General features: G+C 45.9%; 2 protein-coding genes and 1 long non-coding RNA gene across 3 annotated transcripts; all 3 read right to left on the bottom strand.

Annotated features, from left to right (window-relative positions):
* Window positions 1-21,383: 21,383 nt before the first annotated feature.
* Window positions 21,384-33,858, bottom strand: LOC115651687. Its single transcript, XR_004000409.1, has 4 exons — window positions 33,189-33,858; window positions 32,205-32,464; window positions 28,666-28,763; window positions 21,384-21,413 (listed from the first exon to the last, which is right to left on the bottom strand). It is a non-coding gene; the product is annotated as an uncharacterized LOC115651687 (long non-coding RNA).
* A 12,777-nt stretch (window positions 33,859-46,635) lies between these two features.
* Window positions 46,636-50,312, bottom strand: ARF6 (ADP ribosylation factor 6). Its single transcript, XM_030562817.1, has one exon. The coding sequence runs from the start codon at window positions 50,167-50,169 to the stop codon at window positions 49,642-49,644; it is 528 nt and encodes a 175-aa protein (XP_030418677.1). The 5' UTR covers window positions 50,170-50,312; the 3' UTR covers window positions 46,636-49,641.
* LOC115651686 (dirigent protein 10-like) lies at window positions 50,297-51,169 on the bottom strand. The gene is made up of 2 exons (XM_030562818.1): window positions 51,088-51,169; window positions 50,297-50,586 (listed from the first exon to the last, which is right to left on the bottom strand). Exons 1-2 carry the CDS (start codon window positions 51,146-51,148, stop codon window positions 50,303-50,305), a joined length of 345 nt encoding a protein of 114 aa, XP_030418678.1. The 5' UTR covers window positions 51,149-51,169; the 3' UTR covers window positions 50,297-50,302.
* Between the last annotated feature and the right edge of the window lie 20,920 nt (window positions 51,170-72,089).

Below are 72,089 nucleotides of genomic sequence, written 5' to 3'. Positions count from 1 at the left end.
CCGCCTCACCCAGAGGGGCAGTTTAACCTATTACATTGAAAGTGAACTGCTGCCTTTGCGACACCAGTGCAGTGATTGGCTACATGCCCTCCGCAGAGTCATTACGGAAATGTGTGCCTTTACAACGGAGAAATAGGGGCATTTCCAGCATGACCTGCTTCAGTTCAAGTACGGTTCTAGCTTCTCCCATTTTACCACTGTCCTGGCTGTGCACGGTGTATTATCAGCCCATGGTGCAGAAAGAAAGCTGAGATGCAGCCTGATGACTTGCCCAAGGAGCATGTGGCAGGACCAGGAAATGAACCCAAACCGCCCACATCCCCGTTCAATGCTCTAACCACCAGGCCATCCTTCCTTCAAACAGGCATGCCCTTAACAAGCTTTAGTTTCAGATTATAAGGCAGCTTATAAGGCTAATTTTCATAATTTATTTTTAGTGACAGCTGCTTGAGAACAGCTCCTGCCCCCCGTAATGGGCAGCTCTCCGTCTTAAGGCGCAGCATTAAAAACAGCTCTCAGATTTTTTTCAACCTTCATCTAAGGCTCTAGCTCTGCTAGGCAACAAATGTTGTATTTAAATTAAAAGAGCCCTAATATGCAGCAGCTGTCTTGGTCTTTGCTCGTCACCTTGGCTCAGAGTCAAAGGTAGGCTTCAGTGGTGTGGTTGATAAGTCACCAAACAAGCCTATTCCTGTAGCAGTGATTCTAGTAATGAAGGACTGGCCATTTATTAAATATGACCCTCTGAAGTGCAATTTTAATTTTTCCCTGAGAAAGAAATGGATCAACTGGCAGCCTGTTGGCCCAAAACTCAGAAACGCATTTATATACCCCACAAAAAAGCCATTGTTTCATATCCTCTCAAGCAAATGCTAAGTAAACTTTTGTATACAGCAGCTTTTGTTCTGTATTAGATACAGGAGGAGATAAAGCAGCCCGTGAAAAAATGTATCAGTTAGTTACACAGCATATTGTAACACGTGACAGGAGTATTTCCTGTGAGGCAGCAGAACAAGGCTGACAAAGAACTTCTGAACAGTGACAGCAGGTCTGACAGCCCCAAGTCATTATGGTAAGGCCAATGGAGATTTCGTCTGTTAGTCTATAAGGTGCACAGGATTCTTTGCTGCTTCGGTAACATTATCTCCCTCTTTCCCTGCCTCAGTGTGCGCCACACACACTGAACTAGTCTTTCAGCAGGGAAACTTCAATCGTGCTACCCGAGGTGGCTGACAGATAGTGCCAGTCCCGTGAAAATGCTTCATCACGGAAGATCCTAGGCAAATCTGGGAAAAGCTCATTTTGAAACCTATTACTTTATATAGTGCTTTTTACACACACACACACACACACACACACACACACACACACACACACACACACACACACACACACACACACACACACACACACAATGGGTTTGAGACAGGCCTACAGCCCCATTTTCCAAAGTGACGGGACAAAGGCTCCCAAGTCACTTAGGTGCTTTTCAAAACATTTACCTCGGTGCTTACGGTAGCTGAGATGCACACAACAGCATCATCAAGTTCACGGCCAGAAGAGAAGCACCAGCTCACCTGGGCTGACCTCCTGTATAGCACAGACCACCCAGCGCCTGCACACTAAACCCAGCAACCCGAACTCTAACTCGCAGTGCAGCTGTTGCTGGTGAGGAGCAGGGCCTGGGCAGCTCTGCAGATGGACACGTGTATTTTAAGGAGGGTCTCTACAGAGAAGCAATCAATTGAAAAATTCATGCTTACCCAGCACTTTCCATTAGAGAAGCGCCATGCACTTTATGGAAGGTGCTGAAGTATTATATCCATTTTACAGAGAAACTGAGGGCAAGAGAGGTTGTGGGATGTGCCCGAAGTCACACAGCTGGTAAATAGTCAAGGGGATACTACTGGATCTATTCACGTCCAGGCCTCTCTAACTACTTGATTAATCTTGGGTGGGAGGCAGCTCCAGCAGCAGGGGCTGGTATGTAGAGTTACATAGATGGAGGTTGGAAGACGCCTATGAGGAAATAAGGGCATAGTTCAAAAAGCCAGAGCAGGGCTATACAGGGATTTCAACGTAAGTGGAGGCTTGGAACTGCAGCACCGCGGGAGAGAGCCAGGGAGCGGATTCAAGTGTCTGCGTGCAATGTAATAGGTGAACATCGACAGAAGGGTGGGTTTTTTTGCAGGGAATGGGGTGGTGAAGAGGTTTTCTCCAGGCTGATTGAGAGGGTAAAGCAGGAGGCTGGAAATCTGGATTCCTGACTCTGCCATCACCCTGCTGTGTGACCCCAGGGAAGTCACTTGACTTTTCAGTGTCTCGCTCCCTCCAAGGTGACTGTACCACTATTAACAGTTCCCAAGCAGAGGCATATATGATACTCCTGAGATCCGAGTACTGGCTATACTCCATCATAGGCTCAAATTAGGTCTGGGATGACTTTTTCTAATGAGGTGGTGGGACTTGGCCTGGCAGCAGGAAGGTTTGAGATCTGAGTGCCACAGGAACTGCTCACCACTAGCTTACCTGGCACTTTGCCTCTCTGTGTGTCACTGCTAACTCCTGGCTCCATCTGACTGACTTGGATCACTTGATGATTCCCTGTTCTGTTCACTCCCTCTGGGCATCTGGTACTGGCCACTGTCAGCAGACAGGATACTGGGCTAGATGGACCTTTGGTCTGACCCAGTAGGGCCATTCTTATGTGTTTGTATTTTGATTACTTGAACGCTGCGGCAGTAACAGGTCCACCCACATGACTAGGAACCCAGAGAAATGCCTAATCAGCACTTAGGAATTACACTCAGTAATTTCACTCCAGGCCACGAACTGCTTTTGACACCAGCTTTAAGACCTGTAAGCAGGCACTGAAATAAGAGTCTTATATTTAGCTCTCCAGGGACACGAGACTCTTGCAGTGCAAAAAGGGAGGGGAGGCGCTTGCTGCAATGAAGCAGCGCATTATTTCAACCTGTTCTTGTGGCAGGGTCACACCCCTAACAAGTCACAACAAGAGGAGAGAGCAGCAGTAACTGGAACGGGCAGCCGCTGATGCAAGAGACGATCTCGTTTGTCAGAGCGGCTCCCTGAGTGCATCTTTGCTGCACAGGTGGCTCAGCGAGTGAGGCGTGGAGGCTGGGACAGAGACCGTTGGTAGAAAGCCTTTGCTGCACAGACCTTAGAGGCAATGGAATGCAGCACGGCACTAGCCCCATATGACGTTGGGGCGCTATAATGCTGGACTATCCGGGAGAAGATGGGGCAGATTGTACAGTCCAATGCTAGCGTGAGCATCATCTCCTAGATCTTCTTCCTGATGAGTCATGTTCTGTTTGTTCAGGGAGCCACACCTGGACTACGAGCCTAGCAGAGCCCCATGGCACCCAGTGCGACAGCCCGTGTCCTGGGGCCTGTCCTTTAGCTAAAGATAGATGCTACAGCTATTGATCTGCTTCACAGCCCCTGAGTCACACCCCACAGTGGATTCAGAGCCAGCCCAGAGAGTAAGATTTTTCCTTTTAAGTGATGTGGCACAGGCAGCCCAGCCTGGAGCTGCTCACAGCCCAGCAGGGCTGGCAAACCTGCCTCCTTTCCCCCCTTCACAGTCCCCAGAAATAATCCAAGCAGGTTTCTGAGCACAGAGGCCCCTGTGGGGTTATTATTAAATGAGAGAGCCCTGTGCATGTGCATGAAGTCCCAACGCCAAGTCCCACAACAACCATAGTCCAGACAGCACATCAGGTAGAGCCCCGATATCCCTCACCATGCCCCAGTTCTCCGGTATGGCCCCGGCATCTCTCACCATGCCCCAGAGCTCCAGTACAGTCCCCATGTTCCTCGCCACACCCTAGCTCTCCAGTAAGGCCCCCCCTCCCCCGTATCGCTCTCCACACCCCAGCTCCATGGTACGGCCCCAGTGTCCCTCGCACTGCCCCAGCTCCATGGTACGGCCCCAGTGTCCCTCGCCTGCCCCAGCTCTCTGGTATGGCCCCGGTGTCCCTCATCACACCCCAGCTCTCCGGTATGGCCCCGGTGTCTCTCCCCTGTCCCAGTTGTCTGGTATGGACCTTGGTGTCCCTTGCCACACTCCAGCTCTCCAGTACAGCCCCCATATTCCTCACCATGCCCCAGCTCTCCAGTAAGGCCCCCATGTCCCTTGCCCACCCCAGCTCTATGGTACAGCCCCGGTGTCCCTCGCCCTCCCCAGCTCTCCGGTACAGCCCTGGTGTCCCTTGCCCACTCCAGCTCTCTGGTACTGTCCCAGTGTCCCTCGCCTGCCCCAGCTCTATGGTATGGCCCCGCTGTCCCTCACCATGCCCCAGCTCTCCGGTGCAGCCCCCCCATGTCCCTTGCCACACCCCAGCTCTCTGGTATGGCCCTTGTGTCCCTCCCCAAGCCCCAGCTCTCAGGCCCCCACCAGACCCGGGGCGGTGCGGGCAGGAGGGAGGGTGCTGGGCACCCGGCTTTCCAGTCACACATGCTCACCCCGGCCCACCAGAGTTTGAATACGGAGGCTAAGAGCTGAGTGGCAGAGAGCACAGGGAGCCCAACCCAGGCTGGGCAGGTGTAGGGTTGCCAACTTTCCAATTTCTGGAAGATGGATGTTCCTGCTCTACCTCATCTCTGTAGGCCCTGGTCCCCTGCACCAACCCATCCCCTGAGGCCCTGGCCCTCTGCTCACTGTTCTTCTCCCTGCCCTGAGCCCAGCCCAGGACCACCACACTGTCCCCAGCTGACCAGTTACCTGCTGGGGATGGGGTGGGGAGGCTCTTTTCTCCTGCTGCAGCTGCCCCCCCCTTTAATAATAATTTGAAATATACCTGTCTCATAGAACTGGAAGGGACCCTAAGAGGTCATTGAAACCAGCCCCCAGCCTTCACTAGCAGGACCAAGCACTGATTTTGCCCTAGATCCTTAAGTGGCCCCCTCAAGGATTGAACTCACAATCCTGGATTTAGCAGGCTAATGCTCAAACCACTGAGCTATCCCTCCCCCATGTTTAGCCCCTCTCCCCAGCAGCTGGTCTCAGGCAGGGGACAGCCTGTCACAGCCACTACCCACAGCCAGGCTCTCCGTGGGGCAGCCCAGCCACTGCACTGGGCTCTCACGCCAACCCGGAGCAGAGCAGCCAGCACGGTGGCTGCCTACAAGAGAGGGCACCTGGCTGCAGGAGGCAGCAATGGCAGTGGGAGAAGGACACAGCCCGTCCCCAACACCTGCATGCCTTTTTGTACAAGAAATAGCTAAGTCACTGCATGACTGGCTGGTATCATTACAGGTTATTTTAACATAGGCGTTAAAATAGGCAGCCAATCCCCCACCCCACCCCCTGCAGGCAGCTGGCCGGTCAGTGTTTGTGACTGGACACCATCAGGTGCCGTTTTTTACCAGATTTTCTGACCGAAAATCAGAGATCTGGCAACCTTAGGCAGGAGGCAGCATCTGCCGGACACGCACCTCACCAGTGGGTGCTCATTGCACCAGGGAACCCCCCTCAGCCTGGGCGCCATGGGGCAGCTGGACCCCAGCAACCCATCCCCCCACCAGCATCCCTGGTACGGCCCCGGTGTCCAGGGAGGAGACTTGAGGAGACTTGAGCGCCCCTGCTCTCCTGTGCTCCTGACCCAGCGGGGAGCTTCACCCGGCCAAGATGCAGCCAGGTGCGGCCCGGCTTGGTTCAGTTCAGAGGAGACCAGGGGTGGATTGACAGCAGGGGGTGGCTTTCAAGTCAGGGGGCCTGAGAGCAGTCTGGCTAGGGATTCATGGGCAGGGGTGGTTCAGGTTGAGTGGGGTCAGTTCATAGAGGTTTCTGTTCTTGTTCAGGCTGGAAGGGGATCTGGTCCAGTTCAGGGGGTTCAGTCTGGGAAGGGATGTGGGTCTGGTCCAGTTCAGGGAGTTCAGTCTGGGGAGAGAAGTGGGTCTGGTTCAGTCGGGGGGGGGGTTGGTCTGGGGAGGGATGTGGGTCTGGTTCAGTTGGGGTGGGTAGATCTGGGGAGGGATGTGGGTCTGGTTCAGTTGGGGGGTTTGGTCTGGGGACAGATGAGGGTCTGGTTCAGTCACGGGGGTGGATCTGGGGAGGGATGTGAGTCTGGTTCAGTTGCGGGGTTCGGTCTGGGGACAGATGAGGATCTGGTTCAGCTGGGGGGTTGATCTGGGAAGGGATGTGGGTCTGGTTCAGTTGGGGGGTTTGGTCTGGGGACAGATGAGGGTCTGGTTCAGTCACGGGGGGTGGATCTAGGGAGGGATGTGAGTCTGGTTCAGTTGGGGGGTTCGGTCTGGGGAGAGATATGGGTCTGGTTTGGTCTGGGGAGGGATGTGGGTCTGGTTCAGTCATGGGTTTGGTCTGGGGAGGGATGTGGGTCTGGTTCAGTCATGGGTTTGGTCTGGGGAAGGTTGCAGGTCTGGTTTAGTCAGGGGGGTCGATCTGGGGAGGGATGCAGGTTTGATCTGATTTGGAGGGGTAGCCCCATCTTTTGGGCAAAGTTGGTTCTGATCCTAGTCTCTGTGCCTCTCTGCATTGAGAGAAGGACTAACAAGACTAGTGGGAATAATGGAGCTGTAAATAAAATGTATTAAGTTTTTCATATTTTTTACTTTGAAATAGTTTTTTAAATCTGCCCCATTTTTATAAAAGAATTAATTCAGTCCCTGGAAGTTGCTCTGCGAAATGGGACAGCGAGCTAGTGTGACAGTTCCTTTCCAGTGGGAGCAGCACATGGCCAGTGTTTTGGCTGCTTTGGCTTTCATTAGCTGTTTTTACCCACTGTGTTTTATTTTGTATTTTTTCTTTTATAATGTCTGATGTACACGTGTGTGGGGTTTTTTTGCCCTGGGGCTCCCATTACTGGTTCCCTGGTAGCAGCCATCTCCATCTGCAACTTAAACTTGTAAATATTGTAAATAAAACGTACGCAGCTGTGTGCTGTGTCAAAGACAACTTCTGTGTCTATCTCCCGTCACTTACAGTTGTTTCCCATGGGGGCCTCAAATATGTTTGGGGCCGGACCCATAAAGTTTAATCTGGCCCTGGGTACAGCCCTGGTGTCCCTTGCCATAACCCAGCTCTCCAGTACAGCTCTCGTGTCCCTCACCGTGCCCCAGCTCTCTGTTACGGCTCTGGCATCCCTCCCCATGCCTCAATCCCAGCCTTCAGCCCTTCCTAGACCCCTTGCTTCAGCTCTCGGGTGCTGAGCACCACCATGCATCTCCCTCTACTGCTTTCAGCCTTCAGCCCAATTCAGCCACGGCTTTCTGCCTCTGGAAGGGCAGCTGGCTATGGCTAGCCCTTCTACTGACTCTCTCTCCCCCTTGGCTCTTCTCACCCTCTGGCTGGGAGTCAGCCATCTAGCCTCTCCACTGGCTTCTAGCCCTTTTCAGACTCCTGGCCACGGGGATTGGCTCTTGAGAATCAACTGGCCAGATCTTCTATTGGCTTCCCAATAAATCCTCCCTCTTCCTGCTCTCTGAAGCTTTCCTCAGAGATGGCCTACTGTGTCCTGACTTCCAGGACTCTCTCTTGCCGGGTCTACGCCACCCTCAGACACTCCTTGATCCTTTATAGGCCCTGGTGCCACCCTGGCCTCTTCATTGGCCAACCTGAGTTTCTGGCAAAGAGACACCAGGCCTGCTTCATTTACAGGGGCCAGACCCCCATTGACACTGTGGTTCCTGGCATATATTTAGCCATTTATCAACTGAAAACATCTCACCCCCTTTTCATTGGTATTCCGGGGTCTCATGAGCTGAAAAGCTTTGTGTGGAAAAAAGAAAAACAAAACCTTGTGCATGCAACAAATCTGAACTCAGTCCAGTATCTCACACACAATGCAACATGCAATTGGTTTGCTCAGCCACACGCGTTTTCCTGGGATACTGAGGAAAGATTTTTAATTAGTGAAGAGGCACCTCATTGCAGCCCGCTGGCACACATGCTTTGTCTTGCTTTGTAAACCGTACACTGTTTGGGGAAGTGACTATCGTTTATTGTGTATTTATACAGCATAATAGAGCTTGGTCCTGGCTGCGGTCTCTAGGTTCTACCACAATATAACTGATGGATAATACCACAGCGATGAGCATCATAAAATGCCTATGTTAAAATAACCTATAATGATACCAGCCAATCATACAGTGACTTAGCTATTTCTTGTACAAAAAGGCAGGCGTCTCACCTGGGTGTAACGCAAATATTTTTAATAGCAAGCACCCATATAGGAGTGCTTTTGAAGTGCTATTAGTTTCCACATCCTTTCTGTCCCAGAATACAGCAATACATTAAAAGCTAGAAATTCAAAGAGCCGAGAACTTCCAAATGATTCTCAGCATTAATAGCCCTTTGGGCGTTCGCAGCACTGGCCAAACATTCACGTCAACGTGTCTTTTTGTCAGATTGGGTAAGTGCGCAAGCTCTTCCTGCTGAAACATTTTCATGTGAGAAGCTAAACTTTAGTGTCTGCACATGCTCCGACAGACACCTTTGCAATTCTCTTTCTGTGAGTCTCTGCCAGTGAAATGTGCTTCAGACAAACCCGTGCAGGAAGGAGCACAAGAGACATGAGCACTGCCAGAGCAAATTCATTTCAAGTAACGAGTGAATATTGGGGGGAAAAAAATTGCCCAGCCCATAAAATGAATTTTTAATTATCTATGAACTAAATTTAACTTTATGTTTGGTTTGAAAACTTTAGGGCCTTGGTTTGAAAACTTTAGGGCCTTAAAAAAAGTTTGCAATGAAAATAAAGTCTCCAGTTGGATTTAATGACTCACGGTCTAAACAAACAGCAAGATTCAAATTTTCCCAAAGTACTACAGAATGTCTGTGGCCAAAGCTAGAGAAAGTGAAGACTGAGGTTCAGCCATTCGGTTATATCTATAATACATTTCTCAAGCTGATCATATCACTTGTTGTGGCTTAGATATACCCCTTATCTCAGCCAGGAAAATGGACTCTTCCCCAAAAATGGATTTCAGTGTTTGTTTATTTTTAGTGAAAAAAGAGACAGCTCTGTTCCCCTCTGCCTTCAGGAGAGAGCTCACCTAAGATGTCCCACTATTCAAGGTCATAAAGCTTGTGGTAATAAGATGATACTATTAAAAGAAGCCGCTGGCTCATTGGTTCAGCAAGAAGTTGGATTGTGGAATCTTAATTCATTCGTGAGAGACGCATTCCATGCCAGCTGGACTAAGAACTACAATCACATTAATTAGCAATGGAATTCCAGCTTTTAATTCCCAGGCACGAAGATGCTCTTTCTATTGGTGGCCTTTGGAAAAGAGGAGGGGGAGTTTAGATCAGTTATGTAGACCTGAACCACTGCAGCTAAGGAGGGCAAGGGGGTGGGCAGTACAGAAGGTAGGTAATATTTGATATGTCTAATTAACAGCATTATGGGTGAAACTACACCAGATACGCACCCTGGGATGATCATAAAAGTGTAAATTTGGGGGCCAATAAAGCGTTTGTTATAGCTACGAAAATAGGAGAGAAAGCTAGAAATGTCATTTAAAGGGAAGCAGAATTGCTATTTGCATTGATCTACGCTATCTCAGCACACAGTTATGCAAATATTGCCCTTAAGGATATTGTGCTTGGCAACTACTATATTTTTTCACATAAAAACCTCATCAAACCCCTTGGTTAAAATGTACCCAAATCTGGTCTAGTCATTACAGTCTTCTAGTGCTGCAATTTTTGTTAGGCAAAATTCATCTTTAAAACTCACATCTGGGCTCTGATTCAACTGCCCTTCATCCACCAACAGCACTAGACCACCAGAGAATTCAGCCACTGGTAATCTAGATTCCAGTAATCGACGCCACTTTACAGCGCTACAGTATACAGCAAATCTACATGTACTTCAATCATCAGGTTAGTTTCTGCAGTGGATGACCACTACCTCAAACTTCAATACATAGGCTGTAGCCAAAATAAGTGTTTCTCTGTATTTTCCCTTGCCTGGGCTGCATTTGAATTCACCCACTCGCTCACTGCTAGCTTCTATGGTGGGCATGAATGAGTGAAACAGAGAGTATCTTCTCCTAGTAGGAGCCTAGATATAATAATAACGTTGATTCCCCTCCAGGCAAATGTCCCAGAACTACTCTTTTCCCAACGACCCACTCAGCAAAATCTGAAGAACCACAAAATATCAATCCAGATCAGAAGTACACATTACCACATTACACTTTTTTAAACCAATGCAATGTTAGTGATATAAAGGGCCAAACCCCAGGTCTACGTGAGACTTTATTTAGATTCCAAAAGTGCCCAGAATTTCCCAGTTGGGATTCCATTGCACTGTCTGCTGTACGTATGAATGGACACACACACACACACACAGCACAATCTATAGGCTAGACTAGGCAGACAAAGGGTGTGAGGGGGACATAGCCACAGACATGCCCTGGTCCCCAGAACACTTAGGCACGTTGAGTTTTCCACGAGTGAGTAGGCCTAGTGAAATCAAGAGCAGGGACAAGAACCTGTGTATGGCTAAGCACAAGCATAAATATTTGCAGGATGTGGGCAGTAGGCAGTACAAGAGATAATCTAGTATTACAATATTACTTATTATTAAAAGGTAACAGTTACCTTTTTTTAAAGTTTACAGTTATATTTATCAAGCCATTTATATTTCTGCACTAACGATAATTTTATTACAACAACCGGCATTTCTACGTACAATAAGTATGAGGTCCTCAAAATATAAACTACCCACATTAATTAGTTGGCTTCATGCTAATTGCAAGGGGAAATTAAAATGTTTTTGATTGGATGGTAAATCAGCCATGCAGAACTGTCATGATAATTTAGTGGGCCCCGCACAAAATCTTCTCTCCCACCCTTCCCATGGCAAGAGAAAACAAATGATATTTTGCTCACTCATCCAAACAAAGGTCCTCAGATGGCGCAAATGGCGGGTGTAGAATTTACCAGGCTGTTTTCAGTCGTGCATTTGTATATCACTGAACTTTAAATTCGACTCATTGAGACAAAACTCCCTTCAAGCTGAATGGTCCGTACTAGAGCACTAGGAGTCCCACTGGACTGCTCCAGGCGCTGCTGTTGAGAACTGGAAATCCAAGCAATCCTTGTGTTTGAGAGACACAAGGGCAATCATTTGGAGAGATTATTATTGGCTTGTTATTATTTATTCGCAGCGTTCGGGGCCCAGCTGGGCTAGACGAGATTGGGCTAGATAGCAAAAAGAGAGGCCCTGCCCCAACAAGCTTACAAAAACAGGTGGCTGCAGACAGCTAAAGGGGGGAGAGTGGAAACACAGGGTAAGAATGAGACCAGAATTAGTGTAATAAACAGCAGTCGGAGCACACAGGCTGCCCTAGTTGTTAATATACTGTAAAATGTTTCCTGAAAATGCTGTTCCAAAAAGAGAGAGAATCTGGAAAATATCAAATGGTGGCGGGATCTTGACTCTACTTTCATGGCTGTGCAGGGCCGCAGCTGCACTGGAATATGTATGCTCTTGCTGCACAGAGTCAGCATGCGTGGGGAGCCCATGCAAAGGGGGCCTTAGAGCAGTGGGAGGAGGAGGGATGGGGAGAACAGTCCTGTCGCTGCGTGGTTTCACCAGCCATTGCCCACTTTGCCCAGGCACAGGAACAGGAGAGGCTACTGCATGCTTAGAGATGGAGAACAATAGGTCGCTACTCTACAGCCTGGCTCTTGCGTTCATGCCCCTGAAGAACCCCCAGAGCCAGGCCACGCAGCCTGCCCACCAAAACTTAGGCTAAATGCACAATTTAGGGAAAGCTTCTGGCCTCTAACACTCTTGGCTCCTCTGTTCATACAGTTTTTCTTAGTCTGGGGATGAATAAGACCTCTTGGAGATCCAGAGAGCCAAGATCTGTCCCCTCACACAACCAGCTATTGCACACGAAACCACAGAGCATTTGGAAAGCCACACCATTGGGCTTCACACCACAGAAAGAAGGTACAAGTCACTGCATCAGTCCAGCTTTCCTGCTCTCGTGATAAATTGCCCAGGGAGTGTGAGCAGCGTGGGATGCCATTGCAAACATCTGAAAAAGGCAGTGCTAGCAGTCCAGCCAAAATAGAGGTCAAATTCCTTTTGACTTCCTTTCTTTTTAAATGCCTCAAATGCTGTATGCCCCTAACGTTACTGAATGCACTCAGCTGTAAAATATTCACTTCAGTCTGAAATTTGGCACATGCACTCAGAACTGAAAGCAATTTTTTCCAGATATGAAAGAAAGTCTCTTTCTTTGCATTTCTGAAACTGGCAAGCCTCAGCCAAACCAGACCTGCCAGGCTACTGGCCTCAAATGCATTTGTCATCAAACAGTAGTTTGAGTTTTCTTTTGTAGGTTTTGTACACTTTTGTAGGTTGTGTTAGCCCTCTGCCACACAGGCAGATTGAGGTCAGCACATACAAGCCCTGAGCCAGCCCCCGTTGCTCACAGCTGTCGTTCACAGAAGACAGTGATGAGGCACTACTCTGGCCTGATTCCAAAACTTTATGAATAGTTGGTCACAAGGCATTCAGGCCCTGGTCCAAACTCCACTGAAGTCAATGGAAAGACTCCCATTGACCTCAACGGGCTTTGAATCAGGCTCATATAAATTACATATAAGCAGATACTTAAGTTTAGAGCCAGTATTAATACCAACCTGACTTGCTTGGGAAGGGAGAAAGTGTGTCATTTCATACGTGGGACTTCAGAGTAACACAACACTTCTCTATCGGTGTATCTGTGACTTAAAGCAGGAATCAACATATTTGATTTTCCAGCTCATAATGAATAGCTCTCTCAGAGTTCTTCAAAGCACCAGGGCTTGCAAACCAAACTGCAAATAGAGACTGTTATGTCTTGACCAGTACCTGTATTTTTAGTATCACAATATAAACAACTTGTGAGGTTTCATTCTCTGGGAACAGAGAAATACTTCGAACCATGAGATTAAAGCAGCTTCACTATTCAAGCATGAAGTAGCAATAAACGAAGCTTTCAGATATTCTGATGGAACTCTGTTTAGAAAATACCCTGGAGTAATGTCAGCTGATTTTCTGTCCGGATATCCTAAAAACAGAATTTCTGTCCAACTCCAAATCAGAATGAAAAGTTTACATTTTTTTGCAGAACAGAAATTCTGAAAACTTTTATTCAGAAACATCAAATCATTTTGATAAGTCAAAGCAACATATATAAAATAAAACAATACAATTGTTATAATAAAAAAATAAAAATAAAATGTTTTCCATTATCAAAATAAGAGTCAAAACAATTCAACATTTTCCCATAAAAAATGTCCATCAGCTCTATTTAGAAGGATATGGGGATTGCACCAGCTCCCATCAACATCCGTTGGAGTCTTTCAATTGACTTCAATCAGGTCCACATAGTGAGACCCTGCCACTGAAGAAGCAATGAAAAGACTCCCGTTGACTTCAATGGGCTTATATCAGGCCCTGAGAGGAGATGGGTAGGTGCAACTGTGTCCTTAAATAGTGGGACATCAGATACAGTAAACTATTATATAAAGTCTTCCAAAGCAATCTAGAAGGTGCTGTACTTTACACAGCATAGCAGCTTCTGAAGGCTTCACAAGGCAACCCAGAAGTAGGATTGTTTCAGAAGTTCCTTCAGAAGCACAACCACCTGTTGTTTCAAATCTGACCCATCTCATTAATTTCAAACTAGGGTATTATTTTAGCCACCACTTTACAAAGATATTCGGGGTTATTCTCGCCAACACTACATGCCCAAATCAAAAAGGTTCCATTAAAATACATTCCACCCAAGATACTTTTTTGTAAGCCAAAAGGTTGTTGACCAAAATGGTGGCTACCACATTAGAAAGAATTGGGGAGAGGGAAGTACTTAGCTGAGTTTGCTGAGATTCTCTGTTTGGTTTTAGAGACATTCAGCTTCAAGAAAGCATTCTGTAACTAGCTCAGACTGCTATTGAGGCCACATTAATTCCTAATGGGGTCTAATCTATAGATAGTTTCACACCTTTAAAGGAACTAGGTGATGCGGCAGCATCAGATCTACCCTCAATGCAGCTGAGTTATTTGCAAATAGCAGTGTCCTTGTTCATAACAGAGGGCCGCAATCCAAGGAATCTGCTCAAGAGAAAGAACTATCACAATAGGAACTCATGTTGCTGCAGGTCAGGGCTGAAATGCATTTGCGGAGCTCTGTGGGGAAGCCCACACCTGCCCAGACTATGCACAGCTGAAGTCTGTCCCATTACTCACTTACTTCTTTGCTTCCCCTGTGCTCCCTTAAAAAATACCCGGACAGAAAAAGTTATTTTAAAATTGAAGGAAAGTGAACATCCTGGGGAAATACCCACACAAACCCCTCAACACTAGGAAGTTTGTGGCTATTTTAGACACTACGTTTTACAAATGAAGGCAGTGCAGAAGCCCAGTTGCTAGTGACTGTCTACATTCTCCCGGTAAGGAGTTAAGTGCTTTCATCGCTAGCAAAGTGGAAGTCCAGGGTGCACGGCACCTCAGAGGAAGCACCCAACAAGTTTCAGGGCTGGAGCCTGAGCTTGTCCTTTGACCTGTGTATTTGTCTATTTGTTATGGGCGCAGCCTAACCCACTTCAGGCTGATAGATCTCAAAATACAGTTGTCTCTGGAGAATCATCAGTGAATGGGGGTGCTTCCATTCAGCACTTATCAGTAATCTGGAAGTAAATATACAATCACCGCTGATGAAACTGGCAGATGACACAAAAATTGGCAGAGTGGGAAATAATGAATGACAGGGCAGTTGTTCAGCGCGAGCCAGATAGCTTGGGCCCACGCAAACAGAATGTGTATTAAAGCAGCCAAATGCAAGACATACATCTAGGAAGAAAGAATGCAAGCCACACTTACAGAATGGGAGACCGTGTCCTGGAAAGCAGGACTCTAAAAAGGATTTAAGAAACATAGAAGACAAGCAACTCGACATGAGCTCCCAGTGTGATGCTGTGGCAAAAAGGGCTAATGGGATCCTTGAATGTACAAACACAGGGAAGTAGTGAGGGGATTTGACCACTGTATGTTACATCGGTGAGACTGGTACTAGAATATTGTGTTCCCTTCCGGTATCCACATTTTGAGCAGGTTGTTGAGAAATTGGAGGAAAGAGCCACAGAAATGGTTTAAGCACTAGAGTAAACGCCTTACAGTAAAAGACTTAAAATCCCCAGTCAAAAAGAAAAGTGAGAGATGACTTGATTACAAGTATCAGAAGGGTAGCCGTGTTAGTCTGGATCTGTAAAAGTAGCATAGAGTCCTGTGGCACCTTATAGACTAACAGACGTATTGGAGCATGAGCTTTCGTGGGTGAATACCCACTTCGTCGGATACATGTGTACTTGATTACAGTGTGTAAGGACCCTCCCGGGGAGAAAACACCAGGCACTAAATGGCTCTTCAATCTAGCAGAGAAAGGAAGAACAAGAACCCATGGCTGGAACCTGGAGCCAGACCAGTTCAAATTAGATACTTTTTTTTTTAAATCAGCGAGTGATTAACCATTGGAACCAACTACAGAGGCAAGTGATGGATTCTCAATCCCCTGATGTCTTTAAAATCAAGACTGGATGCCTTTCTGGAAGATATGCTTTAGTCAAACAAGATATTGGGCTCAATCCAGGAAATGTAATGCCCTGTGATATACAGGAAGTCAAGACTTGATGATCTAGTGGTCCCTTCTGGCCTTAAAATCCACGAATCTATGAATTAAAAAACAGCAAGTTTGACTTAAACATCACAAGATTTAGCAGTAATATATTTGTGCTCCCTTTTCTTTGTCTTCTGGGTTTTGAGCCTATAGGGGTCACCTTATCAAGCTTTTCTCCACAGCAATTTATATTTTGTTTCTAAATGATTCTCACATGACAACATCACGCTGGGGGCTGGGACTTCAAGGAAGAACTCCAAATACCACAAGACTCACAAGAAAATTGCAAGAGTTTGACAACATGGAAGGACTAAAACACCAGTTTACACCAAACCGGGCGCTCACGCAGGCTAACATAATGTAGCCCCTGGCGGTATGACACAACATATACAAGGAATGCTGTGTTTATTTTCAAGGCAATGGGCCATTAATGCAGAAACAACCAAAAGCCTGTTGGTTTCATTTAACAAGGGCAGCTGAGCGCACAAGACTCAGGAGGGAAGTGGCATCGCCCACCTGCCAAGACAAAATCATTGCTGTGCCAAAGAGGAGCTTGCTGTTATATGTTACCACTTCCTTTTGTTGTTTAGGAAAATTAGTGGTGATAATAAATGGTGAGTATTATAGCACTTGACCCTCCAACATGTCTGTGGGACTGATAAGCAAGGTGCGTGCATGGGGCCCTCCCTAGGCTTAGCTGCATGGCTCCTCCACCTTGTTCCCCTTGACTGGAGTATCTAGGCACTTTGCAGTCCAGAACCCTGTGTGACTGCACAACACAGACCCAACACAACCCTTGCGCCAGTTGCTGCACCAAGGATTTGTCTCTTAGTCCACTAAATTGAAAAAAAATCATTTCTACAAGAGATATATAGCCACAAAGGCAAAACAGAAAAGGTCCTAGAGGACCAGCTAATGTGCAGTGCTGGCCTACTCCAGCCATAGGAAACGGCATTGCTGAGTGGATACAACACTCTTCTCAAACACTGGCATGACTAACATAATTGGATCATATGGTAACTCTTGATTTTAAGCTTGTGATGTCTCTTCATCCTGTCATGTGACAATGACAAAGAATCACAGCTTTGCTTTCTTCTAACACTGAACAAGGAACCTTATTAGACTAAGGAAAGCTGCATTATCTCTCAAGCTACTGTTTCACCATAGCGCTTCGGCACCGTCCCGTCCCAGCCCCATCTCCCTGCTGCAGATTTAAAGGAACTTGCTCCTATATCCAACTAGTTGCTTTGTGACACTGAGTTAAATTTTGATTTAAAGGTAGGCTTTGAAGAATGGCCAAGTTAGTTACACACTTCACAGTTGTATGCTGCACCCTGTATAACTGAACTGCTTTAGAAAACCCGGTATATTAGTGAGCCTCTTAATAGTGCCCAGGATCACTCTTGGAGTTGGTTCATGGTTAAGATACTCCCCTGCACAGCAGTTTGCATAGACTGGCAGCTGTTGACAAAACTGCACCACGCTAGTACTGGTAAAGTAATCCATGTCCCCATGTCCACAGCCTAACGCTCTAATCCAATTTCTGAGACTTGTTTTAAAATTATATTTTCCCTCTTTACTTGTATGCTTGAAACCTGTCACTAGCCCATATTAATATAGCATGTTGCCACAGCAGGAAAAAAGTGTGACAATGAAAGTCATATTAAGACGAGTACCCTAATCTAAGTAGGTTACCAACTCCAAGGGAATTTGCAACAAGATTATGCAAGCCTCCAACTTCCCTTCTCACCCACCCACTCCACACTATTTTCACTTATGCACTGCTTCCTACTTTCACATATTTAGATACAGCTAAACTATGCAAAAATAGTTTTCAAAGTTTAATAGTTAAACTAACATTTGGATTAGCTCCTTGGCTGAATATATTTTTTGATCAAAGATCATCAGCTAGAGAACTGCATACGCTATTTGAGTAGGTTTTCATCTTCAGTGTGACCTAGTTAACAACAGAATTTTCACACCTCCATGCCCCCTAAGAGTTACTGAAATTTGAGTCACTTTTTTTAACTTTATACTTTGTATTATGAAACTAAAAGATAAAACAGCAGAAAAAAATGTACTGATGCTAATGGGAAACCCTTACTAGACCTCTGGAAGCAAGGGCAAACAGTAGCATACTATTAATGAGCTAGATGCTGATTAGAGAAAAGATCTGTATGCAGGATCTAGCTTGATGTAGCAGGAAATCTCTGGAATTTATCTAGAGAGACTGAATGGGAACACCACATTCTAAAAGCTTGTGTTCTTTTCAGTGTGATGCACTCATCATCAAATGTGTCTTTGAGTCTGAGCCCAGTTCTGATCTCAGTTAACATCAAAGTAACTCCATTAGCTTTTATTAAATCACTCCTAATTTATACCCGAGTGAAACCCACATCAGCCTCTCACAGTATTTCTTGCTCTTACTCCTGCTTGGAAAGAAGGATTTTTGCAGTTTGACAGAGAGTCCATTTTGGAAATTTCTATTTTTCCAAATTTTCTTCATTAAAAAGAGTGTGGAATCAATCCCAAATGCAACCAGCAGGTGGTGACAATGAGGTAGCTGGTGACTCCCAATCATGTGAGATCTCTATAGATTCATAGATTATGAAGCCAGAAGGGACCACCGTGATCATCTCATCTGGCTTCATCTGCAACACAGACCACTGGTTTATACCTGTTTGAACTAGAGCAGATATTTTAGGGGGGGAAATATTTAGCTTTAAAATTCCCAGGAGAAACCACCACAACCCCTGTTAAATTGTTCCAATAGTTATTCATCCTCATTGTTAAAAAATCTGTCCCTTATTTCCAGTGTGAATTTGGCTGGAAGCTGAAGCTAGACATTGGATCTTGTTATATCTTTGTTTACTAGACTGAAGAGCCCCATTATCAAATTTTTGTTCCTCATGCAGGTACTTATAGACTGTGATCAAGCCACCCCTTAACGTCCTCTCTTGTTACACTAAGTGGATTGAGCTCCTTGAGTCTATCATTATAAAGCAGGGGTCAGCAACCTTCGGCACGCAGCCCATCAGCTTAACCCACTGGCAGGCCACAAGGCATTTTGTTTACATTGACCGTCCACAGGCACAACCCCCCCACAGCTTCCAGGGGCCGCAGTTCACCGTTCCCAGCCAGTGGGAGCTGCGGGAAGCCGCAACCAGAACATCCCTGCAGCCTGGAGCTTTCCACAGCTCAATATTGGCCAGCTATGGCGAACCGCGGCCACTGGGAGCTGCGGGGGGTCATGCCTGTGGACGGTCAATGTAAACAAAATGCCTCATGGCCTGCCAGCAGATTACCCTGATGGGTCGCATGCTGAAGATTGCCAACCCCTGTTAAAAAGCATGTTTCCTAATCTTTTAATCATTCTATATGGCAGGTCAACGTCCACGTTTGAGAACTGATTTAAATTTAATTGACTTTACAGAAGTCACCACAGCTGCATGAACTATACCAGATTAAGTACAATATATTTCTCAAATAAATATTACTTGCAACAGTAATTCTTCAAGATAACTTCTACACACCCAAGAGCTGCCATATTGGCTCAGAGCATGGTCCATCTTGCCCAGTATCAGGTCTCCCACAGTGGCCCATACCAGAACTTCACGAGGAGTGTACAGAACCATGCAATTATTGAGTGAGCCTCTCCAGTCTTACACTCACAGTTTCTGGTAGTCAAAGATTTAGGGTCACCCAGAGCATAGTGATGCATCCCTAACCATGTTGGCTAACAGCCATTGATGGATCCAGATCTTTTTTGAACTCAGTTATTCTTTTGGCCTTTCCATGGCAATGAATTCTGCAAGTTAATTGTGCATTGTGTGAAAAAGTGCTTCCTCTTATTTTCATTAAACCTTCTACCTATTAATTTCATCAGATAATCCCTGGTTTTTATATTGTGCAAAAGGGTAAATAACATCTCTCTAGTCACTTTCTCCACACCATTCATGATTTCATAGCCCTCTACGATATTGCCCCTTAGTCATCTATTTTCTCAGCTGAACAGCCCTAATCTTTTTAGTATTTCCTTGTACGGAAGCTGTTTCATACCCTTGATCATCTTTGATGCCATTTTCTGAACCTTTTCCAGTTCCACTATATCCTTTTTGAGATGGGGTGACCAGAACTGTGCACAGTATTCAAGGCTTTATGTAGTGGCAATATATTTTCTGTCCTATTTTCTATCCTTTTCCCAATAGTCTAAAATACTGTTAGCCTTTTTACCATTGCTGTGCATGGAGCACAAGTTTTCATAGAATTATCGACAGAGACTCCACGGTCTCTTTTTTGGTGGTAACAGCTAATTTGGAATCCATTATGTATGTATAGTTGGGATTATTTTTGTGTGTGTGCATTACTTTGCATTTATCAACACTGAATTTCATCTGCCATTTTGTTGCCCAGTCATCCAGTCTTGAGAGATCCTTTTGTAGTCTGCTTTGGACTTAACTGTCTTGAATAATTTTTATCATCTGCAAACTTTGCCCCTTTGGCACATCCCAGAAATTGGGAATGCATAGAGGCAGGTAATCTTGAAGAAAAATGTGCACTTCCATGATTTCTAGGTGGTTTCGGACTGGAGCCTGCCCATATCTTTGTTATGTCTAGGAAGAGAGGTCTGTGGCAGTGATAAGAAGTGGCTAACAATTTTCCTATCAATGGAAAGGCTGCTGCAAACCATCACTTAAATTATTAAAATCAAAGCGTGTCTCAGTGAGAGGAAGATAAGTGATCTTTTGGTCGAGATATGGAATCAATATTTTGTTTTAAACTTGGCAAACATACTTATGACCGGAAAATATAATGGGCGTGAATGAAGAAAACATGTTTCAATGACTTTCATTAGCTGGTTAAATAGCTGAAAAAACCCTGTACATCCTTTCAGATGTCCAATCAATTTAATAGTTTATTATTAGACAGTCTATTTACCCAGAATATTCCAGCAATTCAATCTACCCATTTCCAAAGTACATAGGAGCCTAGGTTATTCTTATCTGGAATGACACCTGACATGTATGTTGTATATATGGCATAGGAAATGACACATTGGAGCGGGAGAGCTGGTTTCTGTCCTAAGGAAAGTTCTAATGTTTTGACATTTGTTTTCATCTGAATTCTGCCAAAAATCAAAATAGCAACAATTGTCATGGAGAAGAAGATTTTGAATCAAGATGTTATGTAAATGTCAGGATGTTGCATTTTGGCTCTGACAGACATTGAACTGAGTCCACCTATGCTGCTGCAGTGCTTCATGGGAGTTGTAGTTCAGGTGCCTTTTGTCCCCATTCTCTTCTAGAGGCTGGGTTTTGCAGCTGGACTACAACTTCAATTATTGCTTCAAGGAGAATTCGGCACCAAAAAATTAAAAATTCTGCCTGTTGCAGATGGACCCGGAGCTCCAAGTTGCTGTGGGCAGTGCGGGAACCCCAGAGCCATCAGCTGCTACGTGCGGTGGTGACCTCAGGGCCATCAGCTGCCACGTGCAGTGAGGGGCCCATAGCTCCGAGCAGCTGTGGCTGTGATAAGGGTCCTGGAACAGCCAGCCATTGGGGCGCAGGTGCTGGACATGCCACACACACCCCCGCTGGGCTAGGGCTTCAGTCATCCCCATCAGCCCCCTCAACCCCCATTATTTTTAGTAGAAGTCCCAGACAGGTCACGGGCTCCCGCAGTGCTCATGCAGGAAGCAACGGATCACAACTTCCATCCTGTCGTGTTTCTTAGCAAGAAACTGTCTGAAAGGGAAAGTCACTGGTCAGTCAGTGAAAAGGAATGCTATGCCATTGTGTACGCCCTGGAAAAGCTACGCCCATATGTTTGGGAGTGGCGTTTCCAGCTACAAACTGACCATGCTGCACTAAAGTGGCTTCATACTGCCAAGGAAAACAACAAGAAACTTCTTCGTTGCAGTTTAGCTCTCCAACATTTTGATTTTCAAATTCAGCACATCTCAGGAGCTTCTAACAAAGTAGCTGATGCATTCTCCCGTGAGAGTTTCCCAGAATTTAGTAGTTAAAAACTGTTCTTAAAATGTAGAAGTCTGTTAGTTATATACTTAGTGGTATATGTAAAGGTGCATGTGTTGTAGTAATCTGTTTATTTTAAAGTTCTAGAAGGAAATCGCTGCCAGTGAGCTTCCCCACTGTCTGCAATTTGGGGGGCGTGTCATAAACAGCCAAGGGTTAATGTCTCTTTCACCTGGAAAAAAGTAACCTGAAACACCTGACCAGAGGACCAATCAGGAAATAGGATTTTTTTCAACTCTGGGTGGAGGGAAGTTTGTGTGTGAGTCCTTTGTCTTCTGCCTGAATCTCTCTCAGCTATGAGGAGGATTTTTCTATTTCCTGCTTTCTAATCTTATGTTTCCAAGTTGTGAGTACAAAGTTGGGTTTTTCTTTTGTATTTACATGTCTATAGTTGCTGGAGTGCTTTGAATTGTATTCTTTTTGAATAAGGCTGTTTATTCAATATTTCTTTTAAGCAATTGACCCTGTATTTGTCACCTTAATACAGAGAGACCATTTGTATGTATTTTTCCTTCTTTTTATATAAAGCTTTCTTTTAAGACCTGTTGGAGTTTTTCTTTAGTGAGGGACTTCAGGGAAATTGAGTCTGTACTCACCAGGGAATTGGTGGGAGGAAGAAGTCGGAGGAAAATCTGTGTGTGTTAGATTTACTAGCCTGACTTTGCATACCCTCTGGGTGAGGGGGGAAAGAGAGAGTAACTCTTGGTACTTCTGTTTTCCAAGGCTGGGAATGGGGAGCGTGGAATCCCTCTGTTTAGATTCACGAAGCTTACTTCGGTGTCTCTCTCCAGGAACACCTGGAGGGTGGGGAAGGGAAAAGGTTTATTTCCCTTTGTTGTGAGACTCAAGGGATTTGGGTCTTGAGGTCCCCAGGGAAGGTTTCTGGGGGGACCAGAGTGCCCCAAAACACTCTAATTTTTTGGATGGTGGCAGCAGTACCCGGTCCAAGCTGGTAACTAAGCTTGGAGGTTTTCATGATAACCCTCATATTTTGGACACTAAGGTCCAAATCTGGGACTAGGTTATTGACAGCCACACACACCCCCGCTGGGCTAGGGCTTCAGTCATCCCCGTCAGCCCCCTCAACCCCCATTATTTTTAGTAGAAGTCACAGACAGGTCACGGGCTCCCATGAATTTTTGTTTATTGCCCACAACCTGCAATAGCAGGTACTTAGCATGGAGAAGGGAGACCCAGGGTAATGCGTGTGTTGGGACACGTGTGTCTGTTTGAGTGGTTTGGGTCATGTACATGGCTCACCAGCCAACACCCCTTCACCTCTGGAGGTGGTATACATGCCCCAGTGCCAGGTGTGGGCACGAGTGCTGAAGAGGTGCAGTGATAGTGGGAGTAGAGCAGGGTGGGTTCAGGCTAGCAAGGAATATAAGAGGAGGTAGGCAGTATTTGAGTCATGCACGCAAAGATGTTATGTGTGTACATAACTAATACATTTGAAATGTGCAAAACTGAGAAAAGGAAGCAATTTGGTGGAAATAAATTCTGCTTGAAAAAATAAAATTCTGCAGGGAACATTAAATTTGGTGCAAATTCTGCGATGCACAGTGGCGCTGAATTCCAGCAGGAATACATGATGGGTGGCATTAAGACGACCCCTATAAGGCACAGTGGCAGTTCCTCCTGGCCCAAAATGATGTATTTTGCCTCAATTTTCTCAGCAGAAACTCTGTTTGGAGATGTGAGGGTTTTGTTTTTGTTCTAGACAAAGTAAAAAAAAATATGGAACAATCTGATTAAAATACGTTTTTATTTTGCCCTCAAAATTTTTTTGGGGGGGAGGGAAACACCACCTCATTTTCCTACCTGTTCTAATTGGAAAGAATGATAATTTTCTTAAATGTAGGTTTTCTACAAAACAGTGTTACATCCAGGCTCCTGTTGTTAATTACAGACAACTTTATGGCCCCAGTTTACTCAGCATAAACACAAGTTTGTTCACAGACTCCAATCACAGGGCTAAGTTTATCATCTGTCCCAATGTCTGCTCCTGTGTGCGACAGAGAGAATCTCTAACTCCGAGCCCATCACAACTGCCTACAATTAGAATATGAAGGATCGGTTTACCTACAGTTTGAGTTCTCACATTGTAAAGGCAGACTGTGAGGGATTAACAGTCAATGCTACATGGAATCTAAATATTGTTTTCAATTCCTAAGTAAGTCATGATCAAAAGTTTTTCCAGGAAGAGGTTAATGTCTGTTGCTGGTTAAAATATGTCTAAAGATGGGATTTTCAAGAGCACCTAAATGACAAGGAAGCACAAGTCTTGCAGAAAATCAGCGGGGGTTGTGTTGCCAAGTCACTTTGGCCCCAGAGAGTTAGGCACCTAAATACCTTTGAGGATATGGGCCTTAGTCACCAAGATGGAATTTACAGGGATGCCTTATGATGATTTGCTGGAGCGTTTGTCCAGATGTAAAGCCCAGCGGCGAGATGGCACTTGGTAGAAAGGTGTGGTCCAGAAGCTAAATGTGACCACTATGCCTCTGTCCTGCCGCCTTGGCAAAAGAAGAGGTGTTTTGAAAACTACAGCACTGCAGTAGGCTATAGTATCTCAAAATGACATTTATATTTCACACACATCTCTCCCTTATATGAACATTTAACTTCACAGCCTGAGAATTCCCCAATGAAGTCAATGAGCCACTTACTCACAATGCAGGAAGTTAAGCATGTGCTTAAGTCTTTGGATAATTCAGGCCTCAGGGTGTTAGAAACAGATGGTGACATGGTTTTCAGCTACTATAAGGAGTTAGGCAGGTCTGCTTCCCTCCCTTCCCCTTCCTTGAACGCTCTTTAATCAGTGAACAAGTATCAGGGGGTAGCCAGATTAGTCTGTATCCACAAAAACAACTAGTCTGGTGGCACCTTCAAGACTAACAGATTTATTCGGGCATAACCTTTCGTGGGTAAAAAGACCTCACTTCTTCAGATGCATGGAGTGAGGTTTTTTACCCATGAAAGCTTTTGCCCAAATAAATCTGTTAGTCTTTAAAGTGCCACTGGATTCCTTGTTGAATCAGTGAACAGTTACCCAGGAATATACATGACTGTTACTGTCAGGCATATCATTCAAAAGGTGACTGTCATTCAGATGAAGAGCCTTTGCTTTGCAGAACAACTTTAAAGCATTTTCATTTTCTTTTTAAAAATCAAAAACCTAAGCCAAAAATATATTTGATCCATCAATTGACTAGCTTACTATACGTTTAAAACAAAATTTGGAAACTTGCTTGCCTGGAATTAAGCTCCTATAATGTAGGCATCTATATATACATAAAGTTGCCCAATTTCTCAAAGGTTCTGAACACCCACAGCTTCCATTAGTTTGAAATGAGTGAAAACTGCTGAGCAGTGACAGTTTTGCAAATCAGGACACTTTTTTCAGTTCTTAAATATGTATTTAGGACCCTAATTTTAAGTAGCCAGGTTTGCACACTTTTGGTTTTGTGCATATTCAGGCTGTTTTGCTGGTAAAACACTACCTACCAGCCCTCCAGCTGAGACAGCCTCCCGCAAAAACAGCAAGCAACTTTGAAAATGAAACAGTTTAATATACAGAGATGTGGTTTATAAAGATGATGAGTTTAAAGCAGACGACATGACACTGATCTTTTCTTGGTCAGGAGGAGTTATACTTCAGTGAGTTTTACCAAAATTGAATGATCTTGTAGAGATGGGCTGAACCATTTCAGAACATTTGGGCAGAACAGAAAGGCTTTTGGCATGAAGCTTTCACAGTGCTACCAAGATGTTTAGTTTCCCCCCCCAATAACATTGTCTCAAGATTCCACAGCAGCCTGAACCATTGCAGTAACATTACTGTAAGATGCAGCAGTTTCTGAATGTTCCTGTAGAATTGCGTAGCATTAGGGCAAGCCTATTGCCTTTCAAAGGTGGTCATTCTAGGACTTCATTATATCAAGTGCATTAAAAGGCATTTTGGGGGTATATACACTGGTGCCCAATTTTTTGATCTAACTTCTCTACTTTGAATAAGCTTCTTAGTTATGCCTTAACTGGGCACATGGATGGCTAGACAGCTGTTTCAAACTGAGTATACAGAAGATGGGTTTGAGAGAGACTTGCGTAATTGGTTATGTATTCTTACTGGATGTATTCTGCTTGTGCAAGAGGACTGATTTTTCCCCAGTCCCATGTATCGAAGCAAAACTAAGGAGGCCCCTTATTTATTTTAGATTCACTGTTAGACAAAAACAATTAAGTGAATATTAGTGGCTCATGAAAGCTGCTGAGTAGATCTCTCTGGAGATTTGTGGTCTATTCATTCACAGAACAGATGGCTGCCCTTACCGCTTCCCTCACAGCAGTCCTAGAGTGTGCTTAACCCCTGCGCTGGAGGGACTACACAGTTCTCCCTGTCCATTCACAGCTGGACTGGCTGCTAATACTCCCAAGAGCACTGCCAAATATGACTGAAGGCCGGTCCAGACCAAGAGATTTTAATGAGTGTTTCCTTCCCACAAGTGTTTTCAAATGCTGCTTAATGATTAAAAAACCCACAGCACAGGAAAGCTGCTAAGAGCTACATGTGCAGAATTTACATCAATATTTACATTCTTGTTAATATGTACCCTGTGGTGTCACATACCTTTGATTTATTGAACAGTAAAGGGATGATGATTGCAGATGTTAACTGTATCCTTTTGTAGTGCGAGCTCTGATTTTGAAAGCCAAATTACACTGTATTCATACCGAACTGTACACAGGGGGTTATTTATTTTGTTATCTCCCTCTAGGGTGGGGCTTATTCCAGGGGGTGCCTGCACCTTCATGCAGAAAATTTGTACTGGAAATTTTGGAAGAATATTCCACCAGTACAGGACATGTTGGAAGCAATATCATAAAATAATAATAAAAAGCTCTTATCCTCATTCTAGAACTCACTGGGTGCTCATTTCAATTTGTCAGAACTCTTCAAACAGTGCCATGGTATCAGGAGTAGAGTATTTGCCCTTTGTTATAGCTTTTACAATCACTTTAAAAAGTCATTGTGCAAAACAAAGTCAGAACTTTTATTTTTTAACTCTGAATCATTGATATCAGCCAAATATGCAGCACAAGTCAAGCATTTTCATTTGTATTTTCTAGATGGACATGGTGGATACAGCTAGACTTCTCACCACTAGGTTAGTTTTAAAAGAAGTGTTAGATACAGGGAAGGACTGCAGGTGACCCTGTAAAAACATGCCTTTGTGAACATCACATTCCCACCAAAGGCTGTATTTAACCACTACAGGTTTTTGGAGGGAATACTTCCACAGTTTTGGTAACAGTGGTACAGTACCATTAACATTAGATTTTATATCCTGGACCATACTTGATACAGAGGTATCAGACAGCCACAGAATTTCACAGGGCAGTTAAGTTGTTTAAGTTACTTTAAAGACAAGAATAGCACTTTGTGCAGGAACTTCATACCCCAAGCTCAGCAGATGAACATGTGGCTAGCACAAGTTTGGGAAGCAGACCTTAACAAGAAGGCCCTGCTCTAGCTGACGCTGATATTTAAATGATGGCTCTCAGGTAAAACCCTACATCTGAACAAACTGCAAAAGTTGTTTTTTATAGCAGTCTTAGTTCACACCACCTTGTACAGACTATTCTGAATCCGTAACTTTGCTGAGTTTATAGTTTAAACACACAACAGGCTTAATCCAGTTTGTAAGCACATACATCTATTGACTTCAGTGGCAGATACACATCTATCTGCAGGCAAAACTGTGCTTTACAGGCAAGTCAAAGTTTCTGAGAAACTCAGCTTGGGTATTCAGAATTCTAACACTAATATCAATTTCTGTAACAGACTATAAAAAGTTAGCCTTAAAATGGTTTGCAGTTTTCACTTATTACATGTAAGAATAAAAGACCAATTGTTTTATGGTCTTGACATTCTCGTTTTATTACTGATAAGTACTAACTGGTTCATTGGTATGAAATGAATGTGAACATTTAAAAAAAAAAAAAAAGTGTGATTGAGTGCTGAAAAGGGACTGAAAATGGCTCCCTCCTTCCCCCCAGTGATTTTCAAATCAAACTCTCTCAGTTTAAGAGTAAACATGGTTGCTTGAACAGCCAGTCCTGCGAACTTATCTGAGAGAGGTTCCAGGTTATCACCAAAAACAAAAATTATGCAGCCCAAGCTCTGACCTCAGCCATGACCTGGCAAACCCATGGGGCAGGAAGACTTACACTTGTGTTCCAGATTCCACCCTCCGCTGCACCATGAACACTGATGCCCCGTTTGACGCTGAGCAATATCTACCTCCCCCTCATGGAGCAGCATTAACTCTCTGCAGGCACACCAGGATCTGAATCTTATCACTAAAGGGAGCAGATCTGATTGAGAACACCCAGGTAATGGAGCTGTTGAGAAAAAGCAGTGCCATCTTTGCAGTCACGTTTCAGACTCTAATTTCGTTTCAAACCATGGCGTTTAGTATCTGCTGTCCCTCAGAAGAGGAGTTGCTGATTGCACAGGCCTGTTGAAAAGTGACATGATTCCCAGTTTTATCATTGAGCTCAGAGCTAGGGGCTGCTAGTATATGCATCTAAGAACACCAGAGACAGTGACAGCTCTCAGACAACAATTTCTTGGCTGGAAAAAGAAACATAGAATATCAGGGTTGGAAGGGACCTCAAGAGGTCACCTAGTCCAACCCCCTGCTCAAAGCAGGACCAGTCCCCATACAGATATTTGCCCCAGATCCCTAAATGGCCCCCTCAAGGATTGAACACACAACCCTGGGTTTAGCAGGCCAATGCTCAAACCACTGAGCTATCCCTCCCCACTGAAGAGAGAAGGGCAAGAGGTCTTTATAAAGCCCTGTTGAATCAGGCAATCTCATCTGACGCTGTCTCAGATTTTCTCCCTCTCACATGCAAAAGTAAACTAAACAGGCTCTTATGCTGCAAGCATTACCTGCCATTGGTCTGCTGTGTGATGCTGGGCAAGTCCACCTCTGGCCTCAGCTTTCTCATCTGTAGCGTGGAAAGAATGATGCTTGCTTTGTAAGGCACCTGGAGATTTATGGATGAGAAGAGCTAAGTATTTATTTTAAGAACACGAGTGGAGTCGAATCTACCCAGGGAGCTGCTGAGATCACTGCTTGAACAATTCCAGCCCTTGGTAATAGCTTAGCTAAAATACATAAACTTTCCCTACACAAAAACAAGTTTAGCAAGAATGATTCTGCCCACCTACACACACACACACACACACACACTCCCTTTCCTTTATCTATCCAGTTAGAGCAGGAAAGAATGTGTTAATATTCCTTGTTGGACAGTTAAAGGGCTTTATTCTTTAAAAACATACCTAATTATTTCAACTTCCAAGAGGCCATTGAAAGAGTGAAAAGCTCCCTCCCTGACCTTGACTTTAACCTTTGTACTCCTCACATTATACTCCCTGTTGAGAGAACCAGCTTCTGAGTTCTCTCTCTCTAGAGTTTCTGTAATGCTTTTAGAATCCATACCAATTTATGCCTGAAATCTATTTCTCCTTACTATTTCTAGCCTGGATAAGCCGCAGTCCTCCTCCCACCCTACCCTTCTGTGTCCATAGTTAGATGCAATTTTCAGTGTTTCTGCATTTTAGACACTTATAATCCATTTTTCCAGTAAAAGCAATAAGCAGAAACTGTAAGTCATCTCGGAAAAATTAAGTGTTCCAAACTGCTGTGATTTAACCAGTTTATTGAGCTATACTAAGATGTACCAGGATGTGCATTATTTTATGCTAAGTGCACTCTTCAGATTCTAAGGCATTCTGCATTTGAGCTGATGTCTTAGCACCCCACCCCCAAGTACCTGCACCAGTGCTCAAGTAAACTGTGCCTTATTTTGGCTTATTGGTTAAGTGCTTATTGGTTAAGTTGCACAAAATCCATCATAGCAAGAGTTCTAATTCAGTTCTAAGGGGAAAGGTTTACAGAAAAAGAGTTCTAATTCAGTTCTAAGGGGAAAGGTTTACAGAAAAAGACTTTGTGTTTTCCCCATACTAATTTAAAACTCATTTAAGATACAGGAAAACATCCAAATAGTTACCATTGCTTCCTTAGCTCACTATATACACACACAGAGCATGGTTATTTATGGGAAATCTCATGTCAGTAGATTATCTTAAGTCTCCTATTAATTGATTGGAAATTTTTCTTTTTTTAAAAGCTTCAATAGCCTTTTGCAAGGTTGCAGAGAAGGAAAACTATATAGTTGTAAATAGAGTGCTCGGCTATATCTACTCTATAGCCTGTGTGAGCAAAACTTTTTTGGCTCAGGAGTGTGAATATTCCACCACCCCCCCCCGAGCGATATAAGTTACACTGATATAGGCACCTGTAGTGTGCACAGTGCTATGTCTCTGGGACAGCTTATCCTGCCTACTTAGCTTATTCTGCTTGTGGAGATTGGATTTTTTATGCCAACAAGAGAGCTCTCCTCTGTCGGCATAGAGCGTTTTCACCAGATGTGCTGCAGCAACACAACTGTACCAGGACAGCTGTGCTCACTGCAGTGCTGTACGTAGAGACATGCCCTAAATCACATTAATGGAGATGTAGAATCTTCTTAAGTGCCTGAGAAATGGGAGCTGCAGACTTCCCTATTTCTCTGCCAAAGGGAGTGAATCAGAAGTACCCCAAATAGATAGAGGAAAGAACTATTCCTGTCTAAATCTCTCTTTTTTCCATTTGTTTTAAGTTTGTGTGATTTCTCTGCCAAAACATCTGAAGCTTCAATTGCTCAGGATCTTAGGGAGGAAACAAAGTATGATGTTAATTATTTTTTTTCCATTAGTAGCTATGTACTCCCCACCCCTCTGGAATCTTACAAGTTCATAATCAGCAAAACTTTTACTTGATGAGTCAGGCCTGCAACTATGTACCCTTTTCTTGCTTATGTGGTATTAGGTTTCCAACTTAGCATTTTAGAGATCTCTTTTGTATCCTCAAAAGAATTGCCCACTTAGGCAGGAGCAAGAGAACAGAGCATAGTAACAATGGAAGTGAGTCAGGAAGTTAAAAGGAGTTCTCCGGTTCCGGAAGGCAGTAATTGTATCACAGTAAGAACATCTGAACCAGCTATTGAAGTATTTCTCCTGCTCTGAAATGCAAAAGAAACAAGACTTCATAAGAAAGAACATATTTAATTGATGACAGACCAAATTCGGACTCGGCTGCTCTTCACACCAATATCAAGACCGGAATTTAACTTATTCCAAACACCTTCCATTACTGTATCTCTACATGCATACTTTGGACACGTAACCAAAGCTGAAGAGACAAGATGACTTCGCTGGTGAAATGGGGCATGGAGAAAGCAGAAAAACTTCACATCAACAAACTTGGTAGTCAACCGCAGGGAGCCCAGAGGGAGGGGCAATTTGCCCGGGGCCCCAGGAGAGTTTTTAGGGGCCCCTACAGCAGGGTCCTTCACTCGCTCCGGGGGCCCCGGAAAACTCTCATGGGGCCCGGGCCCCCAGAACTTCTTCCTCTCCCGGTCTTTGCCGGTGGGGTGTCCTTCCGCTCCGGGGCGGAAGGACCCCCCACCACCGAATTACTGCTGAAGACCCAGCTGCACTTTGGTGGCAGGTGCCACTTCGGCAGTAATTCAGCAGTAATTCAGCAGCGGGGAGCCCCCGCCACGGGTCTTCGGAGCACTTCGGCATTGGGTCCCAGAGCGGAAGGAGCCCCCGCCTCCGACTTTACCACCGAAGCGGGGGCCCCCCGCCGCCGAAGACCCCAGGCTCCCAGAATCCTCTGAGCAGCCCTGGTCAACTGTCAAGAGACCACCAACAGTTTTCCAGGAAAAATTGAAGTATAGATAACTTTTGCCTGAGAAACGGTGAAATTAAACGAAATCAAGGTAAGTGTACATATGCTGGAAGAGTTAGGACAAAAAAGCAAAGGTATAGTGTTACATTTGAGCAAGATCTCCACCCCCTCCATTACCCCTTCAAATCTGCAACACAAAGTAAGGCAGGATTGATAGATGTGTCTTTTGCCAGAAGTTCAGACCTCACTTACTCACTCCCTCTATCTTCTGTTAATACAAGATAAAAGCTATTGTTAGAACACCAAACCTGGAACCAACCATCCCTTTCTACACTGCCATTCATTGTAAACTTTATTAGTATAAAGTATAAAATGCAATCTTATTTGCTTCTACTATTGCAGCACAGTGAGCAGATATGGCTTAGCTGTCAGGAGTCATCTTTTTCCTGCAGGAGTTAAAGCTATCTCAGACTCCCTATGTCATTCAGCTCTGGTTTTCCCAAGATAACAAATATAGGGGAAGATGACAAGCACATCTGCAGCTCTGTTGCCAATTTTTAAGTAATAGTAGGAGTTTCATCGCTCATGGGAAGTTCTGGGCTAGCAGCATTGAAGACTAAGGCCTTGTCTACACTACAGAGTTTTGTCAACCCAAGTTACGCCACCGATCAAATACCAGTATAATTACATGGTTTGTGCATGTTCACAACGTTCCTTCTGTCGGCAGAGCAGGTCCATCGTTGGTGCTCTAACATTGGCAGAGAGAGCAGCGCACTGTCCCGCCTCTCAATTTTAGAATTCTCTTTTAAAGTCTCTTTCCACACCTTGCATTCTTGTTTTTTGGCCTCTGAGGATTGGAGCACCTCTCAAAACACATCCTCCTTGGTCACTTCCTATATGGCGGAGGCGCTCTGCCAGCATGTAGGGGGTTCCCCCTGAAGGCCACATCTGCAGAAAAACAAGAAACAAAAGAGAAGCATGATGATACACAGCATCAAATCATAATAAAATGCACCCCTTTTAAAAATACAAATCAGTTTCTCACTGTCCCTTGGCAAGAACACAGCTCGGTGAATGCCCTAAACATGGTGAGTTCAGCCCGGGGCCAGGGAAGAAAGGGGAGGGAGCACTCAAGATGGGGGCTAAGGATCTTTGTGGGTTTTTTAAGGGGATCACTGAGGTGATCCGGGACAATATTTTAAATTCTACCACCATTTTCCACAGGCAGGGGTCATTAAAGCCAATATCTCACTCATAAGGGTAAGCAAGGAGGCAACGGTGCATCTCCTGTATGCACGTGGATTCAGACCGGTCCCTATGTCATCGCCCGTGCACCAGATTGGTCACTGCACAAGTGATTGCCGATTGGTGCAGGAAAGTTTCCTACAACGGGGAAAAGGAAGAAAGCAGCTCTGCCAAGGAACCTTCGGTAGAGGATTGGCAGGTACCTGCAGGAAGTTTTCCTAGAGATCTTTCTGGAGGAGTCCCATGAAATCACGGTGCACATTAACACAGTTCCACTGCACTGCTTAGCTACACCGGGGAATGTGAAGCACACGTAAACACAGCTAGTCTTGTACATTTCTATCCCTTCACCCACTTCTAGAATATACAAAGCAAAGGACAGCTCTACCTCATAACTGAGTATCATCAGCTCAAAAAGATCACTTACCACAGCTCTCCTCTCCTGCATCATGCATGCCAGAGACGGAATGCTGGGACTGGCTAGACCCATCCGGAGTGGAAAAGATGTCCTGGCTCGCCGCACCACCAGACACCCTGCTGTGTGCGCCACATCATCCTCCTACTCAACCTCCTCATCCATGACTTTGTCCTCGGGGTTGAGTCCGCTCTCCACCATCACCAGCCCCGCCAAAGTATCCTGGCAGTGGGAGCAGGGTTGCTGCTGAGGATGGCATCCAGCTCCTTATAGAAGCAGCAGCTCTTTGGCACAGCACCTGAGTGATGGTTTGACTCCCTTGCCTTCTGGTACACCTGCCTCAGCTCCTTCATCTTCACATGGCACTGCTGTGTGTCCCGTTCGTAGCCCTTCTCCAACATGCCATGAGAAATCTGACCATAGGTATCAATGTCCCTATGGCTGAAGAGGAGCTGGGTCTGTGCAGCCTCCTCTCCCCACACTGCCAGCAGATCCAATAACTCAGGGAGATCATTTACTGCATGGAGCCGTCCTGGTCAGCTGGGAAGATGCGATGTGAGTCGTCCATGCCGAGCAAAGAGGAAGTGGAATTTTAAAAATTCCCTAGCCTTTAAATGGGAGGGTTGGGGGGACTGATATCTATGTACCTGGATGCAGGGCAGTGGAGTTCAAACAGGGCCGGCTCCAGGCCCCAGCGTGCCAAGCGTGTGCTTGGGGCGGCATACCGCGGGGGGCGCTCTGCCGGTTGCCAGGAGGGCGGCAGGCGGCTCCGGTGGACCTCCCGCAGGTGTCCCTGTGGAGGGTCCGCTGGTCCCGCGGCTCCAGTGGACCTCCCACAGGGACACCTACGGGAGGTCCACCGGAGCTGCGGGACCAGCGAGCAGCAGAATACCCCCCGTAGCGTGCCGCTGTGCTTGGGGCAGCAAAATGGCTAGAGCCGGCCCTGAGTTTAAACTACTGACCAGAGCAGTCAGGATGGGCATCGTGAGACACCTCCTGGAGGTTATTTACAACAACATAACCAAATGCAGTGTCTATACTGACACTTTTGTCGATATAACTTTGCCGCAAAAATCTCTACACCTCTCGTCAAGGTGGCTTTATTTTGTCGGCAAAGCAGGAGAGTTTTGTTGGCGGCAGGAGCACTGTGGTGTGTGCACCTCCACTGTTTTGTCAATGAAAGCTGACTTCTGATGACAAAACTCAAGTGTAGACAAGGCCCAAGTCAGACAAAAGGTGTGGCAGCGGTTCCAGCTTCCCCTCACAGTGCTCCAACTGTACACGAGGAAGGATAGTAATGTCTATGTTCACTCAGTCCCCAATTCCTCAGACTACCTGACAGGCTCTTAGTGCTAACTGTGGTCACGAGGTCTGTAATGTGGATGCTTGTGCACTAGGAACTGGATTGAGCTCATTTCATACGCACCCCACTAACCAGCTGTCTGATCATGTCTGGTCATTAGTGGCCTGGCTGGATTTAAAGTGGTGCCTTCACACGGAAAGTTCTGAACCAATCGTCGGAGCTGCTTAGGCCTAATTTGGTTTTGTTAAATTACGCCTCATTCTACCATAGTGCTCCATCATCCTGACGAATCTACAATTTGTGTTGTCCACAGATTTCACTATTTCACTTCACTCTGTCTTTCAGATCATTATGTAATTTAATACCACAGTTCCTAATACTGATCCAAAGGCAATTTGAGACAGCATGCTAAACCCTGGCCAATCAGATTTTGCAAGTGTGCAGAATTCTTGTGCACCAGCACTGCATATAACTTCACAGAGGAAAACACTGAGAACTAGCATATGCTCAGTTTTCCACATAAGGACCCTTGATAGGAGATATTAGCTGGTTTAATGTTTCGTCCTTCTATAACGTGCTTTAAAAAAAAAAATCAGCTTATTGAATGCCCCTCCTGCCCCGGTTAGCTGGAGCATCCAATGCACCACCTTATTTACTTCATTTTTTTCAAAACTTAAGTCACATTTAAGAAGACTGATGTACGCGGCACAGACACCTCAATTTAGATACCATGACTCCTTCATGAAGTTACTGATGTAAGGAAGTACAGCTTGGGGAAATTTCTTTAAGCCAGTACCGATTACACTCACATACAGCCCATTGCATTACATAAAATTGTTTGTTTTGATAGTTATAGAAGAGCAAGAAATGTTTTCTAAATAAATGAGGCACACACGGTACACTGGATGGGCCTCATTTCAGGTAGGCCTCATGTGGTTGCAGGAATAATTTTCCTTCTACAAATAGATGTAGAACAGGGGTTCTCGGACTTTGGTACTGGTGACCCCTTTCACATAACAAGCCTCTCAATGCGACCCCCCCTTAAATATATAAAAAAGTGTTTTTAATTTATAACACCATTATAATGCTGGAGGTAAAGCAGGGTTTGGGGTGGAGGCTGAAAGCTCGTGACTCCCCATGTAATAACCTCGCGACCCCCCTGAGGGGTCCTGACCCTCAGTTTGAGAACCCCTGACGTAGAATTTATAATTCTATGTGATTAAAATTATGGTTTTCCCCCAAATAGGGGACACTCATCCATACAATCAGCTCCACCCTAAATAACAAATAATGGTGGATTACAGTCAGGAGACTAAACATTGTCAAAGCTTCTCATTAAAAATTTTTAAGGTGTTCATGTTTTAGTTACCCCACTACAATAGGGACCCAGGAAGCCCAGCTGCTGTAAGTAGGGGAGGGAGAGGAAAATCACATCTCTTTTCAGCCTACTATTCTTTGAGGGAGACAAGTCCACTCAAAATGCTGCTGGTAAAATCATTGTCCTGGGTCATGGCTCTGACCATGCCAAATCCCTCAAACCCAGCATGGGCTTCCCCTCTATCACACAAACGCTTGTTCAAGCTTTCAAGGCCCTCCAAGCTATTTCTCCTTCTGTCTCATAATGAAGTTGACATCCATCTTCTCTGCAGTGTGGTCAGCCTCTCCCAGACTATGTTCTCCCATGTGGTTGCTTGTGCTGGGCGGGTGGGAGTAGTTTCTCCCTGCTCACACAGGCTCTTGCACACACATGCTGGGGATTGTGCCATGGCCAAAGAAGCTTGCAGCCTGTGAATGATCATGGGAGGGTCCCAAGGGCAGGGTCCCAGCTTGGCTGCCTGAGTCTTGCTGGGGTTGTCCACTCAGAGCAGATCCCAGCCAGGGGATGTTTGCAGGCTGGGTACAGACAAGGCACCCAAGCTGGGATGGTCTCCCAGACCCCAGGCAGCCACAGAAATTCTGTTTCTTAAAAAGAGGACGATGTGCATAGGATGTGACCCTCCTAAAGTGGGTGCAACAAAAAAGAGATTGGGAACCTTCACCCTATAGTTATTTTAGTGCCTAAAAGTGACCATTATGGGGGGGGGGGAAATCTTCTTAGGTTGTTTACCCACACATTCTTTTAAAGCAGCTTATGCCGGTCATTGAGACATGATCTGTGTTTGACAGACCATTGTTTGATCCAGTACTCCCACTCCACCCCTTCTTCTGAAAGGCAGAGGAACGCAGTGACAAGCTGTCAGCACAGCAACTGAACCTTTAATAAGCGGGTTAGTACCTCTGATCTTCTGAGGGCTTTATAACCAGCTTTTTGGTTTTTAAAAAAGGCTGTTGCCCATCCAATGTTTGTATTATGGGAGCACCTAGGCGCTCCAGTCATGGAGCAAGGCCTCATTGCACTAGGTGCTGTACAAAACACAGAACAGAGAGACAGTCTCTGCCCAAAAGGGCTTGCGCTCCACCTAGAAGATAAAAGGCAACAGGGTGGGAGACACAAGGAAACAAGGAGAAATATTTTGTCGTTAAGGTTGCAGCCCTGGTGAATAACTCAGCCTAAGGGTATGTCTGCACTTTGAGCTGGGGGTGCAATTCCTAGCTCAAGGAGGTGCTAACTCTAATTGAGGCAGCATGCTATAAACAGAGCGCAGCTATGGCAGCGCGAGGGGCAGGCCACTTTCAATACATACCCACTGGAGATGCTGGGCACGTACTCAAGGTGGCTAACTCATCCCACATTGTGCTAACTCAGGCAGAGTTACTGCAGGTATGTCTCCTCGAGTTCGGATTTATACACACAGCTCAAAGTGGAGACATGCAACCTCTGGGCCTCAGGGGCAAGACCATTAAGTACTAACTCTTGGACCAAGAGCAAAATGACACCTGTACAGTGGTCCCAAGATCATTTTGCATACAGTCCATTCCCACCAGCTCAGGAGAATAAGACCCCAAAACCTGAGATGTAAAACCTTCACTCAAGGCCACCAACCAAGCTCAAGGACTGTTTGAATGTTCTCACTGATTCAAAACAACATAACAACTGAAAAATCATTCTATATATTAAGCAAAGAAGTTGTCACTAAGGCATTAGAAAAATAGAATTCAGGTGTGTGGTTGGTGGGTCTGATCACCATATTTGGGGTCATGAAGGATTTTCCCCACCAATTCAGATTGGCAGAGATCCTGGTGGGGGCGAGGGGGTTGCTTTCCTCTGTGGCATGGGGCACAGATCACTTGCGGGTTTAAACTAAGTAAATGGTGGATTCTCTGTAACTTGAAGTCTTAAAAATCATAGTTTGAGGACTTCAGTAACTCAACCAGAGGTACAGTAGAACCTCAGAGTTATGAACACCAGAGTTACGAACTGACCAGTCAACCACACACCTCATTTGGAACCAGAAGTACACAATCAGCAGAGAGGAAAAAAAAAGAGCAAATACAGTACAGCACTGTGTTAAACAAGCCACTAAAAAAAATAAAGGGAAAGCAGCATTTTCCTTCTGCATACTAAAGTTTCAAAGCTGTATTAAGTCAATGTTCAGTTGTAAATTTCTAGAACAACCACCAGAACGTTGTGTTCAATTACAAATAACCTCCATTCCCAAAGTGTTCGTAACTCTGAGGTTCTACTGTAATGGATCTATTACAAGGGTGGGTGGGTGAGGTTCTGTGGCCTTTATTGTGCAGGAGATCAGACTGGATGATCAAGATGGTCCTGTCTGTCCTTAGAGTCTATGAATCACAAGTATGGCCAAAACTGCAGATGGTTCTATAACGCAAGTGCCTTACTAGTTTATAGAACACTTTAATACTTAGTCCTTTAAGTGCTTAGATGCAGACAATCCAAATTCCATTTTTCGTTTGAGAAGTCTGACCGGACTTCACCAACCAGGAGTGGCAAAATTGCCCCTTTCCTGGCAGTGGGAGATTGAACTATCAAGTTCTGAAAAAATTAAGCTTTAAATTAAAAAAAAAAAAATCCCTAACGCTTGTTGATACCAAAGTCTTCCAAATGCTCAGAGATGCAGCACTGTTTTTCTAAGGCCAGGTCTACACTACAACATTTTGTGGACATAGCTATATCAGTTGGGGTGTAAAATCAAAAAAACCACACACACGCACCCGGCAAACAAAGCAATGCCAGCAGAACCTCCAGTATAGATGCAGGAATCACAGCAGAAGAGCACTACACCAGCAAAGCATTTGTAGCGTAGACAAGGCTTGAGTGTGTGGACAGTTCTAACGCTGCTCAAAACTTCCTTCTGCTGCTTGAGAAAGCTAAGAAGACTGGCTCAGCTTCACTGCTGCTATTTGGTACCCCGTGACCACTAAAATTGATTACAATACATCAGGTTCCTTCTGCTGCAGCCACTAAGCAAAGCTATGAACAGCAGACAAGGCAAGTTCTAAAAGCTATTTACCAGAGAAAATTATACAAAAAACCTAAGTCTGAAGAAGGGCAGAACAGCGGGCATTCTGCTGGCCCTCCCCATGAATCAGCTAGGAAAAGATACCCCTCCGAACAATCAGAAGGCTTGAGGATAAGCAGTAGGTGAATAGAAAACTGTCTCTGCTAGCAGAAGGTTGGTAAAATGAGCCTCAGAGCAAGGTCCAAGCACAGAACCTTGGCAGGGATCCAAGCATCCCTCACCTCCATCCAGCAGCTTTTATATCTGCCTTTGACAAGTCTGGTTTGTCCTCAGGCTAGCAGGTGAATTTTTGCAAGCCCTGGGTATCGCAAAGAAAACAAAGAATTCACAATACAGTTGACAAAGGCTGTCTCCAACTCTTTTTAATGAGGTAATTTTATTTGTATTATAAATACAGTGCTGAAAATAAGGCAGATAACTTTGTCCCTCCTAGCTAGATTAAGAAAAAAAAAAGTTGTTCCCAGTGTTTGACAAACTCTTGAGATGAGGAAAAACAAGCAATCCAAGTCTATTCCCTATATCTGAACCTTCCATGTCATCAGACTTTGTTTTGATGGGGGAGCTCAACCAGAACCAAGCCATTTAGTCTAATCTTGTGAGTTCGCAAGCGAATGCTTCCTCTTAGAGGGTATAACAGCATGAACTCCTGGGCTCACATTGGATTCAATTACTGCTAAGACAACTGATTGAAAATCATCCGTATATGACGGGGAAAAAAGCCTCCACAAGATCTGAGGCAGTTCCAAAGTAACCCAACCCCTGTGGGGAGAGGACATTATGACAGATGTTTAACTAACACTGTATGAACATATTGCAGTACACCTACAGGTGGTAACTGAAAAGTTGAAGCAGCCATAGAGTTAATGGCTGCGTTCTAGAATAATATTCCTAGTTTCCAAGAGAAGCATTAAAGGAAGTTCCTCGGGGTAAAATAGGAAAAATACTAATAGTACAACGGCTGAGTAACCCCACATTCCTTACTCTGTGAAGTGTCAGACCTACTTCTGAGGAACCCAGACCAACAAGCAAATGTTATTTTCAAGTTTAGAAGCTGTCAACACTATAAACAGTTTCAATTACACCTTGCAGTGTTACCCAACAACACTGCAAACCAATATAATTTAAGCCATTTATATAATACGAGTTCCACCCTATTATTTGCCTCTTATTGCATTCATGTAAACATGATGTCTGGAATGTTTTTGCTTGTATTCTGAACATTGATAGTCACAGTGCCAACGCTGATTTTCCCTCTAATAGTTGGTAATACCAGCATAGGTTTCATACAGACTAATCTCGGCACAAGCCGCCTCTCACCCCCCTCCCCAGGACATGCATGAACCTTCATTTAAACACCCGTATAAGTATCAAAACTCATACTATACATGGGTAGGATGTCATTACAGCTCAAAAACCCACCAGATTTTTAGATATCAAAAGATAAAGGTCTTAATGGACAACGGCATAGAAATAATATTGTTCCCTTCCTATGGAGGAATTCAAGCTAAACATCCGGAAGCCGTTATCCACAACACTACGGCCTTTCCAGAAATGAGAAAGTAACACTACATTTCACACACTCTCACTTACTTCCTAGTCTAGTTTTTGCTGGAGGGGGCAACGCAAGAGATATCCACCCTACCCTCAAGTTACCTTCATACCCTATGAACTCTGAAGTGTTGCAATATTCAACTAGCTATCCTGAATGTGAAATGCACCTCTATGAAATTAACCACACAAGCATAATTGCCTGTATCACAAGTAATATGGCACAACAGCCACATTTTCCAGATCTGCTTTTTTCCTGGTAATTGACAATACTGTACATGGGATACTCCACTGCTCCCACTCTGCTTTGGAATTAAAGGAGGATTGGGGGGGGTGGAGTTAGGTGTGTCTATACAAAGTTTTCACTCCTTTTGCTGTCATTTCCATTACCAATTTAACTGTAGGACTCATCTCTAGAACTAGAAATAACGCAGTGTGATTCAGCATTTGCTTTTTTTGGTAAACTGAAATATTTCTATAGAAATATTTCCACTATTAACAATGCAGCTATCTACTATTTTGAAGACATGACATCCCCTGAGTTTTGCCTAAGTACTGTGTCTACAACCAATTTTGGTTCAGTTAGTGCAGCTCTAGGAGTTACATTGGTCCTGCCTTGGGTGCAGCAGGGGACTGGACAAGAAGACCTCTCAAGGTCCCTTCCAGTCCTATGATTACAGAAGATAGAGGTACTTAAAATATGACCTGCAAAGGGGGAAAATTTTGAATGTGTGTTTTGTTTGTTTCATGATTACACAACAGGCCTAAGATGAATTAAGAAGTTGCTTTTTAAAAGTTAGGAAACCAGGTTGCGTATGTTTGATCAGTGTTTCTCAACCTTTTTGATTCCTAGGACCAGTTTGCTGCCTTCCTAAATAGTGTCAGAGAAATCTCAGGGACCAGTGCCGGTCCACGGACTGGTCGTTGAGAACACTGCCTTAAGCAATTCCATAAAGATCTGGAGCACTTACTGGATGACATTGGAAGTGAAACCTTATTGAAAAGGAAAGCAATTTTTATTCAGACTATTTTAAAAGCTTTGTTATTTGTATGTTTAACTTGAGATAGAGAAACAGAAGGAAGCTTTTAAGATTCAAATACTTCCCTTAAATAAAGATCTAAATTAACAAAAATGTGCCTACGTATGAGACCACTTTTGATGTCTCTGAACACACACCAAAAGACTTCCGGCTTTTTTGTTCAACAAAGCCACAAAAAAAAGGCAGCTGGGAACCCCATGTAGAAGCATGGCATCATAGATTTGATTACATGCTCTGAGGAGGAGGGAGGTAGTTCCATAAATGGACAAGGAAGAATGGTACCACCATTCGTTCCGATGCTACCAGTGAAGTGAAACCATTTTTCTATTAGAATATCTACAGCAGGCCTGCACATCTCGTAAAGAAGCAGGGGCCATGCTTCTCCAAAGAAAACAGCTGAGGGCTGAAACCCACCACACCCCTCTCCCCCCAAAACACACACACCCCAGCGCCACCTGGCCCCGCAGAAACAGCCCGCCCCATGGAAACAAACCCTCCTTCCCCAGCGCCGCCCCAGCGAAACAACAGTATTGACCCTTGGTAATACGTTATAACGGGCCCCTAAGGTAGTATAATTAAGGTAAAAGAAAAATGTCTTTTGGCTAGAAGTAGAATAAGATCTTCCCCCTACTTTGTAATCAATCGTCCTGTTGAATGAATGAGGTGTGACTGAGGAAGGCAGCACCTCCAGACAGCTGCAACCGTTGGAGAGGGGATGGGAGCCAGAACAAGGACAATGCAACTTGTCAAGTGGGCTGACTAGAGAAGAGCAGACATACTGACGGCCTTGGGGGTTAGAAGCAAGCACCTTCCTTTGGGAACACCCTCTTTTCAGCATTGGGACAACCTCCAGCACAGAGAAAAGCAGCAAAAAGGACCAATTTTTATGAGAACAAGATCAGTAGAACAGGTCAGTCACCAACTTGCCGCTCGCCTCCTCACCCCCTCCCACGTATAAAGCCCCACCACCACTGCCTGTCCGCTCGGCTCGTCATCCCCCCCGGCTCACCTACTCACCCCTCCTGCTCACCTCCTCAGCCCCCCCTGCCGCCGCCAGCTCACCTGCCCCCCCCCACTCCTCAGCCCCCCCACCCCCAGCTCGCCTACTCACACACACCCCCACCACCACCGCCAGCTCACCGGCCTGCCCACCGCTGGTCTCTTATCTTCTGCCGCTGGCTCACCCTCACTCTCCAGCCTGCCACTGGCCTCTTCACCACCCCACCCACCCACCGGCCAGCCAGCCAGCCAACTAGCCATTGGCTTGCCCCACCCTGTTGCTTGCCTACTCACCTCCCGCAGGCCGCACAATGAGCCCACACGGGCCACATGCTGCCTGCAGGCCATACGTTGTGCAGGCCTGATCTACAGTTTGCAATTGGAGGCAATAACCCAACAGCATAGGTAAAGGCATCCAGTTCTTATTTCCCCCTCCCCCCCCCCAAAGTTATAGTACTATAAACATACGCAAGCTCATTGTCCTTTATTTTCCTTCCATCTTTTACAAAAGTAGGTGCCATCACAGCCGTCTCAAACTTTTATGGAACTACTTACTTCCTCCCCAGACCACATGCATTAAATCCACCATGCTGCGCTCTTCCACTGACATTGCATTTATTGACCAGCATCCCCTCACGTGGGCAGATACTAAGTATCAAAAGTAGGATTACTACATTCGGGTCACCTATTTTATTTCTTCAAAAATGCCACTGCCAAAAATTATCCCGCTTTTTATGATACTTCAAATGGTCCTCCTGACATCTGATGTTCATTTAAATAATTTGCTTCACTCTCAAGTATTGAAGAACTACACAGTATGAAATCCTAGGGTTTTGGGTTTTTTTAAAGAGTTAAAGGTCAACGCGAGACTTAAGTGCTAAAATATCAGAATAGGAGAGTTCTTCCCCCACCCATCACTGGATTTAGAATAAAATCCTAATACTCTGTAGAAATAGCACTTGGGAGTTTACACTTGCCTAGGGACAGCGGAAGTTTTCCCACAAAGTACCAATATCTTCCGGGTAATAAGATTTTTCTTTTTTATTTTAGCCATTAAGGTTGCAAACATTACAAACCCAAACCAAGATTATACCAGTGCAATGCTGTTCCTAACAGTTCTGATGCCTCTGCAACTGCTGAGACCTTCCCACAAACTACAAAGTGAAAGCTGACCAATCTTGTCAGTTTTGACTACATTTTTTCACAATTCTGCTGGAAACAGTGGAACTACCAGTCAGGTCAATTTGTCAGACGTTTTGGAGCATGAGCTTTCGTGGGTGAATACCCACTTCCTCAGATGCATGCATGCATCTGAGGAAGTGGGTATTCACCCACGAAAGCTCATGCTCCAAAACGTCTGTTAGTCTATAAGGTGCCACAGGATTCTTTGCTGCTTTTACAGATCCAGACTAACACGGCTACCCTCTGATACTCAATTTGTCAGATATTCAATTAGTATATTTTCATTTGACCAGCCCTGACATTACCTTTTATATAGTATGTATATAGAAAGTAGATTGACCAGCAGCGTGCCATGTAAATACAGTAGAACAGTACATTTTTAAAATTGATGGAAACGTGGCTTTAATTTGAGGGGCACTGTCTGCCTCTAGGGAAAAAGTGTTTTTGTTTGTAGGCTGAGTCTTCATTCAGGCTAGTAGGTGGCAGGTAAGTTCTTCCAAGCCTTATCCATAACTACTGATTTTCTCCTGCGACTGGAAAAGAGATTGCTGAAGCCTTTTCTGATTCATGAAAAATAGTAATTCAAGAATGGTATTCTAATTAAGAAATTAAGCTAAAGCTGAACACACAGTTACAGAGGTCTAACCCAAAAATGGTCACCCTTACAAAGTCAACTTTTACTAACAGCTACGACATCACGTTATCAGTTACAGGTTTATTTTTCTGAGGTTGTGTCTATGCACACTTGCTCTGGTTTAACTAAATCAGTTTTTAAAGCCACATCCCTAGCTAAAGTGGCTCAAGTGTGTGTGTAGACAAGACAAGCTAGATCCGCGTCTCTCAAATGCAACCACCGTGGCCGCATGTGGCCACCAAGGGCTTTTCTTGTTGACACATCCTCCTGGGTTGTAATTGGGGGTGTTGCGGGGAAAAGAAGCAGTGGCCTCTCTCTCAGGACAAATGGGGGGGTTGGCCCTGCTCCCCCCTCCAGGGAGACACATGCTGGAGGTGCAGGCAGCTGGTGAATGCCCCACTTTCCCAAAGGCGGGTGGGCAGTCTTTGGCCACTGGGCTTCGGGTTTCATCCATGCAATAGCAGGCTCTGGTTCCAGGTGCTGGTCCCAGGTTCGCCACCCACACCATCATCCCTGGGCCCCACGGCCTCCCTGCCCTTCTCCCCAGCCAGGGCTTAATTTGTCCCAAGGTTTGCCGGGGCTGAGTATGTGTGCTGTGAAACGTGATATTAACAAACATACAAATATCAGGTTTCACAGCAGCAGACTTACTAGACAGCAAGTTCAAAAAAAAAAAAAAAAAAAAAAACCAAAAAAGCAACAATCAAAAGACAAGAACATGCACAAGCACCTTATTTGTGTTTCTATTCTGTTTATGTCCAGTAGAGAGACCACTGTACATTATTTTTATTACTGAGTCTGAAAAAATCCCTACATAAATAAATTACAATGATTAGGAAAAATAAATATGCATATATACACATTTCCAAAAGTTAATTATTTTAGGAAAAATTGTCAGTGCAGCTACCAACAAGAGTTGGTGGCCGCACTCTGAGGACATCAAAAAATTTCTTGTGAGAACCCGAGCTAGATACTGAAGGTAATTCTTTTTTTAAACATAGCTACCACTGTAGGACCACAGCACCAACACCACCTGGATACACCTGAGACCTTGAAAATTGATTTTTAGGATTAGCTTAAGGCAGTGGGATGATATTGTCTCCCAAGTCACCTGTCTACTCCTGATCTTTTGGCATAAGTGACGAAAGGTGACCAAACTGTGTTGCCTTTTTCCTTGATGTCTCATATCCATTTCAATGCCAGTATCTCTTCTTTCCCTTCTCAATGTCAGCTCAACCATCTTCAAGCATGTCGAGACTGTCACTCCACATCCAGACTCTAGTCTGCTTAGCTTTTCCTGTTACATCACGTCTCTATCCACAGCCGGTTCTACAGTTTTCGCCACCCCAAGCAGCGCGATGAATTGCTGCGGGGGACCAGTCCCTATGCCCTCAAGGCAGCAGGCGCGTTTCGGCGGCGGCGGCGGCAATTCGGTGGCAGCTTCTATGTTTAGCTGAAGCCGCCCAAGACAGCTAAACATAGAAGCTGCTGCCGAATTGCCGCTGCTGCGGAAACACGCCTGCTGCCCATGGCAGCAATTCGGCGTGCTGCTTGGGGGCAAAAACAACAGGAATTGCCACCCCTTGCGGACTGCCACCCCAAGCACCAGCTTGGAATGCCTGGAGCCAGCTCTGTCTCTACCCTCCACTCTGAAAAATTACTTTAGCAGCTTCAATGTGTACACTGTTCTAGCCTCATCCCTACTCCCCTTCCAAACTCCTTAACTGCCTTACTGCTTAGTTAGCTGCTTCATTCTCAACCTCGGAGCTCCATACAACTTCACTCCTTTCCATCTCTAGCTGTAGCTCCTTGCATGCTTCTGTAGCTCTCGATTTCTTATAACAATTTTTCCCATTTTACCCCGAATCTAAAAAGCACCTTTCCTTCCCTCTATTCCTTCAAGGCCATTTTCTTCAAGAAACTTTCCAGGACTGACCACCTCATCATCAGCACCTCTGTGCTTTCTGGCAGGTAAATTGTTCTGTGCATTATATTTGTCCAAGTGACAATATAAGTTCCTTAGGGCACAGATCTTGTATTGAAGTATTTTACAAAGCATAATATTATAACATTAAGTTTACTGAAATAAGAGAGGCTGTAATCAGAAGTGGGAGTATTTTTAAAAGAAGCTTGTCTCCTCTTTCCAACTTTTCAATTTTAATTATGTGACTTAAAGATTCCTCAAAAAGAAACTAATAGCATTACAATGTTTCAAGACCAGGTTAAACAGAACTTAGGTCGCTATGTAAGCAGAAGGCACTACTCCAGTGTATTATATAGACCCTTCTGTTTTTACAATATTCACATATAAGTAACATACCAGGAGAGCTGCACTGCATAATTGCTTTATTTTCTGCTTCTTAGTTCTTTATCAACACTACAACCATATTTAGAACACAAAATTCCTGTTTACTGTAGTCAGGGAGATGAAAATCTACAGACTCATTCGCTTACCAGACAAGAACAATGCCACCTCCCAAAAAAAGTACTCCAATTTACTTTATGAATTCATATGAACAGAGAAGTTGATGCACTTAAAATTCAGATTGCAAGAATTCTGATAAAAAGACTGCCACTTTAACCTGCAGGCTGCAATTACTTGCATGGTTTCCCCACCCCCCACTTCCTTCATAAAGACATCTTGAAAATGAAGCCTTTAGATTTCGTTCAGTAACAAAGGTCATTTATTTTTTAATTATCTGCCACACAAGTTTCAGTAACTTTAGAATCTTTTCCCCCAGAATAAAACATTTAAAAATTCAAGAGTATAATTAAATTTATCATTTTACCTACACAACAGAATATCTAAAGTAACAAAATTACCAAAGAAATACAAAATTGTGAATTCAATTTAATGTAAAAACCTAGTGAAATTTAAACCTGCCCTAAACAGTGTTTGAAGAGAAAGAATACAGTAAACACTTTAGACTGAAAGTGAAAATCTAACTTTTCATGTTGATTGAGATATGTTTAAGAAAGTTTGAAAACTATTAATAGAGCTTCAAGTCTTCCAGTTTAGGCATTTACCTTGTGCTTGGCTTTTTTTTTATTTTTGTTCCAGAAGAAAAAAAAATGTACCCTGGTGTTTGGTTTATACGCCTTTACACTACCACACTATCTGACCAATTACCTTAAACTGAAATGAAGAATTTCTTGAATTTATAAAAACTAGAAAATGGAGCAACAATTCAAGAAGGACTTGAAAGGACTTCTAAAATGAAGACGTCTAGTTTTTCCTTCAGAATTATGATTTTAAACAACTGAGCTTGCCTTGCTTTTCTAATGAACATTTTCCTTTTACAAGTGTTTCTGAATCGTTGCTATATTTTCCAGTATCGTCCAGAATCCTCATTGCCATTGCAACCCACATTAAGAGTGTCCCTCTTTTAGAACCATATTATAAACTAAGCATTTTTTTTTCCCAAGGGATCCTAAGCATTAAATTTTTAGGAAAAAAACTTCAATATTTTTATCTCCCCATAGATCTTTGGTAAGAGCTCCATAATACACTGTACTTAACATACAGTTAACACTGCAGAAATGTAGTGTAATGCCCCAATCTAATGTAAAATTTACACCCTCAAAAAAAATTTCTTCTTCTAGTTTTGTAGAGTTACATTCCTAGAATTCCCCAGTTGAGTTTAACTCCTTGAGGAAATCTGAAATTAATCCTTAAGGCTGAATAAAACCCAGCTGCTTTACATTTTTTGCACCCAGTATTAATACTTGATTGAAACGATACACTGATTTGAACTCTCAATCTGGGTGGGTTTGGTTTGTTTGTTTTTGCCATAATTTGCCAGTCAGAGACATCTGAAAACTGTGTTATGGCAAGTGAGCTGCTTGCCCTTTAAAAACTATATGTGGAAGTTTACATTCATAGTCATATGCTCACTCTCTACACCCCACTCTCATTACTAATTATTCAACGGATTTAAATTCAAACATTCAACACAGTTCCTTTCATAAATAATTATAGTAACATTACTGAAACAGAGGGACAAAAATGTTTAGAACTACTTTCATGAGTTCGATTGTGGTCTTGCAAAAACTAAATTGTGATATAAATGACTTCTTCAAATGCCAGTTACTCAAAATGTTAAAATGATTAATTTCTGTTAAAGTTTAGACCTAAGCTTGCTTATTCAAATGATCATGATATGGAAACAAATGAGGAGGTTTGCAGCTGATAAAGATGCATGCTTTTTGAAAAATCTCATGTTTTCTGAACTTTGGAAATGTCTCCAAAAGTCTCAAGATTAACAAATGCCTCTCTTACAATATAGGAAAGATGCAAGACAACTTGATTTTTGCCTAATGGTAAGTTAAAGTAAAATGAACAGTAATGCTTACACATTACTGCTACACTTTCTAGAAAGAAGAGATCCAGCACTGTGAGACTGATACATAACTAGATAAGACTGCACCTAAACATCATTAACTTTGCAATGCAAGACATAGGAACTGTGAGTAGAGTATAACTTGAAACTATTACATCATTCACATTTTATTCATTATATGGTTGCTATGTAATATGGGGAACTTATTTGCATCCCTACTCATGCATGATGTATGGTTCAGAACTTCACAGCTGACATTTCAATGCAGTTCTTAACATTACCTCAGATATGCACTTTGAACATATTACAATGGTATTCTCAATATCTACCACTGTAGGCAAGGTTTTATTTACCATGTTAGTCTTAGATATGAAAAGACAGATTTAAAGTTACTATTTAGTTACAGATGAAGGGCTTCTTTTTAAAAAGAAGTCCCCAATATAAAAAGACAGACTGCAGTTTGATTTTAAGCAATAATTTTCAGTTTACTGATGAAACAAACCTAGCAACATATTCTGCATGAATGCAAAAAGAAGCAATCTACAGCAAGTGATAAAGGAAAAAAAAAATCAAAAAAAAGTGGAACCAGAAAGCATACATTGAAAATGGTTACCCCTTCTCTTCCTCCCTCCACCACACACAATAAAAAAAAAAAAATAAAGGAATCAAACCATTATAAAGGCTAAATCAAGAGAGGAAAAAAATTACTTAGCAAATCTACAGTGTGTCTTTCCCCCTTTTGCTGGAAGTCTGCCATAGAATCTAGTGCTTGTGTTCGTGTCACATTTGGAGGTTACAGCATCCTAACGCCAAGCAAGAAGAGTTAAAACAGGAATCCAGTCAGCATGTAGAAGGAAAGGGTGGTAACTGGAGAAGAAGTGATCATAATCCTATGGATGCTTGGTTTTACTTTTTCGGTGGAGAATCATTCTTCTAGGAAACCAGGCGGGCTATATTTTTTTTTAAATTATCTGCAGACTAATTAGGTATCATCATTAGGATTTATAATTGGACGTTAACCATGTCAGCCCTTCATAGAGTCCATCCCCTGTGGTAGCACAAGAGGGCTGCACGTACCAATTCCTATCCCTGATTCGGGTGAGGCCCAGTTTCTCCTGGATTTCATGGGGTTTCATAGCATCGGGCAGGTCCTGCTTGTTGGCGAAGATCAGGATGATGGCGTCCCGCATCTCCCGGTCGTTGATGATGCGGTGCAGCTCCTGGCGGGCCTCGTCGATGCGGTCGCGGTCGGCGCAATCCACCACGAAGATTAACCCCTGCGTGCCCGTGTAGTAGTGCCGCCACAGGGGGCGGATCTTGTCCTGGCCCCCGACATCCCACACGTTGAACTTGACGTTTTTGTAAGTCACCGTCTCCACGTTGAAGCCCACGGTGGGGATGGTGGTGACGGACTGGCCCAGCTTCAGTTTGTACAGGATGGTGGTTTTACCGGCCGCGTCCAGCCCCAGCATCAGGATCCGCATCTCCTTGTTGCCGAAGATCTTGGACAGCACCTTGCCCATCTCGGCGGCATCCACGGGGCCCCCTCGGGGCAGAGCAGAACCCGGAGGCCGCGGTGTCCTCGCCCCGGGGAGCCGGGCGGAAGCGCGAGGCGTTCGGCCTGGGGAACACGAGACTCACCGCCCGGGAGACGCGTTACCGGGGGAGGCCCGCGGGCCTATCCCGCCCCAGCGGCCGGGGCGGGGTCCCAGCAGGGCCGGGGCCAGCCGATCCCCCGCCAAGCCCAGCAGAGAGGCCGCCAGCCCGCCTCAGGGAGACCCGGGAAGCGTCAGCTCCGGACCATCCGCCCGCGTGCAGGCCCGGCCTCCTGCCCTTCGCCGCCGGGCCCAGGGCGGCCCCGCCAGCGGCTCCTTCCTTCGCTCCGAGCGGCCCAGGCAGCGGCTCCTCAGCGCATCGATGCCGGCGCCTCCGGCTCCCGCCTGCAAAGCGGACGGAGAGAGACGGTGACTGCCCGGCGCCGGCTGCCGCGAGCGGGCCCAGCCGCCCGGGACCTGCGCTGCCTCGCGCCGCTCCCCTCCTCGCGCGCCCAACCCAGCCACCGCCGCCGCCGGAAAAGGTGCCGCGCGAACCCACCTTCACTTCCCCTCGGCCGGGCGCGCGCCTGCGCACAGCCCACCCGCCCGGAGGAGAGGCCTCTAAGCGACAAACCCCGCCCCTTAGGAAGTGCGAACGAACCACGCATGTGCACACGCAGACCCATCCGCCCGGGGAGGCAGGGCCTCACGAAGGAGTCTCCTCCCCCATGGTCCACTGCGCATGTGCAAATCCAAACCCTTCTCTAGGGAAATCTACCTCCCCTACCGCCATCCGAGTATCACGCATGCGCAGGGAACCCCAGCAAGCGCTTTGGTTTTTGAACAAATGCGCTTTTCTCCTGCCTCAGAGCTGCGCGTGCGCAGTGATATCGCGCATGCACACACTCATTAAGAGTCTTCCTCTCACTGATGTTGCGAAGGCGCCGTCATAGCACAACAGGACCATAAGGGAGCAACCTCTGAAGAATCCCGCCTAATTTGCCCGGGACAAGATTTGCGCATGCGCTATCGTGTAAAAGCCACGGAGCCTTACTTCCACCTTCCAACGGGTGCGCATGCCCAATAACATCCCCCCGCCCATCACGTAAGGGGGATGATCTATGTGACAATCCCCGGGCAGGAACTGCGCATGCGGGTAGCCAAGGGGCGTGTCTTGTATAAGGAGAGGCGCCGGGCGATCACACGTCAGCACAGCACGCGGGCATAAGGCCAAGGCTCCCTCTTAAAGGGCCAGCCAGTGCCAGCAGTGGGCGTGTCTGCGGGGCAGGGAGCTGTTCCCTAGGGTGCAGGCAGGGGGCGTCTGTCCCCTTCCCGCAGCCTGGGCGGTGCGGGGCCCTGGTGCTAAAGGGCGTATTGTTTAAGGGAGGGGGCCTGTAACATGCGGGGGAGTAATGAGCATCTGGCACAGCTGCATAGAAAACTGGGCGCGATGGGGCCTGTGGATGAAGCGGTACCGGGGGAAGAACTTGAGAGGCATGGCATTGGCAGAAGGGGTTTGCAAATCACACCTATTACTAAAGAGTAATAAGTCACCAGGACCAGATGGGATTCACCCAAGAGTCCTGACGGGGCTTAAATGTGAAATTGCAGGACTATTAACTGTCGTCCGTAACCTATCATTTAAATCAGCTTCTGTACCAAATGATTGGAGAATAGCTAATGTGACGCCAATTTTTAAAACGGGCTCTAGAGGTGACCCCGGCAATTACAGGTCAGTAAGCCTGACCCCAGAACTGGTTGAAATTATAGTAAAGAACAGAATTGTTGAACACATAGATGAACATAATTTGTTGGGGAAGAGTCAACGTGTTTTTTGTAAAGGGAAATCATGCCTCTCAAAACTACTAGAATTCTTTGAGGGAGTCAACAAGCATATGGGCAAGGGGGATTCAGTGGACATAGTGCACTTAGATTTTCAGAAAGCCTTTGACAAGGTCCCTCACCAAAGGCTCTTAAGAAAACTAAACAGTTATGGGATAAGAAGGAAAGTTCTCTCATGGATCAGTAACTGGTTAAAAGATGGAAACAAAGGGTAGGAATAAATGGTCAGTTTTCGGAATGGAGAGAGATAAATAGTGGTGTCTCTGACGGGTCTGTACGGGATCCAGTCCTATTCAACATAATAAATGATCTGCAAAAAGGGGTGACCAGTGAGGTGGCAAAATTTTAGATTATACAAAACTACTCAAGATAGTTAAGCCCCGAGCAGACTGCGAAGAGCTACAAAAGGATCTCTCAAAACTGGGTGACTGGGCAACAATATCGCAAAATTCAATGTTGATAAATGCAAAGTAATGCACATTGGTAAGCATAATCCCAACTATACGTATAAAATGATGGATTGAAGTGTCACTAGAGGAGGTTTTGGAATTAATTGATAAACTCAACATTAACAAGTCACCGGGACCCGATGGCATTTACTCAAGAGTTCTGAAAGAACTCAAATATGAAGTTGCAGAACTATTAACTAAGGTTTGTAACCTGTCCTTTAAATCGGCTTTGGTACCCAATGACTGGAAGTTAGCTAATGTAACGCCAATATTTTAAAAGGGTTCTAGAGGTGATCCTGGCAATTACAGACTGGTAAGTCTAACGTCGGAACTGGGCTAATTAGTCGAAAAAATAGTTAAGAATAAAATTGTCAGACACATAGAAAAACATAAACTGTTGAGCAATAGTCAACATGGTTTCTGTAAAGGGAAATCGTGTCTTACTAATCTATTAGAGTTCTTTGAAGGGCTCAACAAATGTGGACAAGGGGGATCCAGTGGACATAATGTACTTATATTTCCAGAAAGCCTTGGACAAGGTCCCTCACCAAAGGCTCTTACGTAAATTAAACTGTCATGGGATAAAAGGGAAGGTCCTTTCATGTATTGAGAACTGGCTAAAAGACAGGGAACAAAGGGTAGGAATTAATGGTAAATTCTCAGAATGGAGAGGGGTAACTAGTGGTGTTCCCCAAGGGTCAGTCATAGGACCAATCCTATTCAATTTATTCATAAATGATCTGGAGAAAGGGATAAACAGTGAGGTGGCAAAGTTTGCAGATGATACTAAACTACTCAAGATAGTTAAGACCAAAGCAGATTGTGAAGAACTTCAAAAAGATCTCACAAAACTAAGTGATTGGGCAACAAAATGGCAAATGAAATTTAATGTGGATAAATGTAAAGTGATGCACATTGGAAAAAATAACCCCAACTATACATACAATATGATGGGGGCTAATTTAGCTACAACGAATCAGGAAAAAGATCTTGGCGTCATCGTGGATCGTTCTCTGAAGATGTCCACGCAGTGTGCAGAGGCGGTCAAAAAAGCAAACGAGATGTTAGGAATCATTAAAAAGGGGATAGAGAATAAGACTGAGAATATATTATTGCCCTTATATAAATCCATGGTACGCCCACATCTCGAATTCTGTATACAGATGTGGTCTCCTCACCTCAAAAAAGATATTCTAGCACTAGAAAAGGTTCAGAAAAGGGCAACAAAAATGATTAGGGGTTTGGAGAGGGTCTCATATGAGGAAAGATTAAAGAGGCTAGGCCTCTTCAACTTGGAAAAGAAGAGACTAAGGGGGGATATGACAGAGGTATATAAAATCATGAGTGATGTTGAGAAAGTGGATAAGGAAAACTTATTTACTTAGTCCCATAATACAAGAACTAGGGCTCACCAAATGAAATTAATAGGTAGCAGGTTTAAGATAAATAAAAGGAAGTTCTTCACACAGCGCACAGTCAACTTGTGGAACTCCTTACCTGAGGAAATTGTGAAGACTGGGACTATAACAATGTTTAAAAGGGAACTGGATAAATTCATGGTGGCTAAGTCCATAAATGGCTATTAGCCAGGAAGGGTAAAGAATGGTGTCCCTAGCCTCTGTTCATCAGAGGATGGAGATGGATGGCAGGAGAGAGATCACTTGATCATTGCCTGTTAGCTTCACTCCCTCTGGGGCACCTGGCATTGGCCACTGTCGGTAGACAGATACTGGGCTAGATGGACCTTTGGTCTGACCCAGTACGGCCGTTCTTATGTTCTTATGATGGTATCCAAATTAGCTGTTACCACTCAAGAAAGAGATCTTACACTCATTGTGAATAGTTCTCTGAAAACATCCACTCAATGTGCAGCAGCAGTTAAAAAAGAAAACAGAATGCTGGGAATAATTAAGAAAGGGATAGATAAGAAGACAGAAATTATCACATTGCCTCTATATAAATCCATGGTACATCCATATCTTGAATACTGTGTACAGATGTAGTCGCCCATCTCAAAAAATATATATTGAACTTGGAAAAGATTTAGAAAAGGGCAAAAAATGATCAGGGGTATGGAGTGGCTGCCGTATGAGGAGAGTTTAATAACACTGGGACTTTTCAGCTTGGAAAAGAGATGACTAAGGGAGGGTATGATAGAGATCTATAAAACAATGACGGGTGTGGAGAAAGTAAATAAGGAAGTGTTATTTACCCCTTCTCATAACACAGGAGCTAGGGGCCACCAAATGAAATTAATAGGCAGCAGATTTAAAACAAACAAAAGGAAGTAGTGTTTCACACAATGCACAGTCAACCTGTGGAACTCCTTGCCAGAGGATGTTGTGAAGGCCAAGGCTAGAACAGGATTCAAAAAATATCTAGATAAGTTAAAAGGAGGATAGGTCCATCAATGGCTATTAGCCAGAATGGGCAAGAATGGTGTCCGTAGCCTCTGTTTGCTGGAACCTGGGAATGAGTGACAGGGGATGGATCACTTGATGATTCCCTGTTCTGTTCATTCCCTCTGGGACACCTGGTATTGGCCACTGGCAGAAGACAGGATACTGGGCTAGATGGACCTTTGGTCTGTGGCCACTCGATGGGGGACCCTGCAGCCAGGGCCGGCACCAGTCAGCAGTGCAGCAAGCAGGTGCTTGGGGCAGCCAGTGGAAAGGGGCAGCACATCCAGCTCTTCAGCGGCAATTTGGCAGTAGAAGTGCTGATCGCAGCTTTTTTTTTTCCCCCATCCCTTCAGGTGGCAAAAACGCTGGAGCCAGCCCTGCCTGCAGCCGCGTGGAACAGCTGAGGAAGCGGTCCAAAGCCGGGGGCCCTCAAACAAGAGTGCACTGATTCAGCAGCACGTTTCCAGTGCAGCCTCTGCCAGCCTGGGCTCCTGTGATGCCCTGATTGGAAATATAAATCTGCCCACTTTGGCAAATCCCTTGGGGAGGGAACCAGGGGTAATTCAAGCCCTGGACTGTGTTGATAGCTGCATGTGAGAGGAACTGTGACTAAGGTGACTCCAGAATACAAACTTAGAAAAATACCAGGGGTCCCTTACTGGACAGCCTTCAGGCTGAGGCCAGATCACATGACAAAATCCCACCATGGTCTGCCTTCGTCATTGCACAGCTAAAAAAGAGACAAATTGCATGCTTCACTTAAGATTACATTTGTATGACATTTTGTTGCATCCTTATAATATTCTTTCAAAAATACCAGAACTTTTAATATTTATTGCAACCACTTTATAGCTACTATATGGAGCATGCAAAGAAGCCCCCTTGGAAAGGCAAAAGAAAATTGCTTGCTCTTTTCAGTGCAAAATAAAAAAGATTTTTTTAGACTGCATAAGTATTATTGGTAAGAAAATAAGTTTAGAATGAAGCTTTTTTTCTTTGACAAAGCAAGAGAATATGGAGAATGCTAAGGTGTGCTTCTCAGCCCTGGACTTCTGCTAGGAGTTTATGGGTCTGAAACTGCACCCAGGGCAAAGTTGCTTCTGACTTCAGAGTGTGGGAGAGTTGGATCAGAGCCCAAATGAGATTTCTGGTATATAGTAGTCAGTACAAAGGATAGTAAAGTCCATACCCTAACATCTGAAAACATCTACTAGTTGTGAAATGCTGACAAAGTGAGGGGAGTGTATGTGTTTCAGCAGAGGAAGGTCTCCTTTAGTTCAAATGATGAATGGCTCTTTTTTTCAAAGTTTCTCATCCTGTCAGTGTGTGGGAATCTATGAATTTGTATCTGTTTTCAGTAGCAAGTGGATTTGGTACACTGTTTCAAAATTTACAAGGCATCACAATTTGCTCCAGCCTGTCTTCTGGAAAGCTACAAAATAACAAATCAGGACTTGCTGTTGTGGAGCTGGAACAACTTTTATAGTGGGGGTTCTGAGAGCCACTGAACCAAACTGTAAACCCTGGATATAATGGAAACCACTTCAAGCCAGGGGGTGCTGCAGAACCCCAGCACCCCTAGTTCCAGCACCTATGACTTTCTGAGTGTGTTATGATTTAGTGACACCGTGTCTCTATTTTATAATGTGTCACAATATCATAACATAAACAGTGCACACCGAAAGCAGTGACTTAGATTGCATGGGGCACCCAAGACTGATTTTACATAGGGTGAAGTGGCTTAGAAAGCTTAAACCTAATCCTGATTGTAAAATAAGGATGAACTGGTGCTTCTAAGTGGATTCTTGGTGGCAGTGAAAAGTGCATGGCAGTGACTGGTACCAGTCATAGATTAACTCTTTTGGGCACCCTATTCTGAGACCAATAATGTTGCTTCTCCCCCCATTTAATCTAAAAATAGAAGTAAAAATCTTGTCCCCAAGGTGCACCTCCCCTATAGCTTCCTAGTGCCTAGTGCTCAGTTCAGCAAACGGGCAAGATTTCAAGTAATGTATAAATAAGCATGGACTGGACATAGAGAACAAATCATTCCAATGCTCTCTGCAGGGGATCATAGAGAATCAGTCTCACTGGATACCTGGTGCTGCCGTTTTTCTCAACATTTTCAGATCGTTGACCCCTTATTCAAAGTTAAAAATTCCATGCCCTCTTTACACGTAATATAAAAGAGTCAAAATATATCAGTGATAACAATAAGATCTATGTGTGTGTGTTTCAAGAAGTTGACAAGAGAGTATGGACCTTGAAGGGTAACAGTGCTCGGGAGTGGAAGAGCAAGATCGATTGATTGATTTTGCTAGAGTAGATAATACAATTTTCCAAGCCTCACAACACTCCTCCCTCCGCGCGCCAATTGACTTTTGTAGCTCACCAGTTGAGAACCTGAGCAAATGCGAGCAAATACAATACAAGGTAGAGAACATCACTGGGAGCTCAGGAAAACGACAACTGTGAAGGGCTGCTTCCATTTTGTGATTTGTTGTAAACAATCTAACTCTGCTCGCTTCTTTCATCAGTCTAATAACAGCTTGCGGGGGTGGGGGCACTGGGCCAGTTCCAGGCTGCTCCTGTCTGACCAATGCACAGAAATCACAAGCAGAGTTTAAAGCTGGAGCTGGGAGTGGGTGAACTCGGAAGGGCACCGTGGCTTGTGCCCACGTGAAGCGCGCAGTACAAATAACCCTCAGAGCATCAGCTCAATTCCAGGCTCCACTTCCACCCGCGCAGAGCTCACAAGCTGAGCCTGAAATTAGAAGCGAGAGACCCTATAATCAGCTGGGCCCCGTGGCTGGTGCCTGTGATCCCAGCTCGCGGGGAGGCTGAGGCCGAGGCCGGCGGATCGCTTGAGCTCGGGAGTTCTGGGCTGTGCCGATCAGGTGTCCGCACTCAGTTCTGCATCAATATGGTGATCCCGGGGGAACTTGGGGTCCCCAGGTTGCCTAAGGAGGGGTGAACCGGCCCAGGTCGGGAACGGAGCAGGTCAAAACTCCCGTGCCGATCAGTAGTGGGATCGCGCCTGTGAATAGCCCCTGCAGCGGAGCCTGGGCAAGACAGTGAGACACGGTCTCTTTTTATTTCTATATACACACAACCCAAGATCCTATATGGGGGGAGGATGGGAGCACCCATGGTGGGGATCCCAAATTGGGGGGAGGGAGGCATCATGTACCAGGGATCCCGAAAGGGGGAACAGGGACACCTACACCAGGTATCTTGCAGCAAAAGCTGCGGTCTTGATTTACAAACTGCAAGTGATGGAGAATTTACCACCTCCCTTGCGGAGCTTGTTCCTCTAGATAATTAGCCTCACAGTTAAAAATGGTCATTTCCAGTTGGGATATTGTGACATCGACTGCAAGCCAATGGGGCCTTGTTCAACCATTAGTGAATTACAGAACCCTTTAAAATCACAAATTCCTCCCTCTGGGAATTTTTGAAACGTATTTAAAACAGCAAAGAATCCTGTGGCACCTTATAGACTAACACGTTTTGGAGCATGAGCTTGAGCTCCTCATGTATCTGAGGAAGTGGGTATTCACCCATGAAAGCTCATGCTCCAAAACGTCTGTTAGTCTATAAGGTGCCACAGGATTCTTTGCTGCTTTTACAGATCCAGACTAACACGGCTACCCCTGTGGTATTTAAAACAGTGATTAAATCGCCTCTTAACCTCCAGTCAACGAAATCACTGGAGTTTCTTCAATCTCTCGCTGTAGACAGAACAGAACAATGCACATTTTCCTTGTTTTTAAAGGCAAAAATCCTGATCTTTCCAAGAGAACTTCTGCTTAAACTGTCAGTTTGGAGAAGTATGTGACTTCCGGGGCTATAATCTGCTCGCTGGGTTATAATCTGCAATTTGCAGGGTCAAATTTAGATGAGACCGTTAGTGCTGCCCCCGTCTGGCCGGAGAGGGGAGCTCACAAGCAGAGTTGAAAGCTGGAGCTGGGGCGGACCTGGCTGGACACGCGGGGCACAAAGGCTCTCGCGTGTAATCCTTGCTGTGCACTCGGAGGCTGAGGCGATCTGACGGAACTCAGGGCTGCACCCTGCCATGCTGAGCAGTGTCTGTGCTAAGGCTGGAGTCAATAAGGTGATTCTGGGAAGTTCGGGGTCCCCAGGCACAGAGCTCACAAGCAGAGTTCAAGCTCGAGCTGCCAGACAGCAAAACCAGCCGGGCCCCGTGGCTGGTGCCTGTCCGGCCCAGGCTCCTTGGAGGAAATGATCTCAGTGTGTCCGGCTGTCTCCATTCCTCCCACCCATAAGAATCCCTGGTGTGTGGGTGCACCCCAGCCCATTAAGGATCTCTGGTGGGTGGGTGTCTCTGTCCTCCTAGTCAGGGTCTCTTGTGCGTGGCTGTATAAAAAGAGACTTTGACGCACCCAGGCTGGGCTGCCATCATGGAACAGACCAGGTCCTTCTGTGGAAGGTTTGGATTCCTTGAAGGACGTGATCTCACTGTGTGTGGGTGTCCCCGTCCCTTCAACCCTTAACAATCCCTGCTGTGTGGGTGCGCTGGGCCCCGTTACAATCTCCTCTGTCTTACCCATGAGAGATCCTGTGGATGTGGGTTTTCTCCACGCTACTGAAGGTGTCTGGTGCCCTTGTCCCTCCTGGTTACTAGTGGAATCTGTGGGTGTCCCCCAACCCATAAAGGATCCCTCTTGTGTGGATGCCCCCGTTCTTCTCATTAAGAATGGTGCAGTGGAGCATATGGGTGTGTTCCCCACCCCATGAACTAGCTCCCGTGTGTGGTTCCCCTGTCCCACTCCAGGGTCTGTGGTGCGCGGGTGCGGCTGTTCCTCTTTTCAAGATCCTTGTGGCAGGGTTGCGTGCACCCCCACAATTCAGAATCCCCACCGTGTGGGTGCTCCCATCCTCCCCACCAGGTTCTGCGGTGGCTGAGTGCATAAAAAGAGACCGTGTCTCACCCAGGCTACGCTGCAGGGGCTATTCACAGGCGCGATCCCACTACGGATCGGCACGGGAGTTTTGACCTGCTCCGTTCCCGACCTGGGCCGGTTCACCCCTCCTTAGGCAACCTGGGGACCCCAAGCTCCCCCGGGATCACCATATTGATGCCGATCTTAGTGCGGACACCCGATCGGCACAGCCCGCTGCAGCCCAGAACTCCCGAGCTCAAGCGATCCGCCGGCCTCAGCCTCCCCGGGAGTTGGGATCACAGACACCAGCCACGGGGCCCGGCTGGTTTTGCTACCTGGGAGCTGGAGCTTTAAGCTCTGCTTGTGAGCTCTGTGCCTTGGGCAGACGGGGACAGCCTGGAACTGGGTAATGCTCCTGCTTCCCCCGCCACCGTCTCATATCGGCGTGCAGGTGCTGTTGTCCTGCCAAATAAAATCCTGTATGTTTCGGTGCCCCCATCCTCCGCCCAGGAGCCCGGGTGGCTCTGCCCCCCATACAGAATCCTGGATCTGTGGGTGTCCGTCCCTCTGCAGAGGATCCCGGAGTGTGGATGCCCTTGTCCCTCCCTACAAGATCCTGGGTGAGTGGGTGCCATTCTCCCCCCACAGAAGATCTCGGGTGGGTGGGTGCCACTGTTTGCTCTGACAGCATCCCTGGTGGAAGGGGGCCTCCCTCCACCTCAACTCAGGGTCCCCAGGGTGTGAGTGCTCCCATCCTCCGACACAGGCGCGCGGGGGGACGAGGGCGATAACTGGCTCTCAGTGTCCTGCCCAGGCGGTGCTACAGCAGCTGTTCACAGGGGCAGCAATCCCACTGGCAACCTGCAGCCTTAACCTGCTCCAGGGGTGACCTACTTCACCCCTCCCTTGGGAACTGGGGACCCCGAACTTCCCAGAATCACCTTATTGACTCCAACCTTAGCACAGACACTGCTCAGCATGGCAGGGTGCAGCCCTGAGTTCCGTCAGATCGCCTCAGCCTCCGAGTGCACAGCAAGGATTACACGCGAGAGCCTTTGTGCCCCGCGTGTCCAGCCAGGTCCGCCCCAGCTCCAGCTTTCAACTCTGCTTGTGAGCTCCCCTCTCCGGCCAGACGGGGGCAGCACTAACGGTCTCATCTAAATTTGACCCTGCAGATTGCAGATTATAACGCAGCACGAAGATTATAACCCAGGAAGCCAAATCCTTCCCCAAACTGACAGTTGAAGCAGAAGTTCTCTTGGAAAGATTAGGGTTTTTGCCTTTAAAAACAAGGAAAATGTACATTGTTCTGTTCTGTCTACAGCGAGAGACTGAAGAAGCTCCAGTGATTTCATTGACTGGAGGTTAAGAGGCGATTTAATCACTGTTTTAAATACACTGTTTTAAAAATTCCCAGAGGGGGAATATGTGATTTTAAAGGGTTCTTCAATTCATCAGGGAAAGATTGAACAAGGCCCCATTGGCTTGCAGTCAATGTCACAAAATCTCAACTGCAGATGACCATTTTTTAATCGTGAGACTAATTATGTAGTGCAACAGGCTCCGCAAAGGCAGTGGTTCATTCCCCATCCCTGCCGTGTGTAAATCAAGACCGCAGCTCTTGCTGCAAGACACCTGGTGTGTGAGTGTCCCTGTTGCCCCTTCAGAACCTCTGGTACATGGTGCTCCCCTCCTCCCAGTTCAAGATCCCCAGCATGTGGGTGCTCCCATCCAGGATCTCTGGTGGGTGTCTGTCCCCCACCCCATGTACTAGCTCCAGTGTGTGGTTTCCCCTGCCCCCATCCAGGATCTGTGGGTGTCTCTGTTCCCCTTTTTAAGATCTGTGTTGCTTAGGTGCGTCCCTCTCCACAGGTCAGAATCCCCAGCGTGTGGGTGCTCCCATCCCCCCTCCAGGCTCTGCGGTGGGTGTAAAAAGAGACCGTGTCTCACTCTCTTGCCCAGGCTACGCTGCAGGGGCTATTCACAGGCGCGATCCCACTACTGATCGGCACGGGAGTTTTGACCTGCTCCGTTCCCGACCTGGGCCGGTTCACCCCTCCTTAGGCAACCTGGGGACCCCAAGCTCCCCCGGGATCACCATATTGATGCCGAACTTAGTATGGACACCCGATCGGCACAGCCCGCTGCAGCCCAGAACTCCCGAGCTCAAGCGATCCGCCGGCCTCAGCCTCCCCGGGAGCTGGGATCACAGGCACCAGCCACGGCGCCCGGCTGATTGCATCTCCTACCAGCTCCAGCTTTAACCTCTGCTTGTGAATAATGTGGCCAGACAAGGATAGCCTGGAACTGGGCTAATGTTCCTGCCCCCAAAGAGGATCTCAGATGTGTGGGCTTCGCTATCCTCCCATATAAGATCCTGGATGCTTCGGTGCCCCCTTCCCCCTGTTCAGGAGCCCAGGTGTCTGGGTGTCCATATCCGTCCCTACAGTCCTTATTGCCTGGGCCTCTGTAGAGCACCCTGGGTGTGCGGGTGCCTCTGTGTCCCCATACAGGATCCTGGCTGTGCGGGTGCCTGTGATATTATCTGATAAAATATGACTATGCAGATCACTGTTATATAATCACAACAAATATTGTTCAAAGTGTGGCATTTAAGATGTCTATGGAAAGGTTATCACAGAATCATAGACTATCAGGGTTGGAAGGGACCTAAGGGTGTCAGCTAGCCCAAACCCCTGCTCAAAGCAGGACCAGTACCAACTAAATCATCCCAGCCAGAGCTTTGTCAGGCTGGGTCTTAAAAACCTCTAAGGATGGAGGTAACCCTAGGTAAACCATTCCAGTGCTTCACCACCCTCCTAGGGAAATAGTTTTTCTTAATATCCAACCTAGACCTCCCCCACTGCAACTTGAGACCATTACTCCATGTTCTGTCATCTGCCACCACTGAGAACAATCGAGCTACATGCTCTTTGGAACCCCCTTTCAGGTAGTTGAAGGCTGCTATCAAATTCCCCCTCTCTCTTCTCTTCTGCAGACTAAACAATCCCAGTTCCCTCAGCCTCTCCTCATAAGTCATGTGCTCCAGCCCCCTAATAATTTTTATTGCCCTCCGCTGGACTCACTCCAATTTGTCCATATCCTTTCTGTAGTGGGGGGACCAAAACTGGATGCAATAATCCAGATGTGGCCTCACCAGTGCTGAATAGAGGGGAATAATCGCTTCGCACAATCTGCTGGCAATACTCCTACTAATACAGCCCAATATGCCGTTGGCCTTGGCAACGAGGGCACACTGCTGACTCATATCCAGCTTCTCATCCACTGTAATCCCCCAGGTCCTTCTCTGCAGAACTGCTGTTTAGCCAGTAGGTCCCCAGCCTGTAGCAGTGCATGGGATTCTTCCGTCTTAAGTGAAGGATTCTGCACTTGTCTTTGTTGAGCCTCATCAGATATCTTTTGGCCCAATCCTCCAATTTGTCTAGGTCACTCTGGACTCTATCTCTACCCTCCAGCATATCTACCTCTCCCTTTAGTGTCATCTGTGAACTTTCTGAGGGTGCAATTAATCCCATCATCCAGATCACTGATAAGGATGTTGAACAAAACCCGCCCCAGGACAGACCCCTGGGCACTCTGCTTGATACCAGCTCCCAACTAGACATCAAGCCATTGATCACTACCCATTTAGTCTGACAATCTAGCCAGCTTTCTATCCATCTTATAGTCCATTCATCCAATCCATACTTTTTTAAACTTGCTGGGACGAATGCTGTGGGAGACCATCTCAAAAGCTTTGCTAAAGTCAAGATATATCACATCCACTGCTTTCCCCATAGCCACAAATCCAGTTATCTCATCACAGAAGGCAATCAGGTTGGGCAGGCATTACTTGTCCTTGGTGAATCCATGTTGACTGTTCCTGATCATCTTCCTCACCTCCAAGTGCTTCAAAATGGATTGCTTGAGGTCCTGCTCCATGATTTTGCCAGGGACTGAAGTGAGGCTAACTGGTCTGTAGTTCCCCGGATTGTCTTTCTTCCCTTTTTTAAATATGGTCATTATATTTGCCTTTCTCCAATAGTCCAGGACCTCCCCTGATCACCACAAATTTGATGATGTGCAGAATATGATTATGCTGCTTGTATGCATGTATCACATTTGTATTGAAGTTATGAATATTAACTCTGTATTTCAAATGTTTGCTCCTGTGGTAACACCCAGAAGGTATTTAGCCTGCACATCTTGAAGGGACCATTGAAGTTAAATGGCCCATCCAGGAATACTTAACTCACAATGGACCATGGGAAGATAACCATCCACATCTGATGGACTTTCATGTGAAGGTTCTAACTAGGGCCTTGTCTACACTGAGAAGTTTCTGTGTAGAAAGCACCTAGCCGGCCAATGGATTCTGTTACACAAGAGAGCTCAGTTTTTGACCCTCCAGGACAGGGAGGAAGGGAAAAAAATATCCTGCTAATAGAAGCCACAGGTTAACCGTTAAATGCCAAAACCTCAATGACATTGAGCCAAAGATGTGACGTGACAAAAATACTTGTCAATGTACACATGATAGATTTGATAATAATATTATTGCTGTTAAATTTTGTGACTAGTTTGTTGCTGATATCAAAAACTATAAAAATGCACAATGTGTATGAACATTTGGGAAAACCCTTTAACATATTGGGAACTCACTATATGCTAGAAACCGTTATGGTTATGCTGACAACATACTTTATGTTAAAAGACCTTTTTCAATTTAAGTGCAATCCAGGATCTACCTGAAAGACAATGTAGAAATAGCACTAATCATACAAACCAAACACCCTTGCCCCGCTCCTGTCCCAGCCCCATCCCCAGCCTCGCTCGCTCGCTCGATGAGGATCCTGAATTGTGGGGGAGGGATGCACCCATGCAACAGGGATCTTGAAAAGGGGAAACACAGACACCCACATAGCTGGGATCCTGTTCTGGAGGCTGAAGTTGGAAGTGGGAGAGGTCCTAGCCAGCTGGGCCCTGTGGCTGATGCCTGTGATCCCAGCTCCCGGGGAGGCTGAGGCCAGTGGATCGCTTGAGCTTGGGAGTTCTAGGCTGCAGCAGGCTGTGCCGATTGGGTCTCTGCACTAAATTTGGCATCAATATGGTGGAGCTTGGGGTCCCCAGGTTGCCTAAGGAGGGGTGAACCGGCCCAGGTCAGGAATGGAGCAGGTCAAAACTCCTGTGCCGATCAGTAGTGGGATTGTGCCTGTGAATAGCCCCTGCAGCATAGCCTGGGCAAGACAGTGAGACACGGTCTCTTTTTATGAACCCCCCGCACAGAGCCTGGAGGAGGGGATGGGAGCACCCACACGGTGGGGAATTAAAGAACTCTTTAAAATCACATATTCCCCGCTCTGGGAATTTTTACAACAGTGTATTTAAACCAGTGATTAAATCGCCTCTTAAGCTCCAGTCAATGAAATCAATGGAGCTTCTTCAGTCTCTCGCTGTAGACTCATAGACTCATAGACTCTAGGACTGGAAGGGACCTCGAGAGGTCATCGAGTCCAGTCCCCTGCCCTCATGGCAGGACCAAATACTGTCTAGACCATCCCTAATAGACATTTATCTAACCTACTCTTAAATACCTCCAGAGATGGAGATTCCACAACTTCCCTAGGCAATCTATTCCAGTGTTTAACTACCCTGACAGTTAGGAACTTTTTCCTAATGTCCAGCCTAAATCTCCCTTGCTGCAGTTTAAGCCCATTGCTTCTTGTTCTATCATTGGAGGCTAAGGTGAACAAGTTTTCTCCCTCCTCCTGATGACACCCTTTTAGATACCTGAAAACTGCTATCATGTCCCCTCTCAGTCTTCTCTTTTCCAAACTAAACAAACCCAATTCCTTCAGCCTTCCTTCATAGGTCATGTTCTCAAGACCTTTAATCATTTTTGTTGCTCTTCTCTGGACCCTCTCCAATTTCTCCACATCTTTCTTGAAATGCGGTGCCCAGAACTGGACACAATACTCCAGTTGAGGCCTAACCTGCGCAGAGTAAAGCGGAAGAATGACTTCTCGTGTCTTGTTTACAACACACCTGTTAATGCATCCCAGAATCACGTTTGCTTTTTTTGCAACAGTATCACACTGTTGACTCATATTAAGCTTGTGGTCTACTATGACCCCTAGATCTCTTTCTGCCATACACCTTCCTAGACAGTCTCTTCCCATTCTGTATGTGTGAAACTGATTGTTCCTTCCTAGGTGGAGCACTTTGCATTATCTTTATTGAACTTCATCCTGTTTACCTCAGACCATTTCTCCAATTTGTCCAGATCATTTTGAATTTTGACCCTGTCCTCCAAAGCAGTTGCAATCCCTCCCAGTTTGGTATCGTCCGCGAACTTAATAAGCGTACTTTCTATGCCAACATCTAAATCGTTGATGAAGATATTGAACAGAACCGGTCCCAAAACAGACCCCTGCGGAACCCCACTTGTTATACCTTTCCAGCAGGATTGGGAGCCATTAACAACTACTCTCTGAGTACTGTTATCCAGCCAGTTATGCACCCACCGTATAGTAGCCCCATCTAAATTGTACTTTCCTAGTTTATCTATAAGAATATCATGCGAGACCGTATCAAATGCCTTACTAAAGTCTAGGTATATCACATCCACCGCTTCTCCCTTATCCACAAGGCTCGTTATCCTATCAAAGAACGCTATCAGATTAGTTTGACACGATTTGTTCTTTACAAATCCATGCTGGCTATTCCCTATCACCTTACCACCTTCCAAGTGTTTGCAGAAGAGACAGAAGAGAACAATGCACATTTCCCTTGTTTTTAAAGGCAAAAATACTGATCTCTCCAAGGGAGCGTCTGCTTAAATGTTTAGTTTGGGGAAGGATTTGGCTGCACTCAGAGAACTGCCCCTGGATTATAATCTGCGATCTGAAGGGTCAAATACAAACAGTTTTTAGATGAGACCTATAGTGCTGCCCCCGTCTGGCCAAAGGGTAGAACTGACAAGCAGAGTTTAAAGCTCTGTTTTAGGAGGCCGAGGGTAGCTGATTGTCGGAATTCAGGGCTGCACCCTGCCATGCTGAGCAGTGTCTGTGCTAAATTCGGCATCAATATGGTGATTTCTGGGACGTTCGGGGTCCCCAGGTTCCCAAGGGAGGGGTGAAGTAGGTCACTGCTGTAGCAGGTTAAAGCTGCAAATTGACAGTGGGATTGCTGCCCCTGTGAACAGCTGCTGTAGCACCGGCTGGACAGGACAGGGAGAGCCAGTGATAGCCGACCCCCCGTCTGTATCGGGGCTGGGAGCACTTACACCCTGGGGACCCTGAGCTGGGGCGGAGGGAGGCCCCCGTGCACCAGGGATGCTGTAAGGGAGAACAGGGGCACCCACCCACCCTCCGGAGATCTTCTATGGGAGGAGAGTGGAACTAACACACCATGATTTTGTGGGGGCGGGAGAAGGACATCCACACTCCGGGATCCTCTGCAGAGGGACGGACACCCACAGATCCAGGATTCTGTATGGGGGGCAGAGGTATTCGGACACCTGGGCTCCGGGACGGGGGCACTGAAACATCAGGGATCTTAACTGGGAGGACAGCGGCGCCTGCAGCCCGACATGAGACGGGGGCGGGGGAAGCAGGAGTATTACCCAGTTCCAGGCTGTCCCCGTCTGCCCAAGGCACAGAGCTCACAAGCAGAGTTCAAGCTCGAGCTGCCAGGCAGCAAAACCAGCCGGGCCCCGTGGCTGGTGCCTGTGATCCCAGCTCCCGGGGAGGCTGAGGCCGGCGGATCGCTTGAGCTCGGTAGTTCTGGGCTGCAGCGGGCTGTGCCGATCGGGTGTCCGCACTAAGATCGGCATCAATATGGTGATCCCGGGGGAGCTTGGGGTCCCCAGGTTGCCTAAGGAGGGGTGAACCGGCCCAGGTCGGGAACGGAGCAGGTCAAAACTCCCGTGCCGATCCGTAGTGGGATCGCGCCTGTGAATAGCCCCTGCAGCGTAGCCTGGGCAAGACAGTGAGACACGGTCTCTTTTTACACCCACCGCAGAGCCAGGACTGTGGAGGGGGGGATGGGAGCACCCACATGATAGGGATCCTGAGTTAGGGGGAGGGACGCCCCCCTGCCACACAGATCTTGAAAAGGGGAACAGCGACACCCACACACCACAGAGCCTGGAGGGGGGCAGGGGAACCACACACGGGGACTAGTTCATGGGGTGGGGGACACACCCATATGCTCCATTCTTAATGAGAAGAACGGGGGCAACCACACAACAGGGATCCTTAACGGGCTGGGGAACACCCACACACTCCGCTATCAACCAGGAGGGACGGGGCACCAGACACCCCCAGTAGCTTGGAGAACACCCACATCCACAGGATCCCTCATGGGTAAGTGTCATGGTACAATTCCCCACTCTGAACCTTAGCGTCCAAAAGATGGGGTACCAGCATGAATTCCTCTAAGCTCAATTACCAGCTTAGAACCTGTAGCGCTGCCACCAACCAGGAATTCCAGTGCCTGGTACACTCTGGTCCCCCCAAAACCTTGCCCAGGGACCCCCAAGACCCAGACCCTCTGGATCTTAACACAAGGAAAGTAAACCCTTTCCCTCACCGTTGCCTCTCCTATGCTTCCCCTCCCTGGGTTACCCTAGAAGATCACTGTCATTCAAACTCCTTGAATCTTAAAACAAAGAGGAAAATTCACCTTCCCCCCCCTTCTCTCTCCCCCTCCCAGACTCTCCCTGAGAGAGAAAATTAACCTTTCCCTCCCCCTTCCCTCCCCTCTCCCCACCAATTCCCTGGTGGATCCAGACCCAGTCGCCTGGGCTCTCACCAGAATAAAAAAAGCAATCAGGTTCTTAAACAAGAAAAGCTTTTAATTAAAGAGAGAAAAAACTGTAAAATTAAATTTAAGATGGAATACGTACAGAGTCTTTCAGCTATAGACACTGGGAATACCCTCCCAGCCTAAGTATACAAGTACAAATTAAAATCCTTTCAGCAAAACACAAATTTGAACTCCTTCCAGCCAAATACACATTTGAACTCCTCCCAGCCAAATACACATTTGCAAATAAAGAAAACAAACATAAGCCTAACTCACCTTATCACCTAGTACTTACTATTTTGAATCTATAAGAACCTGTATCAGGGAGACTGGAGAGAAACCTGGTTGCAAGTCTGGTCACTCCCAGAACCCAGAGAGAACAACAACCAAAATCTAACAGCACACACAAAAACTTTCTTCCCTCAAGATTTGAAAGTATCCTGTCCCCTGATTGGTCCTCTGGTCAGGTGACACCTAGGCTCACTGAACTTGTGAACCCTTTACAGTCAAAAGAGACATGAAGTACTTCTGTTCTATTAACCCTTAACTATCTGTTTATGACAGTAAGACAGAGGGGATTGTAATGGGGTCCAGTGCACCACACCGCAGGGATTGTTAAGGGTTGAAGGGACGGGGACACCCACACACAGTGAGATCACGTCCTTCAAGGAACGCAAACCCTCCACGGAAGGACCTGGTCTGTTCCATGATGGCAGCCCAGCCTGGGTGAGTCAAAGTCTCTTTTTATACAGCCAGGCACCAGAGGTCCTGACTAGGGGGAGAGAGACACCCACCCACCAGAGATCCTTAATGGGCTGGAGTGCACCCACACACCAGGGATTCTTATGGGTGGGAGGAATGGAGACAGCCGGACACACTGAGATCATTTCCTCCAAGGAGCCTGGGCCAGACAGGGAGACACTGTCCCCCCTTTACATATCTGCCAAACAATCTTCCTCCCACTCCCTCCACACACTGTTCTTATCTGGAGGTGAAGCGAGGGAAACCACATGGAGGATTCTTATCTGGAGGGGGCCACCCTCAGACCAGGTATTCTTAAGGGCAGGAGGAATTGTGCGCACCCACATACCAGGTATTTCTAAAGGTAGGAGGAACAGGGACACCCACGTCTAGGAGTGGATCCCCTGCTGTGATCATTTAGGCATATTTCACCTAATGAGTTCGTGCCATTCGCTTGGGGGTACCTTGTTCTCTGCCTCAGGTTCCCAGTTTAGCCTCCTGTAGGTATCTCTCTGCATCACTTGCAGTCTCTACATGAAGATCAACAAAAAGAAGAGGAATACTTATAACACCTTAGAGACTAACAAATTTATTTTCGCATAAGCTTTCCTGGGCTAAATACCACTTCATCAGACGCATGCAGTGGAAAATACAGTAGGAAATGTATATATATATACACTTCCTACTTCCCATGTTCTCTGTTTGTGTATATATATATATATATATATATATATATATATATATATATATATATATATATATATACAGGGAACATGAAAAATGGGAGTTGCCATACCAACTCTAATGAGACTCTTTGATTAAGATTGGCTATTATCTGCAGGAGAAAAAAGAACTTTTGTAGTGATAATCAGGATGGCCCGTTTGAAACAGTTGACAAGAAGGTGTGAGTAACAGTAGGGGGGAAATTAACGTGGGGAAATAGTTTTTAGTTTGTGTAATGACCCATCCACTTCCAGTCTTTATTCAAGCCTAATTTAATGGTGTCCAGTTTGCAAATTAATTCCAGTTCTGTGGTGTTTCATTGGAGTCTGTTTTTGAAGGTTTTTTTTTTATTGTTGTTGAATAATTGCGACTTTTAGGTCTGTACTTGAGCGACCAGGGAGGTTGAAGTGTTTGTTCTGTTGCATGATATCCGGTATGTGGATGTCCCGGTTCCCCATTCATGAACCCTGATACATAGGTGCTTTCCTCCGCCCCAAGTCGGGATCCCCACCGTCTGGGTGGTCCGATCGTCCGATACGGGCTCTGCAGGGGTGTGTGTATAAAAAGAGACCATGTCTCACTGTCTTGCCCAGGCTACGCTGCAGGGGCTAGTCACAGGCGTCGATGCGCTGCGGCTTATTTGCACTGCGCGCTTCACATGGAGGTGAAAACACGGGGCACCGATCTTTGAGCACAAGCCTCGTCCTGAGGAATGGGTGGTGGTGGGGTGGGGGCTGCATAAAGAGAGACCGGTTCTCCCTGGTGGGGCTACAGCGACTCTTCACAGGGGCAGTCCCACTGCCAATTGGTACCAGGGTTTTGCCGGCCTCCTTTCCTGGCCCAGCTCCCCTCTCCCTAGGGAAACTAGTGACCCCACATTTCCCAGAAACCACCATAGCGAGGCCAGCCTGAGCACAGACACCTGCTCAGCACCCCGGGGTGCAGCCCCGAACGCCGGCATCAGGTACGCTCATCCAACAAGCGTTACACTCAGGAGCCTTCGTGCCCCGCGTGTCCAAGTCTCTCCCAGCGCCGGCTCTAAACTCCGCTGCTCAGTTCTAAGCGCTGGCAGCCCGGAGCTCAGCCAACGCCTCCCGTTGCTGGTTGCATTTCCCACTCCCCGTGGCAGGTTAACACCCCGGAGGCAGATCTCTGAACAGAAGCGAACAGTTCCCCAAATCCAGCGCTTTAGCAGCAGCTTTGCTAGAAAAGCGCTGACGTCACCATTAATGTAAAGTAATAGCTAGAGTGCTGTCTTGGGATTCTTATATTGGGCCCATCACTGTGGTATCTGACAGCCGCAAGGAGAAACCAGGGAAAATGTTTTCATAGAATTTAAGTGTGAGTGTCATAAGAACATAAAAACCATCATACTGGATAAGACCAAAGGTCCATCAAGCCCAGTATCCTGTCTACTGAGAGTGGCCAGTGCCAGGTGCCCAAGAGGGAATGAACAGAACAGGGAATCATCAAATGATCCATCCCCTGTTGCCAATCCCAGCTTCCCAAAAACAGAGACTAGGGACACCATCCCTGCCCATCCTGGCTAATAGCCATAGATGGACGTATCATCCATGAATTTATCTAGTTCTTTTTTGAACCCTTTATGGTCTTGACCTTCACAACATCCTGTGGCAAGGAGTTCCACAGGTTGACTGTGCGTTGTGTGAGGAAATACTTCCTTTTGTTTGCTTTAAACCTGCAGCCTATTAATTTCATGTGGTGGCCCCTAGTTCTTGTATTATGAAAAGGAGTAAATAACACATGGTATTTCCTTTCTCCACACCAGTCATGAGTGTATAGACCTCTACCATATCCCCTCTTAGTCGCCTCTTTTCCAACTGTCCCTATCCCTTCAACTCTTAACAATCCCTGCTGCGTGGGTGTACTGGGCCCCGTTACAATCCCCTCTGTCTTACCCATGAGGGGTCCGATGGATGTGGGTGTTCTCCAAGCTACTGGGGGTGTCTGGTACCCTTGTCCCTCCTGGTTACTAGTGGAGTGTGTGGGTGTCCCCCAGCTCGTTAAGGATCCCTGTT

The sequence above is a fragment of the Gopherus evgoodei genome, chromosome 4 (assembly GCF_007399415.2).
Source record: "Gopherus evgoodei ecotype Sinaloan lineage chromosome 4, rGopEvg1_v1.p, whole genome shotgun sequence".
NCBI classification, from domain to species: domain Eukaryota; kingdom Metazoa; phylum Chordata; order Testudines; family Testudinidae; genus Gopherus; species Gopherus evgoodei.
This window is presented reverse-complemented; position numbering and strand designations above follow the sequence as displayed.

Excerpts from the sequence above, each read along its gene's own strand:
- LOC115651686 (XM_030562818.1), bottom strand. The coding sequence starts at position 51,148 with ATGGTCCTGTTGTGCTATGACGGCGCCTTCGCAACATCAGTGAGAGGA. Across the intron at positions 50,587-51,087 it reads GAGAGGAAGACTCTTAATGA|GCGGGAGCCGGAGGCGCCGG; the intron begins GTGTGTGCATGC and ends TCCGCTTTGCAG.
- ARF6 (XM_030562817.1), bottom strand. The coding sequence starts at position 50,169 with ATGGGCAAGGTGCTGTCCAAGATCTTCGGCAACAAGGAGATGCGGATC.